Raw genomic sequence first — 53,756 nt, forward strand, 5'->3', positions numbered from 1 at the left:
TAGGTTGGCCAAGCACTGGCACAAGTTGCCCAAGGAGGCTGTGGAGTCTCCCACATCGGAGATATTCAAAAGCCATCTGGACATGGTCCTGGGACAATGGGCTCTAGGTAGCCCTGCTTGAGCAGTGGGGTTGTTGAACCAGATGACCTCTTGAGGTCCCTTCCAGCCTCCACCACTTCACAATTAGTGCTCTAGGCTGCATTCAATTAGCACCTTCCCCCATGGGCTAACAAACTTGGCATACTGCCAGGTACATTATACAGGGACATGTATGTCCCATAGGAGGGAGGTGAAGGTGGGCCCTTAATTACCTATCTGCAAGCTGCTTAAGGAGCTGCCTCACTAAGATTAAACCATTAACATTTCCTGAATTGCTTCCAGCTGTAGTTTTACCACATAAGGTCAAGCGACAGAATTTCAGACCACTTGCAAAACCCACAGATCTACACAGAGATCTGAAAAGCCTATGCAGGTGTTTCCTTAGGGACTGCCTGATGATAGGGAACCAACTTCTCCATTATTCCTTAGTCATTGCAAGGATCCCAACTCCAGTTCTTATCCTCACACTAAATCCTGGCAGTAGCCATAGGATGCTGCAGTGGTTATAACAATGTGCTTCTACAAACCCCTAAAAGCACACACAGGACAGAAACCATAACTTAATATGCTTTGGCAAGAAACAAACACCATTGTGGTTTTTACACAGCATTTACTCCTGGCAATTTATTAATTTGTGCCCTGTGTGTGTTTCAAAATGTTAAACCTAGTTCCAACCAAGTTTGATAAAGTAACATTTGTAGTCAGAGGTGTCTAGCTGTGGCCATTCTTTTTAAAGTTGCATTGTCAAAGAAAAAAAAGGCAATTCAGTGCTTCATATGAAAAGTTTGCCCCTTCTACTCTCACAGCACACAATGTGCGAATCACTGGATTTTGAGACTTTTAATAAAACCTGTAAACCCTAAAAATGTGGCCTAAGAGGTCCTGTAGGAAAAAAACCTACCATCCTGCAAGTTTTTGCTCAGATAAAAAAAACCAAATTCATTTCCAAAGCTCTCCTCATATCCCCTGCCTGAGCAGCTCTGAGAGACCACTTCTAAAATTTAATTTCCAACTATTCTTTGCAACTCAAAATTATGTCAGAAGCAAACAAAATCCTCCCAGAGGAATTCAGGAGCCTGAGAAGCCGATTTTTCTTTGCAGCAAGAACGCGATCTGTTCTGTTACAATGGCCTGACCAGCATTACAGAGAAAACTTAGGTGGCTATGGCTCAACACAGGATTTAATTTCATCGTATGCTGCAGAAGGCAAGCTGCCTTCAAGAAAAACTGTGTCAGTAGTGAAGACAGAGCAATACTGAAGAGCTGTGAACAGGTAAGCAGTAGGGTCATGGGGTAGTCACAAGGAAAGCTGAGATGCGACTCTGTGCCTGAGAACAGCAAGATGGGAGGGAAAAACCCAAGAAACAAGCAAACCACAGAACAGGGGCAAGAAAGATTTCACCAGCAGTTTTCCCCATAACACAAGAACAAAAAGCAGGCTAGGGTTTTCTTCACATCTTGGCATGCATATTTAAATCACACAGACATATATATATGGGAAAGGCTACTTTGCCACAAAGTCCCCAAAAAGAATGGAGGGCCTTAGCGTTTGCATTTTGGTTTTCTTGCTGACAAGATTGTTTTCACTCCGTCCTGTGCTCTCAATTTCTCTAGCCCCAACGTGTCCTGCAGCCTTTGAACAGTGGCCTGGAGCAATCTTGAGCCAATCATCTCCTTATGGCCCTCCAAAGAGGTCACTGCCTTGTAAGCAGAGATTTCCTTGGGGGTGGGAGCCTCAGGGCAATGCCAACTCCTAAACACTCTGTGGGAGACAGAAGTTGTCAAATGCCCCGCTCAGGCAGGGCTGTCAAATCCTTTCTGTATATATACCTCTAAACCCATTCATACCTGTGTCCAAACCATCCTGCAGTTTCACACTTTGGGTTTCCAGGAGGTGCTCAGACATGAAGAAAAGCAGCAAACACACAGAAAAAAAGAAGGTACTGTCTGCACCGCTCAAGTCCCATTTAAGACAGTCATTTCTTTGTCACAGCTGTCACAAAACCCCATGCAGTAAATGACAAGCCAACGCCAAGCACTGCACCTAGTAAAAATTTAATATAATAAAACAAATTGAGAACAGCAACATTATTTTAACCATTCACAATTAAAGTGGAAAAATAAGGCAGCCACTCATGGAATGATTTGTGTACAAATGGTTTGAAAAAAAAAAAAGAGACATTAAAATTACAGTTCCATACATGGAGTCAAGTAAACAGCAATGACCACACAATGGTTTTCCCTGGAAAGCCAAGGCTGCTAAGAGATGTTATAAAAGGACAGTAAGAAGAAAAAAAAAAAGATTTATTTTAATTTTAAAAGAAGTTGGAGGTGAACAGGAATCTGAAATTCATCATAAATTGTCCCACCATACCACAACCGCTCCTCCTCCTTCCACCCCCAACAGAATAAAATAGACTTCCTTCCTCTTCTTCTTCTTCTTCTTCCCAAGCCCCAGCATAGAACGGGAAGGGAACAAAGCAACATTTATTCCACACCATCTCTCATTCTGCAGAGCTGACACCACACGGACACATCTGCTACTGTCAAAAGCTCCTTGAAGGCTCCGAACTAGTTCCTGAATAAATAAAGTCATTTTCCTGGGTCTCCTGGATAACATTAGCCTTTCACACAGTCCAACTGGAAATGGTTCTTTAAAGTTAACAGAGGGTTTCTGTGTTTAACACCCGGCCATCTGACATGCCACAACTATCAACAATTCCTGTATTGGTGTGACAGCTCAGCCATCCTCACTCAAGTTAATGTCAGTGCAGCTTCTGCATCTGTCATCAGGTGCTGAAAAAATATTTCCCTTTATACCAGAATTAGAACAGTAGAGAAAGTACCTGAACACACTGGAATTCAATGGGAACAGCTTCAGTCCAATTCCTATCCCAACTAAGAAGTCATTAACTAAAAAAAAAAAAACCTGATAAAAAGATTATAGATTTCCTAGAAAGATTTACAGAAGAGGGATGTGGCTGGCACTTGGTTTAAAGCATTACCTACTAGACCTGCTGCCACCTACCTCACAGAAAACACAGGCAGAGATGGCTATTACAGAGAGAGTAAGAGGAATTTGTTTGTACCAAGGTCCCCTGAGGAACAGAAAATTATACCAGATAGCCCAGACTACAGGCAGTACTTGCATTTATGGTGCCAGATGGGGATATAGGTAAAAAAGGGGATATGATGAAATGGACTACTTTAATTCATTAAAATACTCTCCCTCAAGAAAATCATCCTCCTTGTGGAACCAACAATTTGGAAAGGTTTAATCATTTAAAATTTCATATTCTCCTTATCACATAACCAAAAGCTTCCTTAGTCCCTGCAGTTTCAGCTACAGAATTGAAAATAATAATTCAACCCAATAACAGACACAGCCAAAAGAAAATGCTGTTGCTGCTTCTAACTGGGGGGAGGAAGGGAAAAATCACAGAAGTCTTCTGTCACTTAACTGATGCCAAAATGAAAAGTATGTATTAGAATTTTTGTGCCAATTTTAAGTTGCCAATGTTTTCACTTAAAATCTCTCACCTGCTGCTATAACTTAGCCTCTATAGTTCATGTATCATTAAACTGAGCGTTACTATTTCTGGTGTCTGCCCCAAAAATTGGAAACATGATCTGAGGGACAGGAGAAAAGACAGACAGGATGTCTCAGCAGTGGCACCTCTTATGATTAATACGCCAAAAGTTATGTCAGCAGTGAAAAGGCTGGCTGTCACACCCTCATCAGTATGCACTCATCCATATAAGAAGGTACTATCCACATGCTCCCAGGCTGGAACAAAAAGCATGAAATGGGACCTTACCTACACACCTCCCTAAACTGTTGCTATTGTAATACACAAAATGAGGCATTAGTGTAACACAGTCAGGATGCCAGCTTGACTAGTGGGGTGGGGTGCCATCATACAGGTGGTAGTTTGAAGAAAAAAAAACTACTGTTTTACGAAATATAAGAACCTGATGCTGCACTAAGCTATCTCCTGCTTCTGCTGCAGATCTTGCAACCTCTCCAGCTTTTGGAAACAGTTCAGTTATGTGGAAAGATAAAGCAAGGTAAAATAGTGAAATTATCAAGGAAGAGGTTACTGACGGGGCAATCGGGAATATTCAGATGCTTCTATATCACATTCAGATGATGTGTATCATTTGCATGTAGCTGTAATCTGTATCACTGAACTTTTTAAATAGGTAACTTACTGGTTGCATATGTATGTTAAAAAAGGTTTAAGAATGTGCAAGAGAGGATCTCATCCATGTGACTAATTTTGCAGTAGCTTTTCAGAACAGAATTAACTTTTGAAAGTCTAATGTCAAAAATGCTTGTTGACACCTGATACACTAATTCTGTCTGAAAACACTGTCTTGTGGGAAGAGACTATTTCTAACAATTTTGCATTGATTTTACACAGTAAAACACACAAATGAACAAGCACTCCTGAGGATCAATACTAGGTTCAATCCTGGGATACACCGGTATTGTTACAAAGCCAACTGACAAGGCAATCACTAGTCCAAGAGCCAGGCCATACCTGTTATTGAACTAGTAGACAAACAGGACAAAGACAAAAACGTAAAGAAGTTAGATGCACAATGGCCTGTGTAGTATAAGTAATAAATGGCATGAAAAACAAACACTCTCATTCAAATGGAAACAAGAAGCACTTCAGTTAAGAAGATATTTCAAGCCCTGAAAATCCATTTCAAACAAAAAAATCAAAATAAAAATATATTTGGCAATGTTATCTTTAAAAAGTGCAGCCAGAGTATAGCTTAAAAAGGGGTACAGGATTAAGAAGTTTTCCCCTGAAGAAAGTATTTTATGTTGAGTCTGTGCATGTCAAGCATTCCTGATTTTTCAATGTACTACAGTTATTAGTGTATAATATGTTTTGCATAAGAGAAATGGTGCCTGACAAGATAAGGCTGTGCCCTGGAAAGGGAGGGAGGGGTCTTTATCACTCTCTGCAGTGAGAGGCATCTGCAGTAGGCAATAAGTCCTCCAATAGATTCACCAGAATTAATGATTATCAGTAAGGGGCAAACTCACAATTCCCACTCCCAAATGAAAAGCAAAATACCTAACAGGACTGCTGGAACCCACCAGTTTGGTCTTTGTTTGCTGGGGTTGTTTTTTGGTTTTTTTTGCTTAGAACTGCTTTAGGAACACTTTGTACTATCTGCAGCATAAATATTTAACTAAACATTTGTTTTGTTAGCCTTAATACCTTTTATTTAATGAAAAAAACCCACATACCCCCAGATTTCCGCATTTCACTTTCAAAAATGACTCCTCAAAGTCCAGAACAGCTCGATTTTAAAGGACACATTGGATATCTCTCTCAATAGTAGCAGTAGTGTAATCGCAGTACCCAATTACCTAATTGTCACTAACATTTTCGGTGCCTACACTTTACTGCCTTGGCAGAAGACCATCTCCCAAGAAATACTGCCTTTTTAAAATCTATGCATAGACAAGCAAAATTATATTCTCCTTGCTTCTATCCTTTGTCTTATATAATGGAATATACTGCAAAATTCATTTGTACTTTCTTAACCAGCTGATTTTCTACTTGAACCCTACACTTTGTCTACTTCATTTCTTTCCTATCAGCGACACCCCTGTGACAATAGCAGTGTTGTCCAGAATTCTAAGTGTAGCCCATTTTTGCAATACAATTAGTGACAAACATTACAAGGACCAGTTGCGTAGTCAGAACAACATAGAACTGATGGGGGACAGTCCCCTTCTTCATTAGTAAGCCTTCAACCTCTCACAAGGCAGCCATCCTTTGTTTTTGCTCTCAGCTGTGAAAGCTAATTGCAGGATACTTTGGTGATTGCAGTTTCTTGATGAGTCACTATGTTCTTCCCCACTCACCTTTCTAAAACTCCAAATTCCATCTTCCCTGAGAATAGGGCCAGAAGTAACAATTAAAATAGCAAATGTCTTCAGAAAAGAAAGCTACATAGAATTTATGTCTGGCTGCCAAAGTACATTTTGCTACACTACAAACTTTCCCACTATTCCTCATTTTGTAATCAATGTTCCCTCTGAACTCCATAAAGTGGATGGGATGGATGATGGGTAAGAGACAATGATAAAGGGAGCAGCCAACATTTACTGCTCACGTCAGATCAAGGAGAACAGTGAAATTAGAGCATCTAGTGATGGTGTCCAATGGACAAAACTAGAGGAATAAGGCATCCTAATACTAGGGCTGCCACCTCCAGACGACTGAGTCCTTTTCCTCCAGTTGATTCAGGTTTGTGGCTATGAGCAATTCCTCCTACTTCTGGGAGGACGTGAACTGTGGCAACGTAAAGAAAAGTCCCAGCAGAAAACAGCATAGCAACTCCGGTGGCATTGACTTCTGAAAGGGCTTCTTTGCTGCTCTGAAATGGGAAAAAAAAAAAGAAACCACAACAAAAACCCAAACAGAAAGAGCAAAAAAAAGTAGATAAGCACAAGTTCTTCAATGTTAAAAAAATTATTTAAGTGTCCAGACACAGTAGCATTTCTATCATCTTGCAATAACAACAGTTTAACGTGTTGCACTTTATGTGTAGTAACTGGCATTCTAAAGTTCATGTGGGGGCAGAAGGACACCTCTTATTCTAATTAGTTCACTTCAGACTTCTAGGAGCCCTTAACAGAAGAAAAAAAAGTCAGCCTGTGCAGAAGCATTTTGTTTGATCTCAGAGCAACATACAAAATGTCAAAATGACAAAACATGCTTTGAAATAAAATAAAATTCAGATTGCAAAGCCACAATTTTTAGGAAAGAGCCTCAAGACTGACTTTTTTTTTTTCCTTTTTCTAAACAAATAGTTCAAATTAGATGTCAGCCTTTAAATATCTAGTCCCCTGCTGGTCAGAGGAAGAATTGCTAGATTTAAGTCCCAAATCATCACTCTCAGTATTTCATTTGTATGTACAAGTAAACACCCAAAACTTTTCCAGAATTTCCATGCCAGCTTCATTAAGAAATGCATCTTCTGGATCAAAATTGATCACCCCTTCACATTTATATTAGGATTAAGATCATGCTCCACATCATTTAATGTAATGAAATGCAAACCCTCTCATAACTGTTCTAAAATGCTTCTTGAACAATTTCCAACTCAAGTGTGATGTTAGTTCTCTGGTATATTCTCAGGTTATTTTTCCAAAGAGCAGAGATACATCTTCTGCTCTGGAATTATACCACCACTTCAACAGCCTTTATGCCTTACCAATTCCATGTTCTTTCTGAAGGGCAAAATGCAAAACCAACACTTAGTAAGCCTACACCAAAAAAACGCTCAAACAGCATTCTAATTTCTATTTACAAACCCAACTGTTTCTGCCATCCCCTGTACTGCAATATCAAACATAACTCCTTTCCAGCAAGCAAAGGGATTAGCCCAGATGATTGACTTAATCTTTCCTCTCATGCCTTGAGATCAAGTTAGATTCTTTAGGACACAACACCACAGTGTGTCAACAGCACGGCTCACAGCAGTTAGAAATACAGGGCTGTCATAGGAAATGCTATGAAAAGCAGAAACGTTTGTACAGAGATGATACTCATGTGCAGTGGCCCATTTCACAGGCCATTTATTGTATAGAACCAAGACATGACTATGCTTTCAGAAGTATGAGAGGCAAAAAGGCTGTTCTAGCTGAGGATTCAACTTCTGACACAGTGTGATCTTCACAGACTTTGAATATATAGGAACAATTTTGGGATGGTGGGGGACACCAGCAAAGATTTTTTTTGCCTGTATATTAAAATAAGAATGCATTCAGCAACACTGAAGATTACTCAGTTATATAGTCGTCAGATAAAATCTTGTATATGAGTAAATAGTCAAGTTCTCAGCGGGGAGCAGTAGAAAGGAGAAAAGACAGAAGTCAGACTTCTAAAAAAACCTACACAATACTCTATGAGGAGTTATATCACTGGTTCTGACAGAAAGCATGGATTATTGTTTCACACATTCACGTTGCTACCTTTTTATCCACTTTTTTTAAAAAGATCTCCATTCTGCTAATTTTTTCAAGGAGTTCGGAATTATGTTCTAGGAAACTTGTACGATATTCCTTCCCCCAAACTTCATTACTAAGCTACATTTTGGGCAGAACAAAATCACATACCTACCTTGCTTAGCCCTAAGTATGTCACCATTGACATAACAGGTGCTGCTAACGCAAAGACCAGCAAGTGTTTTCTAATTCGATTCCGTTCCAGCCCAGCATGCATCAGGAAGGAAACCAGGCCAAAGGCAGCTGGTGCCTGCAAAAAACAATATTCACTGGTAATACTTCTATTCACTTCTAAAATCCCTTGAAATCCAAGATAAAGTTGAAATACAGCTTAACATGTTGAAATGCACTGAATTGGAAGAAATTCAGGGAGAGTGCTAGTATGTTGCAGTTAACCCAAATCAACAGAATTCTGCAGACAGCCCTACCTTAACAGTACCCAATGGAAAACCATGTTCTGGCTATCAGAGTACAGCTATTTGTGTAGCCATTATAAACATTAAAATGATCATTCTGACTTGAGTCATTGCTACAATCCTTAAGTCTCCATTAACTCATGTAACTTTTTTTTTGTCCTGATACTACTGCGCATACTTAGATGGACAGTTTATCTACAGCAGAAAAATCTACAATTATTATGGGGGGAAAAAATCCAAGATAGGTAACTGTCAGCCTCCACAGGAACAAACACTTAAGGGCTCTTTTGATTAGTTCATCATTCAGTTTCATTTCTGTTCCCACTGGGAAGCAAACAAATACTTCCTTCTCCCTCTGCTGGCATCCAGTTTCTTATACACAAGGCATAGCTGCCCTACCACTCACAGAATTTACTACATTTTTGCTCACATTAAACCAATGGCAGTCCACCCTGACATTTTTGAGATAAGACAAACTAAAATATATTGAGTACTTTTTATACACCAAATCTTTTTTTTTTTAAACCTAGGAGGAGGAAACCATGAGCAAAGGAAGAAAAGATGAGAAAGACAAAAGCATCAGTCAGGATCAGGAGACCAGAAAAATAAAAAAGATATCAGAGAAATAAACTCTTCTTTCAATATCAAATATCTTTTGATAATCTTTAATAGGATAAATTTCTCTTCTAAAATTTTACTATTTCAGAAGTCAATTTGAGCATTAAGAGTAATAAAAGCAAGTTTCACTTGGCAATAGCCATAAACTCAGCTTCACAGCAAGATGTGACATTGACATTGCCACCTTTGAAGAGGGTTATGCAAACTACCATTTATTGTATGAACAGTGAAGAAAAGACACCCTAGATCTGGGTTTCCTAACATTTTGAGCATGCAATTATGCAAGCAAGATTTTTGTATGAATGTTTGATTAATATATGCATGTACTACCGTAAGTCAAATAAGTACTGGCACACATGTTTAGAACCTATATAGCTAATAGGTATCTTTGCACAAATATTAGAAAACAGATCTTCCCATCTTTGCCATGGATTTAGCTGGGATGGAGTTAGTTTTCCTTCACTGTAGCTGGTATAGTGCTGTGTTTTGGACTTGGTACGAAAACAATGTTGATAACACACTGATGTTTTAGTTGTTGCTGGGTAGTGCTTACACTAATCAAGGACTTTTCTAGCTTCCCATGCTCTGCCGGGTGCACAAGAGGCCAGCAGTAGAGGGGGCACAGCCAAGAGAGCAGATCCAACTGGCCAAAGGGATATTCCATATCATACGACATCATGCCCAGTATATTAACTGGGGGTAGTTGGCCAGGGGACGCAGCGATTGTGGCTCAGGGACCAGCAGCGTCAGTCGGCAAGTGGTGAGTGGTTGCATCACTTATGGTTGTTTTTTTTTTCCTGGCTTCATTTCTCTCATTATTTTCCTTTTTTATATTATCATTATCATAATCATTATTATAATCATTACCATTATCACTATTTTATTTTCATTATTAAACTTCTCTCAACCCACAAGTTTTCTTGTTTTTGCTCTTCCAATTCTGTCCCCCATCCCACTGGGATTGGGGGAGTGAGCAAGTGACTGAGTAGTGTTTAGTTGTTGACTGGGGCTAAACCATGACAATCTCCAGAAGTCAGTTTGCCAGTTACCGTCAGAAAACATGGAAAATTTTTTCCTGCAGAAATAGCATGTGACCGATGTCGAAGCTACTACAATAACAGAGGTAACCAGAAGTTGTAATTTAGTACTCTGATATCAAGTGGTTTCAAAAAACTAACGCTTTAAACATTAAAACTTTTTGTATCAAATATCCTTCCCATTTTCTTAACATCAAAGAACAAACACACTGTTGTAATCAGCATAAAACTGCTTTTCCTCGTTGAATACACTAGCATATAGCTTTGTGCTTCACACACTAGAACTCCTCTGAATATATCTCTTACGACAGTAGGACTCTTGGAGGGTTTTGTTTGGTTGGTTTTTAAAAAAAAACAAACCAACCAGAAAACACACCATCACACTAGCTTCAGAAAAAGTCAGTGTGAAGCAGCCACATTTCTTCATGAGCTGATCTTCTATCCCTGTTTTTGGGACACTTCCCCCAATCACAGCAACCAAGGTAGGCAGTAGGCAGTCAGAATTCCCTCTTTTGTACCCCATTCAGACTTAGCATCCATCATTTGCTATTCTGTCATACATCATACCAATGCTTTTTGGTCCTTGAAGCCGTACTCTTAACCTGTTCATACATCATACCAATGCTTTTTGGTCCTTGAAGCCGTACTCTTAACCTGTTCATTTCAACAGTGTTACACATTTCCAGATTAAATCACTAAGGAAAACTAAGAACTTTAGTAATTTCCATATGCTTTAACCGTCTTTTAAAGAACGACTAATATTTTTTGCATGATGACTTACCTTGTGCAACATAATCGCAACAAACACTATCAGCTGGACACTAGTTTGAGAAGTAGAAGCTGCTGCACCCAATGCAACACCATCAGCTGAAACAAGAGTGCAAATTCATGGATTATTCCTCTGCATCAGTTTCAACTTTCCCACCCCTCAATGGCTGACAGTACAAAACGTTTATGTGAGAAGTCTGTTATTCAAAATGCCGTTCACAATACCAACTCCACACATGATTCCACTCCCCTTTGTTTCTTAAGCCACCATTTCAGGATTTCAGACAACCCTCAACAGGAGCTGTTTCGTATCTCCCAAGACCATAAAAACTATACTGAGACTCTGTTCAGTATTGAGACACTCTGACAAATTAGAACCAGGTAACAAATTATTTTAGTCTTCTGTAGTAGAAGCGGCTTCCTGTTTAAATTTTTTAAATCTGATTTAAATTCTAAACATTAAAAGAATCTTAATTATTACATTTGAAAGTTTATTTAAAAGATAAATACTATTGTAAATACTATTAATCATTTAACAACTATATTGTCTAAATGAAAAGGATACTATATTAATCCTTAATATATAGTCACTTCATTTAATGAAGAAATATCTTTTTGATCAAGATCTTGTGACTTACCCAGACCATAGCTTTCAGAGAGATTAAAAACCGTCATATTTACCCTGCACATATATGATGAAGAATTACAACATGAACATCGGTTGACTGCAACATGTGTCACTTTTTTGGTCCTTGCAAGTCAGCCCAAATGTGTTTCAGTCAAATCTTTGCACTCCATCCTATAATGTCCTTTTTCTCCCCACAAGATACTATTTTTTTTAAACTTAATATTTTTTTTAAAATAACAACATAATTCAACTGACAAGCAAACCAAAAGGTGTTTCATGATACTTATCAAGTGTGTTAGCACGTACTGAAATTTAGCAGCTAAAGCAGCCAAAGGAATTGAAAAGGAAGAGAATGAGCATCACACAACTTTTCTGATGTTTTCAGAATGTTCCATGCAACATTCTGAGCACTGGAGTATGTTTCCCTAGTAAGTTTTGGGGAAGATCCTTAGTTCACCCTGGGTGTTTTTCACTTTTTTTTGTTTGTGGTTTGGGGTTTTTTTTGGGGGGTTGTTTTGTTTTGTTTTTTATAAAAAGCCACCTACAAAAACAAAACCCAAGTGTTTTTGCCAAGTGCTAACAATGGGTCCTACATTACCTGCAGCATGGACTACTAGTCCCAGCGTTGTGGTGATTTTGGAGTTGCCTGATCTTGCAGCTTCTGGATCTGAAATGGTTGGGAGGAAAGTTCGGATGAAGAGAATACATAAATTACACTGGAAGAAAAATTTTAAAGTATCGCTGCATGTCTCTACCAGCTGCTTCAGCACTTATATTCTAAATTATCAGCTTTTGTATTGCTGCATTAGATTTACTGTAAAATAGTCTGATACCTAACACCTTCAAGTAACGTTTGAAGAACTTAAAGTTCTGCCAACGAACAAGTGACAGAATCATAGACAATTCTTCACAATTTACACAATCATTGATACAGGCAGAAACAATTGTTTTTCTTAACCTCCTGAAACCAAATGTTAAAGTTCTGTGCTACCAAGGGGAAGAAAAACTAGTTTTGCATCCCCAGAATCCAGAGCTGCTCCAAAGAGACAGGATCATTTTTCCCCGCATAGCCCAACATTGGCATCTTCCTTCAGGTGACAGTCTGAGGCAGTCTCTGTCACACTGATTCTCTTGACAATTCTTAGTAAGCAATAAATTCTATCTGTCACAGCAGCAGTTGCAAAGATTTCCCGCCAGCATTATACACCATGGAGAAGGAATGCAGCCAGTGCTGCTCGAGATCCAGAGTTTTGACTGCAATTGTTTGACAACTACTCTGAGGACTTTTACAGGTTAGCTCATTATATAGCACAATAGGGCAACATCCACCACTATGCAATCAGCTGTTATGAAGAATCACTGCAATGAACAGGGCAGATAAGTCCTACACAAGTACAGAAAGATCTTATTCTATTGTTTAACTCCAAACAGTTGAACAGCTGTTAATTATACTAGCAGTCAGTAAGCCGACTGCAAGCATAACTACACAGCTACTTTAATAAGCCTGCACTGCTGCCAAAATGGAAAGTCCAGTCCTGTTCCTTTCCTCCTGCCTGTACCCCTGCCCTCCAGTCTCTCCGTGCCCAGGCACCCACGTAGTTGCCCAGCGGATCAGATCAAGTAAGTGAGGTGGCTAAAAACTAATGTATTCTCTTCAGTCAGATTGATCTTCTGAATCAAGCAGAGTCTATTTGAGCAATTAATTGCACAAGCTGTATTTGGATGACTGTGATGGCATGTCAAATATGACGAGATATTCACAACGAACATTTCTTAAATTTGTTTTGGATTGGCCAGAACTAAGCACGAAGAGAGGGTTCACACTTGATTTCATACCTCCATTCTGGCCTACACTGTCTAGTTTAGACAAAGTAAAATCTAGCTACTTGGAAGACAACAAAACTACCAGATGCTGGCTCAAATGAGAAAAAAAATGTTTTGTTCAGTAGCTTTAAAAAAAAATATCAAAAACACTACTGCATTTCCTGTGACAGAGGTACAGACTAGATAAGACTTTACTTACTATCCTATTTTATAGTGTGTACCTCCAATCACATGACTACAGTCATAGCCAATTTTCTCCTGGCATTTGCTCTGATCAGAGACATAGGAAAGGGTCAAAACCTGTACAGACCAAGGATTCTCCTGGCAGTTGCTCACCTGCATCCTCTTGTCATCCTGCCTGCCACTGTTTCCTTTGAAAAGCTTTGAAAGTTGGCTGGCCATGGCTGTGGCTCCATTGATGCTTCTCCAGGAACATAAAGGTAAGACAGTCCCTGCACTGGCCTCCCACCTGTCCCACCACACTAACTCCATATGGGCAGTTCACAGTGCAGCTGCACAAATGCTAAGGATCCAACCAAAAAAATATCCCCCTTCCTTTGCACATGTTTTACTTTTCCTTCAAGATCAACTCCCTAATTTTTCAGGGCCAAATTCCATCATCAGAGAAGATTATGTGGGAGAAAATGGGTAGCCAAAGGCAATAAAATACCTTTTCAGAAGACAAAACAACTTTGGTGCATTTCAAGCTACAGTCTGAGCATTAAGTCACAGGCAGGAAACAAAGGCAACTGCAGGCATTTTGAGAGTATTGCAACGAAGTTGAGAAATCTTTGAACAGGACATATTTTGAAGTAAGTGAGGCTCCAGACTAGTGTGGGAGTCCAGCTGTGCACTTACAGAAAAGGACCAGAGCTTACACCTAGTCATTCCTGCAGTCTTAAGAAAACTTCTTGTTCTTTCCAAGTCTTGCCTACACATATGACAATTAAGTAGGAAAAACAAAGATAAAACTAACTTGAAGTTTTTTTGAAAGCCAAAGAAAACCCCTATGGGTGATACTGTAAAACAGACTCAAGTGACAAGTCGCCCTCCACCCCGACACCATATATGCTTGGACAGTTTTTTAATGTTAGCAAAGCAAGATCTCAAATTATGCTGAATTCCAGAACAGAATTCCAGCACAAACATTTCACACAGACCTTGCTTTATGTTTGTAAAGCACCTATTGAAACTCTGGACTTGACTGGTCAAATCCCAGTAGCATTCAAAAAAAATTACAACTTGCTAATTGAGGCTAATTAGCAAGTCTAATTGAAGTGAATCTTTACTTACCATCTGTAGGGTGCATGTGAGAGCTGCCTATCTGGTCCACCAACAGCATGAAGACAAAGCCGAGGACAAGGGACACACCAATGTAGGCGTGCAACCGGGAATGGTCATGGCCATGCTCATGTACAACCGGGATTTCCACTACCTTCTCAGACTCAATCACATGCTGCATCTCGCTCACCGGGTGATGCTTCCCTGCAGCAAGCAAGCAAACAGATTGAGACAGGGGACTAAACACGACATGGTCACTTTTCTCCTCCTTTGCTGTAAGCGTTTCTCATGCTTTCTTGGATAAGACACAGAAGTCCTCATTTAAGGTCAGTCTTAGACCATTTACTTAGAGAAGTACACAGTTGTCTGGTTGGCCTCTCCCCATATCTCTTCAGCGTGGAAAAGCAAACAAAGCATTAATACTTGATAAGCCAGGCTACTTTGTTTAAACACTGTATTTTAAGTACAAGTTGATTGATAAAAATTGCTGAATAATTCCTTTTTTAATTGAAGTTGCCAGTTTTGTCATTATTTAAAGACACTGTCAAGCAGTTAATTCACAATCTTCATTTAAGCAAGAAAATACAGGATGAGGAGATAAAATAGGTTCCATCCACTACAAGATCTAATGCAATCTTTAGGATGATGAACTTTGTATCTCAAAGTGTCAGTCTCTAGTTAAACAAGTTAGCATTGATACACTTCATTGATACTGACTAGAACAGTTACGTCAGCACAGTGTCCTAGAAATGTCAGTACCATCCTAGAAACCTAAAGTCCAAGCCCTGGGGTTGAATGTTGTGTGGTTGTTTCCTTTCCCTACACAAGCTTCAATTCCATGCCCAACCCAAGACATTTACTTTGTCTCACTGACAAGGTGAGCTCAGAATGACTAAAATCTAAGGAGAAAGACGACGGCTGGACAGGTTCTTAGTTAAGTTTCCATGGTATAAAATGCTTTATTTGGTGCACAGTTCACAAATTAAAAACATTTTCAAATATGTCTCTACCTATGATGGCTTTTAGAAAGCAGAGATACAATAACTATACCAACTTTTATAGGTTGCCTTTTGCCCAGCACATATGATCTTTATCACAAGCAAATACCACACACACAAAATCCCCACCAATTTCAACAGAAATTACATCATCCTCACTCTGAATTTTCACAGGCTGAAAGAGAAAGGGGAAGGTTTTGCATTTAACATTTCCAGTGGTCTTCAGCCTAGTGGCTCCCAAGACCCACAAGATCCTCCAACCTTGCTCATGACCACAGGAAACTACTGCTTCTGCAATCCCATCTGACAGAGAGGGCAAACAACGTCCAGATGTACATAGCTTTTTCAGTATTGGCCACCAAAGATTAGCAAGTGTTACTTAGTATATTTATGTGAAAGAGATTTAATAAAGCTTTTTTTTTTTAAGCAAAATTCTCAATATAAGCAAAGAATCACATCTAAGCCTTCTTCTGCCAACAGCATACAGAAACACACTGTTAGAAAGGTGCAAGAAAAGATAAGGAATAGGGAATTTTGAATTAAGTTCCCAGATAACATATAGAGCACAGTAGACATTTGACCTCTTTGTTTCAGATCTGTGCTCACCAGAATCTTATCTTCTTTCATTCTTTTTATTTCTCCTTACAGCCCCTGGCAGATACAAGACATCAGGCTAGAAAGCCCTTTGGGTGATGCAAAGGAAGCATTTAATGCTCCTCGGCATACTTGGTAAGGTGCTTTACACACAGTAAGTATTACTCAGATGTTTCCAGTGGGAGAACAGACACAGTAGATCTACTTCCACATTGATACCTCAAGCTAAGTCAGACATCTGAGTTGCATGCTATACTCCAAGGCCCTGAACTGTTCAGTACAAGTTGCCTCCATTCCAGAACAGGGCCAACGCTTACAACCACATTTGGCAGGTTCAATTAATATTTGTAAATCTCTAATGTTCTACTAAGAAAATGTTGTTTCTTCTGTGTTTCTCTGCTAGACCCAATGATGGTATCACAGTCTCTAATTGTAATTATTTTCTTAAAGTGTCCTGTCCTTACCCTACGCTTAAAGAACATAGTTCTCACACAAGCAACCTTCCTGTAATTACATGGGAACTCAAGACAAATTTGTCTTTTGAGTAAGAAATAAAAAACAGAAAACTCCTTTGCAAAGCTCCAGTGCCCTAGAGAACATAGGCATCACAGTCCAATATAACAAAGCGGGTGAAACATTAATTTCTACTCCCTATCAAAGTAACCCTTGGCACTATAATATAATCTATGAACATGAAGAGGACTCTATCATGTTCAAATGCTTGCTCAGGAACTGTATTTTCTCTTAAGATCTGACTTGATCTTAAGTTCTGCACCTGAGGAGGAATAACCCCAGGGACCAGTACATGCTGGGGGCGAACGAAAAGAAAAGCAGCTTTGCAGGAAAGGACCTCAGGGTCCCTGCGGACACAAAGTTTACCATGAGCCAGCAGTGCACCCTGTGGCAAAAAAAAACAGGCTAAGAGTCCTAGGCTGCACCAGGAAGAGTGTTGCCAGCAGGTCAAGGGAGGCAACCCTTGCACTCTGTTCAGCACTGGTGAGGCCACACCTCGAGCGCTGGGTGCATTTGTAGGCTCCCCAGTACAAGAGACACACGGATGTACTGGAGGGGCACAAAGAGGACTACAGGGCTGGAGCATCTCTCCTGTAAGGAAAGGCTGAAAGAGTTGTAAGGCTGTTCAGCCTGGAGGAGAGAAGGCTCAGAGGGATCTTATAAATGCATATAAATACCTGATGGGAGCATGTAAATATGACAGAACCTTATCAACTGTTCCTCTCTACCCCTTTTAATTCTTCCTGAAGTTTGGGATGACCTATTTGATCTTGCCTACCAGCTGAACTCTCTCTTTTCTGAAAAACACTTCTTCCAAAGTGACTTGAAACAAAAACATGCACAAATCCCTTCTTGGTTTCACTTCATATTTCTTGCTATTTCACAGGACAGCAATGCTTTGATGACAACACGATATAGAACAACATTCATTAAGCAAACAGTTTCCATCAAAAATTCTAAAAACATCTTTTTAGTTTATTTTTTACCATGTTTAATGGTAAGAGGACTAACAGGACTAGTGCACAGCACTCAAAAGAAACTAGGATATTAACTAGATTGCTTCATTGGTCTAACAGCAAGCGATGTTTTATCAGTATGAGAACAGACAAGGCTTTTGGCAGAGTCACTACTCAGCATTGGAAAGCTTTTTGACTTTGGAACAGCTGATTTGTTCTACTTGAATCAAGGTAAGGATATTCATGTCTGAATTGATTATAATAATTACATTTCAACATAGAATTTCTTTCCTGTTTCAACCTTGCACTTTTAAAGTTAACTCTAGATAATTTTTTTTAAAGTGACAGTGCAACTTTCATGCACCTAACTTTATAAAAGAACAACATACGTTAGGGCTTTGCCAACACCTGTGGCTTAAGTGACAAAAGTAAAGCTTTTGTAATTTTGGGGAGACCATTTGGTTGGCAACTACTCTTCAGAAGTTTTAGGTGTCTGCCGCAAAAACTTGACTTACTCTAGCAAGTCATCTTCTTGCTGGAGGATTCATACATCTTCTTGGATGAGACAATCGTGCATCCATCCCACTGTACTAAATGTTGGCACCATGCCATTACTACAGACAAAAGACATAAGAATAGGCTTGGCAGCCCTTGAAAGATATCACAAACATATCTTTGCTGAAGATTGATCCCAAAAAATTACTTTAGACCACACAAGATCATTACTATCTATATGAAAAGTTACCTTTGTTTTGTGGCTTGAAATGATCTGAAGCACAGTGAGTAACTCAGGGCTATCTTTCTGACAGTGGTTACACAGTTTCACCAGTTAAAAAAAGACTGAAGTCACCAAAGGAATTTTATTTGCTGGTAATACTCAAATCAAGGCTTCACTACAGGCATACATAGGCTTATGATCAAATAATAATCTGAATCATGATATGCTATTTGCTCGCAGCCTACAAGGTCAAATGTTAGAAGTTATGTATTCTGAGACCTGTGGGAAAATACAATACTAATAGCAAATTACTTTTGTGTCAATGACAAACACTTGTTTTGATAACAAGCAACCAGTCTGAGATAAATTACACTTGCGACTGGACAAACACAGACACCCCACTCTTTTTTTTCCAGTTATACCAGAATATACCAGAATATACCTCAATGTTCCCTTAGGCATCTTTTCAGGTTTAATTACATAAATGGGTGAAGCTGCAAAAAAAAGTGTACTGAAAGCTGTTAGGTTCTCAGAATCTTAAGCTTAACTTTGACTATCCTAATTATTAGAAATATTTTTTGTAGTTAAATCTATGATACATATTAATTTTACCTCTCTGCAATAAAAAAAATCTTTACAGACAGAGTGGCTTTAGTTACGACACTATGTGTTTGGAATGGAGTCTCAGTTCTTTTTTCAGAACGAATTCTTTTTTCATGGGTAAACACTTCTGATATTACTACTGCAGTAATGGGAAGTGCCTTTTTTCCTCCACATACTAAACTAAGTTATATAGCATACAGTTCTAAGCAGCTGGCTATAGATTTCATACATGAACAGCACACCCCATTTAGTGTGGGGAAAAAAGCAAACGTTCACAGCAATTGTATTTACTGCTAGCCATATCATTATGAGTAAAATTTAGTCTACTGGGAATTAAAATTGAATGGAGAGCAAACCCACAACTACAGATCATTAGAGGCATCCTACATTAGAGCACACAAATTGCAGTACAGTTTAGAAGCATAATCAGAGGTTGTTTCACTTCTTGATAAAGGATGATTTTATATATTATCTTCTGTTTACTTTAAACCTAAGCAGACCATCATAAGTGTAGTGGAAACTAAACCAGGATAAATTAAAGCATATTACTAAAAAGAAATTTAAAACAGTATAGAAACAAGAAAAAGGGTGGTACGAGAAGAGCAGAGTATTACAATTATCTCTCAACTAGCCACAACAGTACACCAGTCACTTGCAAAGTTCTCTGCAGCCTCAGCTTTATAGTCTTTTCTCCTGTGACCACTCAGTTGTTGCTGTTTACCTTCAGACAAACTGCTGATTCTGAGCATACTGGAAAAACCTCAGACGTGCAATGGTAATGTAACAGCACAAGACCCCAAGCTATAGCAAGATTTAAAGTGCACTACAAACAGAGCACTGACTATTTAAAATAATGTCATAAACTCAAATTGAGGTTTACTACGACTTTGGGGTATAAGATCTGCTCCACACTCACATCACTACAAGACACATAACTGCTGCTAGCTTTGAGCTATTCATTAGAGGTTATGAGGTTTTAAAGACCAGCGACAGCAGACTATAACTGGATGCCTGAGCTTAGAAACATGCGCAGATATCTACATGTAATGGACACCACCACCCAAGAAAGAAATCCTCCTACTCTGTGAACTAGCCCTATAACACCATCATTTTCACCCAAGTATATTAAGGTAACTGTGCTGGTTTTGGCTTAGAAGGGGTTAATTCTCTTCACTGTAGTGCCTGTGGTGACCAGGGACCTTTCCAGCTTCCTGTGCTCTGCCACATGGGCAAGAGGCTGGGAGGGGCGAGGCCACAGCCAGGACAGCTGACCCCAACTGGCCAATGGGATGTTCATTCCATACCATGCGACACCATGACCAGTATATTAATGGGGGCAGTTGCGGCTCGGGGAGGGGTGGCGAGCGGCTGTGTCACACGCAGTTTGTTTCGGTGGTTCATTCCCCTGCCTCTCATTGTGTTCCTTTCCATTGCATTTTTGTTGCTGTTTTTTATTTTAATTATTAAACTGTTCTTATCTCAACCCATGACCTTTACCCTTCTGATTCTCTCCCCCATCCCACTGGTGGGGGAGTAAGCAAGTGGCTGCGTGGGGCTGAGTTGCTGGCTAAACCACAACAGTAACTTAATTCCAAGACACTCTGCAACTTCAAAGGAGGAAACTCTTATGAGGGCAAGTACATATAGATCTATAAAACACTTCCTGCGATTGCTTTAATGAGAAGTGATCTAAACTACAAAAAGCAACAGCAAGTAGTCCACCGTTTCATTCTCTGCCAAAGGCATCCTTATACCTCCTTTGAAGCTCCAGTGAATGTTAAAGCTTTAACTCCCCAGAATGAGCAACGCTACACATGACCTGGCATAAAAGGCTGTGGTTCCATGAACAGTAGGGTACCTGGATCTGCAAATGACTGGATCACTCAGCAAGAGTCATCTGATCCATAGTGTGATCACTTTTCTCTCTCAAATCACCATAAACATACAATATCACACCTATGGCAGTTTTGTGATTCTATGCCAGCTTTGTGTCACGCTGCTGTGAAGCCCTCTCAATCTTCCGTTAAAAGCCCTAGAAAAAAGCCCCAGTATACTCTAGCACCACGATCTATGTTATCTCAAACAAGATCATCTGCAGACATGGGTTTGGTTCTTACCCTCCAAAATGTCTTCATAAAGTGCATGTACTCCTTCTGGCACAATGACAGCCAAGGCAGTTCCACACAGCAGCCCAGCACCCAGAACAGTCACCAACTTTAATCTCTCCTGCAAACAAGTACAAAACAAGTATCATCTTTAAGAATGAAAATGCTTTCTTTCTTCTCCATCACTCACAGAGAGACTGGGCAGGGGGAAGAGAGCAGGGGGGAGCAAATGATCCACAAAACCTCTTGCTGATTTTTATTCAGAGCCCCAGTAGGATAGTCCTACATTTCTAACAATTAACTTTCTGAAAAGTTAACATATCCAGTGTCCAATGCAATCAGCTGAAATAGAAAATGAAAGTTAAGTGACCCATTCGACTGCTAAAATCAGACAAGAAATGAAACACAGCATACTTGAAAACAGCAAGAATTGCTGTATTTGGCAATAATGATTATTGGGGTCTAATTCACCTTCTCAGGCCTCAAACTGTGAGGCCTGCAGAGACAAAGAAAGATTGAAAGTGCCTGAATTTTAAAGTATGTTCTCAACTCTGTTTTCTTTCCATTCTGCATTTGTTTTCAAATGTATCCTTCCTACTAGCAGTCATACTTAAACGCACAAGTTCCCTAAAATATCTGCTAGGTATGGCACAGCGCAAGATAGATTGGCTGTTCTCTAAAAAAGCCAATCCAAATAAAGGAAGATACACGAAAGAAAACTAAATTACCAAGACAAAAACAGAAAGATAAGAGAACCAATAATGTACACGCATCTACAAATACATCCAACAATTATTAATATAAACAGTTTAGCCATATTTATATAACACAGAAAAGCTTTAGGACTACCACAAGATAAAAGAAAGGTTTTAAAGGAAAAGCAGCTGGAGCTGTACTTTCACCTACAGGTTTAGGAACACAAGGAGTGAAGTTAAGCTGTTATAAGACATTCACATGATAGGTGAACTACATTTCAGTCCCTAAAAGAAACAGCCACTCCCATCCAGAAGCTTGTCCTTAAAACTGCCATACTTTAATGGCCTTCTATTTAGCAGGGTATAATTGAAGAACAGACTTTCTTTAAAAACATAAAACCATGGACAAAAAGGTAATTTAAGAGCAAGATACCTTTTTTTGGTACTTGAAAGACCTGATTATGTGTTCCATGTATTAAAAAAAAGAAAGAGGTACCAGGTGAAGTTTTCAAATTACAGTACCACAACACTTGCAGGATGTCAGGTAGCTATAAAATATGACACAAGTGACTGAAACCCAAAAATAGGTCCAAAAACTAGAACTATAAAACCATAATTTTGAAAGGCTTGCTCAAATTAGAGTTTGAATAAGGAAACGGCACCAGTCAAACGGATAATGGTGCTAACATACATTTTATGGTTTTTTCCCTCTTAGTCTGATTAGGAGATGCACAAATGCAGAACGGTGCTTATGGTTTTTACAATAATTTCTAAGCCTTCCAGTAACATTTTAAAAGGAATTAAGGACTGTAACGTCATTTAGGGCAATATAAAATGATTTTCCACTCTCCAGGTAATTACAGACCACGGCACTCCCCCTTCTCCTCTGCAAAGTCAAGATTTAAAATAGATTTGTTGGATAAGTATTGTAAATTTGCAATTAAGCTTTAACAAAAAATACACAATGTTTTTATAGTAAAGACTAAAGAACACACAACGTTTTTAAGACCTTGCTACTATTAGTAAGGGTTATCGTCATAGTCTAATTTTGGGCAAAAAGCTTAGAGAGGTATCACCCCTCCCAACCTGACTCAATTCCGTTTATCAATATAAGAACAATTTACTATTACTTTTTACTTCCTTGTGACTATAGCACTCACAGCCTGAAGTCAAAGTCATCCACTGAAAACCCAGTTATATAAATATCTAGTAGACTCTAGAACACAGAAACTTGCAGAGGCTGTTTCTCATCTTTTCTGTAACAGCCCTTTTCATGTCGCATGCAGCAACCACGGGAGTTTAGATCCTTGTAACAACTGTGTAGCATACATTTTGTGGCAGAACCATCATCATCTTCCATGCATAAAGAGACATCTAGGTGCTACCGAAATACTAACATTAACTACTGAGGATCTGGAGACAGAGGTCAGTGTTTGACTAACAGGAAAACACTTGTTCTGTATCCTCATTATGTTGCCCGTTGTCCTTCAAGCACCACAGTGACATGAGTTGTTTAATCTCACCAAAATAGGCAACACTTGCACAGAAGAAATGGGAGGCTCTGAAGAGATGCACAACTAGCTCACTGAAAGCAAGCCAGATGTGACCAGAAGGAAACAATTAGAGCATTACTGGGGTAAATTCAAATAGTAGTATGCAAGAGATGAAAACACCTGTGAAGTTTCCACAAACATGCACTGTACACTGGCATATATAACAGTTATTCTTGGTAAATTGTTATACAGTGGCAATCTACATGAAAAGATAATGTTCAATACCCAATGTTCATAAAGTTGTTTTGCAAAAATATAGTATCGTGCAAGGAAAAACAATTATTTTAACACTGCAGCACTATAATCCCTTTTACATATTTATATATATAAACACCAGGGGGAATAAGTGTCAGAAGTAATACTGTTTTATTACAACTGCAAATATAAAACACTGCTTGCTTTTATTTGGGCATCTGTGAATTTTAAAGATCCATGAAAATAATACACACTAACAAGTTACTGTTTCAAGAGAAGTCTCCAACTCCTTTTCACTACAAAACACTTAGACACAGTGAATGTAGCAATCTAATAATTGCAGCCTACCCAGACAGGCAAAAGTCATCTAGTTTGATCCAAGGAATCAAACAATTTCAGTTACAAAACCACTTGTGTGTCTCTTGTTAAAAGCAAGAGCAACACAGTAAATAGTGTTAAAAAAATGCATGGGAAAAATCTAATTCCTCAAACTAGCAAGCTGTTCCAGAACTCAGTATTTGGTTTAAATCTGCATGGTACTGAAACTCTTACTTGGACCTAGCAAAAACTCACACCCACCTTCAGCAGCAAGCAGTCCCAGCCCAGTCAACGCTGCCCACCTCTGTTAGACCAGCAAAAGATTCAAACTGCTGGAACTCGATTTTATTTTTCTGCATTTAGGCTACAACTTCGAAGATTGCCTCAAGAACTGGTATAGCATTGCTTCCAGCCCAAAGTTAGCCCAACAGAGTACTGTAAATTAGGATTAAGCTGAAAGGGTACATCTGCATACAGAAACAAAGTGAAGCCCTGTTCAGTCTGTAACTTCTTACCACCAACGTTTAGTCATACTTGGCTTTGCTGGAGTTTTATATTTTCAAGAATATCCAAATCTAATAAAAAGATTAGAAACCAGCATGAAAGCAGAACACAACCAATAGGTTCCATGGCAAAAAAACACACTGATCTGAGGAAATGTATTAACCCTAATGAATAATTTTATTGTTCACCAGCACCTGGGGTATGTTATGTAAAGCATTCATTTTTGTTTTCTACCCATTATAAGTGGCCAGTGGGAGAAGACATTTTTTCCTCACTAAGGCCAGCTGCAAAACTTTTTGCAAACCACAGAATGCACAGTCCAAACAGACATTTCAGTTTCAAATTGCCCGGTTTCAATTACACAGACCTAAGCAATCATTTCAAACAAAACCATTCTAACTTCTAATTAAACACTTCCAGGATTAGTTTGTATTTGCAAATAATTTGCAGAGAGATTCAGCTCCTCTTTTAAACCAGCATAGGATATTTTAAGGATCCACATGCTATTTAAGACAAGTGTAAAACTGAATCAAGAATTTCTGAGAGTTTAAGATACCACAATAAGCTTGATTGCACATGCATGTACCATCAGTAAAATACTACACACAAAAGGCTAATAAATATGCAATTACTGCTTACACAGAGTGCTATGGTTCTGGATCCACAACAGATCTGTATTCCTGCAGCTGTTGGGAGCCCCAAAAGATTAAGGAGTCCCCTGATTCAACTATATAAATAAGCCACATAAACAGAGATCAAGAAGTCTACCTCCAAACCACATATATAGCTGAATATATCTCATGAATATAATGTCATAAACAACAGGTAACTATCAAGCACATACATGAGGAAATGCAGAATTAAATACCAAAAGAGACAACAGTAGCATGCTAGCAGTGTTCTCAGCAGATGTGCAAGAACATCCTTTGTAAACTTCAGGGCAAAAGTAAGTTTTGAAGAGCAAGACAGTGGAAGCAACAGCCTTGAAGTCATACACCGGAAGGTCCATCAAAGCACTGGCAAAACAGAACAATGCTAATGTTCACATAGAGACTTCAGAATATATTCTCATATTTCAATCCATTAGCTGAGTTGCACTGTTCCTTCCATGCTGTTCAGAGTCTACCACTCCCAGAACCTCTAGTAATAATGGGACCAAAGGACAGTTGCAACCAGCTCTGTGACTTGGTGGAAGAACAAGTCACATCCCTCTTCCAGAACTTCACCTTCCAAAAGCAGCACTGCTCCCAGGAGAAAGAGGAAAGCTCTTGTAAGAGAGCTCTTACTACCGCAGAAAAGCTAAACTCTGCGTACACCACACCTGTATGCAGCAATCAATCACTTAGAAAGACAAAAACCCTTCGGGCATCAGAGGATATTAGAAGACTTTCAAAAACTCTAACAATCATAATCCCCTCAACAATAACCTCTTTGAAACAAATACATTCACTTCTGAACTCCCGTACTGCTTGGAAGCTCATTCAAGCCATAAAAGCCTCCCTTCCCTTTAACAACTTACCTACCCAAGGTATTTTTCCAAACCAATGCCTTGAGTTCCATGACATAGAAGCACAACTTGAAATGGTGTTGTAATCAAAGAGTTAAACTTTAACATTTTAGCAGCACCACTTGTGAACAAAATTGTGAACCAAACCAAAGTTTTCTGAGAACGTCTCCGCACTGTTTTTAGAAGCCCTGATTTAAGACATAATAGAAGTTGAGACACGTATTAAAAGTTAACCCGACTTCAGAAGTTCCCGACGCAAGCTCTAAGAATTATGTCCAGCTGCTACCAGCCCCTCCCCACTATGTGCTGGCACTTTGCTTCATCTGTACCTGAGACACTTGGATCAAATTTGGCATGCCTAAATAGCTTTTATATACATTGTAAAATAAGCATAATTTTACAATTTTGGATGAACGTTAGCATTGCATCCGCAACTTCCTTAAAATTCTTGTAAAGTTACAAGATCACCTCTACCAGCACTGCTGTAATTGGAAGGGGAGAGCACTAACTCCTCCTGGTATCTCTCCCCGTCTAGGTTCCACTACTCTGTTTCGCTATTCTAAGCAACTAGCGAGCAGTTTAGCAAAGCTGTCTTACCTCGGAAAAATTGACCGCCAAGGGGATAATTCCTGCCACATAGCAGGCGACCAGCATGGCCAGAGACAGCAGGCAGATGGAGCGGAAGTCATCCATTTCGCTGCTTTCTGTCTGGTCCCTTAAAGTGAAACTCAACAGCAACTTTTCCACCTCGCCCCGCACTCCTTAACCCGTGCAGACACCGAGCTCCCAGGAAAGGCGTTCAGCCATGTCTGTCTCGCCCGGTGGCTCCAGCTGGCTCGGCCCCCAGCGGCGACTCCTCCGGGGCCAGCATTCAACAACCGCTATCCCGCTAGTGCCGCCCGGCACCGCTGCAAAGGGAGGTAGGACAGCGGGTAGGGAGACGGAGGGCGGGAACGGCCCTCACCTGAGGCGGCGGGACCTTCCCCCGCACCCCACCACCCCCAGGGGGAGTCGGGGGGGAACAGCCGGCGCCAAGGCGGCTCCGGGCGGAGGGGCGGCCTGAGGCGGACCGCGCCGGCGGCGACAAGGCGGGGGCTGGGGGCGGAAAGGAGGCTGCGGGACCGGCGCGCGCTACCCACGTCCCCCCGCCACCGCCTCGGAGGCCAAGTGGCACCACGGTGACCCAGCGCTTCCCCTTCCGGGGCGCACCGCGCCCCTTTCCCACCGCGCGCTGCCAGCTTCAAGAAGGGGGGGCTGAGGGCGGGACGGGAAGGAGCAGGTCCCTCGTCAAAAATGGCCACCCGCCCCGCCCCCTCCCTCCTTCCCGCCCTCCCGGCGCCGTCGTTCCCCCGACGAGTGGGCTGCTCCGCCCGGGAGCCCAACGCTGAACCACGCACCGCGGGGGGGGGGGGGCTAATGGAGCTCTTTTTTTCACCAAAGGTGCTTGGTGGCAACTCCCCAAAGCCAGCACCCCGCACCGAGAAACTGCAAGGTATTTATACAGCTAAACATGCCAGTCACAGTCGATACTCCCGCCCCCGTAGCTAATAATTGGGTAGTTTCTTTCTGATGTCACATTAAAGGTACAGCTTCCTTTAAATTTACCACGCATGCTCAGAGTGAGGGCCTTATTTGAGTAGGGGGGGTTCCTAGCCTAGTGGCATGATTTTTAGTATTATAATGAGGAGAGTTCACCTAAAGGATCTTAATTTCAGTTCTTATCATCCCGATTCGTTGTCCTCCCCGACTATACACTTTTATCACCCAGCTCTCGGCGCCTTCTGAGGGGGGATGTTCCCCTTCATCAGTCTCTCAGCTCTTCTATAGGGATACAGTCGTAAAACAGACGCTTCCCTATGTCTCAGCTCCCGTCTCTGGCCGCTACACCCTGTTTCGCCAGGCTCACGCGGTCCGTCGTTATTCCTTAGAAAAAAACCTCGTTTCCTTTGTCGACATACCAAGATGCGAGCGCCGGCCACTCCCAGCATCCTCAGCGCCGCACCCTGTGGCGCCGCCATCTCTATGGCGGGCCGTTAGGGCAGCGCTTCCGGCGGGCGCGCGGGGTTGTGGGGGATCGTCGCGCGCCTCTTCTCCGCGGCGGTGCTGAGGAGTGGGAGCCCTGATGGTGAGCGGGCGGGCGGCGGAGGGGGCCGCCGTCTCCCAGGGGGTCGGGGAGAGCGCTCTGGGATGCCTTCTCTTCCCCCTAGGCTGGGGGGCGGCCGGCGGTAGCGCGGGCGGGAGGGAAGGAAGGCAGGCAGGCAGGCGCGGTGGGTGGCGGGGAAGGCCGCGGCGCGCTCCGGGCTCGGGCGGGCGGGCGGCAAAACGCCTTGGCGGCCCTTCCTCAGCGCCCGCGGATCCGTGAGGTGCGCCTGCCTCAAATGGCTGCTTGACGCTAATGGAAACTTATTCAGCCCATGCCGCTTCCCCTGCTCCTCCCCAGTGCTTGGGGGAGGGAGATACGGCGGCTTGCGCCGTGGGGCTGCTTGCATGGCACGCGGAGGCACAAAGCCCCACCAGTCGCTACAGTTTGTTGCATCCATCTAATAAATTTGAACATGCTGAGGCAAGTTGCTGCCCTGCGGTGGAAGGAGAACTGCTTCTGGGTTTGCAGCAAAGTTCTGCATCTGTCTGGTGCTTGCTCGAAAGCAGTTAGCTTCTGCTAGGACGAGCAGCTACGAGCCCTGTCCTGTTGTCCAAAGCAAAAGAAGACACTTGAACCGCTTTTTTGCCTATCAGGAATAACTGAAAGGCATTTGGGTGTGTGGTATACTACCTCTATTCGCATCACTGCACATCTTATTACAATACTTCCTTTTCTTCCTTTTTAATTATTTCTTTTACTTTATTGTCGAATAGATCACGTTTGGTAGAAGCCTCTTTGGGCAGACACTGCCTCAGTCCTGCCGATTTAGCTGTCAGCACTGCCTTAACCATTTTTACAGAGTCGTGCCTTCAATAATTGGAGCACTTTCGATAGCATTCTCTAGAAATGCAAAATTGGTGCAGTATAACCACGTGGTATGTTTTTCAGTGTCCTGCTTAACAGCAGCCTGTACAACTGTGCTTTAAAAGAAAATGCAAGAAAACCTGGTGTGTGCGTGAGAATAATAAGAGTCCACATTTGGGCTTTTCCAGATAACCTGGTCCTAATGCATGAAGGTTTATGGATCTTCTCTTGGTTTGGTTTTTCTTTTTCCTAACAATAAGATTTATACCTATAGGAAAACATCATAGTTATTAATCACACTGAGTTTTGCCCTGTCACCTAGGCACATATTCAATAGGGCAGGTTATAGTTTGAGGAAACTTCTCTCAGGCTCCTGAACTTGTCAATTTTTTACACTTCTGTGGTAGGAGAGGAGGAGCAATTTTATCAAATCAAGCAATTTTTTTCCCTTAAGGTAAAATAGTGGGAAGTTCCCATGGAAAAGTTTGAGATGTAATCAATTGGTTCTACAATACAGATGGTCCCAAGGGTATTAATTTAAAAACATTCCAGGCCAGGATCTGATATGGGTATTGTAAAGTGTCTGAAGTGATAAACAGTTTAAAGTCAGAAGCCCAAATAACATCTGCCTTAAAGTTCTAAAAGAACAGGCTTACATATCTGGCTCACGGATATTTTTTTCTGTAATCTGAATTCACTCAATTAAGATACAGTTCTGTAGCTTCTGCTCAGTTCCATTTTATCTATGGTCTCTTAGGTTTTGTCAAAGAAACCCAACTTTTTTTACATACTGATTTTAGCCTGGATGTAGTCAGACACTATAAACGGAGATTGCAAAGCACTCTGATGCTAAAATAACAAAGCTCTTTTTAGAACACACTGACTGAAGTGGCTGGTGTACCTTGTCCATTGTTTATAAGGAATCCTTAGTCAAACGATCCCTGAAAATCAGAGTTGCAAGTCCTGGAACCAAGCCTTGTCATCAGTGAGCAGCAAGCATAAATGATAGTGCTGGAAAAGGTACTTTATAATAAAGTTTGGCAGAATCTGTTTGGACTCCCTGGTAACACATGCCTGTTCAGGCGCAGTGCTCTCAGGAACAGCCAGATACCAGCCCCCCTTGGGGTATCCCTTTCAAATCTAGTACCCTCAGGCATACATGAAAGTGGATTTAAATGGCCTAGTCTCCTTCATATGATTTTTGTTACAGTGTGTAGCTCTGAATGCCCTTCTTTTTCCATTTCTGGTTGGGAAAAGCCTTGCTGCTTCTGTTTCTCTATGTAACTTTTTTCCTGGGCTTCTCTGAATCTCCTTCTACCACATTATTTGAGACAGAATTTAAAGAACTGAAAACTCTACTCCAAGCATGGGAGTGCTATCAGTCATGGTATAAAAATTTGTACTCTTTTCTTACATGTTCCTTGTAAAGCCTAATATTTGTCATTTTTCTGAACACTGATACACTGAACTGGTATCTTCACTGATCTGTCCTAAGTGTGGGTCAGTATTTTTCTATAAGCAGCTGATTAATTTAAGCCCAGTAATATGCTTTGGCATCTGTTTCCAGTGTGCCTCACTCTCCTGTTGCCTCCATTAATATTATATGTTGTGTGCTCACCTTTATTTCCTTTTTTCATTACCTCACCTTTTTACATTAGCTTTGAAAATGTTGGATCAAATTAGCAGCGCTGGAAACGGTGTTTTGTAGTGTACTGTGCTTGCAAACTTTCTGCACTCTGTAACCTGTTAATTAGATCACAGATTGTATACACTTCAAAAACCTTCCTTGTTTGCTCAAATTACTTGCTTTAGCCAAGTGAAAAATATTACAGTAATAACACAAGCCACAGGCTGTACAATCATCTAAATCTTTCCTGCAGAAGAACAAGCTTAAAGACTTTGACATTTGGAACAGTTGTCTGTGCCATAATTACTGGTTTGGTAGACTCACTGAAATATGAAAAATCAGTGCATCTATTTTGCAGGAAATAATTTTTAATACTAAGTTTGGATTTCTTATATAATTCGTGCTCCCTTGAAGTTGAATGAATAACTCAGAATAGCTATTTGTGTTAAAATCTTTAAGGTGAGACTGACAGTGAAGTTTAGACAGACTCCCTTCTTGCTCTTTAACTGGAGTGCTTAAAAATCACACTAACAGCTTGCATTTGGAATAAAATAAGTTAATGCACTAATGGTGTAGCTTTTGTACATTGACTTTATTGCTTTGCTTTTGCATTTAGATAGAAACTACTATTTCTGTGGTATTTTTTCAACACAATGGCTGCTTTGCTGGTGCTTTTACACATTTTAAAGTTACGCAAGGATTGATAGGACTGATTGGAAACAAAAATTATTAACACAGCTTCTATGAAACAGTAAATACTATTTGGAAAATGTCTCAGTTGATTGCTAGTTCAGTGGTTTACTGTTATGCTTTTTAGTGCTTCATTCAGATAAATAATTCAAACAACAAAAAAAAAGTCATTCAAATTTTGCAAGTATCCTGTTTTCTTGGTGTTTTGTATTGTTTTTCAGTCTCACACAATTCTACTTGTCCAGCCTACCAAGAGGCCAGAAGGCCGAACATATGCTGATTACGAGTCAGTGAATGAGTGCATGGAAGGTGGGTGCAGACACGGTAGTAAAAAACTGTTGTTAAAATCCCATTTTTGACATATTCCCAAACTTAGTAAGAAAATTAATTGCTGTTCATGTTTTCCCAAAATAATTCACAAAAAACTGCAAAACTCTCATACTTAGTTTAGTAATGTTTTAACAAACTAAAAAATAGTTATTCTTTGTTTCTAAAAAACTTCCTTTTTATATTTATTTTAATTTAACTAGATTGAACCACATTCAATTTGGGAATGTAGTCAATATTCTTGGTGTGGCCATGTAGCAGACTTGCCTGAATGCATTTAATTTCAGGATCAGAGCCTAAATCACTAGTTTTTGTGCTAGCCATGCAAAGGAAAGATTGCTACTGAAAATAATACATAAAATTATGTGTGCAGTTGATACATAATTTGCAGCCTTGTGGTGTGTGTACCAGAGAAAAATTCCTGCATGACTTTGAGGGACATATAGTGAGCTTGGAAAGAAGATTGAAATACTGTGGCTGTATGGTTTAAATGTGGAAGTTCTCTTACATTAAAAAATTATAATTCCAGGAAGTTTTGTAAGGCAAACAAAAGCATAATGAAGACCTTGTAAAGCCTCCATGTTCACGTTAATATTCTATTCTTCTCAACTGTATCTGAATTATTTATGTGCTAGCTTAAATAAAACTAATTTAAATTCATATACAGGCTTGTGTTGTAGCTCTTACCTCAGTAGCCCTGTTTAACTCTTTCATCAAGAGCGATCTCTCTTCTGAGATTTGAGTAGTTTTATTTGACATTAGTTCTTCTCTTTCTCAGGAACTCGTACCTCAGGAATATATGTTGCCATTGCTGTCTTAAAGTTATTAGAAGGAATTTCATGTTTCCATTGGAGCTTACTGCATGGAAAGTTCCATCTGTGACAGAACTGAAACTTTTTTGTCTAGATGCTTCTGTCTACACATTCTACCTGATTTTATAGTATTAGTCTTAAGTTTCAGTGCAAATAGGTAGAACAAAAGCATTTCAACTCCACAAAACCTGAGTAAGAAGTTTATGTCTCTGCTTTCATGGTAGTCATCTCTAAACTCTCCTGATATCTGTGGTTCAATAGCTAAAGAAGTTTCAGCAAATACAGTTTTTGGTTTTTTAATATTGCATTGTTAACCTTTTTTTCTCTGTAGGAGTCTGTAAAATGTATGAAGAGCACCTGAAGAGAATGAATCCCAACAGTCCATCCATTACATACGATATCAGCCAGTTGTTTGACTTCATTGATGACTTGGCAGACCTCAGCTGTCTTGTGTAAGTTCAGTTGTACAAGTCTGTTTTTCAGTGACTTAGAGAAGTCAGAAGTCTTCCATGTAAATTTTTACATGTTTCATGGTAAATCTGGCAAGATTCTGGGGTTTTTTGCAATAACTGTGTTAGTAGGGCAGCAGTGTGGCAGCTGGCACACCATGTTGCCTAATCCAATTAACTGCATTGAAGAAAGCTTAGAAACTGACGGTTCCACTTGGATTTTAGTCACATGGAAGCACCCAGCATTTCAAATACAGAGGTCCAACAGTTTAATATTACAGCTATGTACTTTATTAATGCTAGAATCTGTTTAAATTGGGGCTGTATCCATCTTGGTGCAGTTGGTCCGATTCTTAAGGAGGAATAATGATTACAGAATTTTATTCAGCTGAGGGCTTCACTAGTGGTATGGTAGAAGCATTTCGAAGCGTGTTGCAGCCAATTGTTTGTTTTGATCAAGGTACAACAAGATGGAATTTTCTGTAAATCCTAATGACATGATCAAGGAACAGATCAATCCTCCAGAGAGCCCTAGCCAATTGTTTGAGTGTTCTTGTGAATACATTATCTCCAGTTCTCATCTGTGTGTTAAAGTTGTGGGCAGGCAAAGGTGGTCTTGTGTACTTTCCATTCTGACTGTACGGTGAAATCAAATGCTAAATGTCACTATTCAGAGCGCAATTTAACATTGTAACTAAATCACTTAGTCTAGATCTTGAGGACTTTCCATACCATAAATTTCAAGGTAATGGTTTAATACGACAGTGGTATCAACTTTGCAGAAATTCTGTAGGACTAAGAATACAAATCTCATATTCAAATAACAAAAGACACAATACTTGGCACAAAATTCCAGAAACTCTTTTTATGACAGTGAGTATCTGGTGTGGGCATTCCTGCAGCTGCACTGCTCTGCCTGAAATCCCAGTGCAAGTAACTGTGCAGCTGCACAGTGAACAACCTTTGCCAGTTAATTCCCATTTAAAATAAAAACCTGTTTTAAAAAACATCGGATTTCTTTCCTTTGCATTCTGATGTACATGCAGAATCTATGTTACTGGTAGTGATTTATCACAAATGCCATTTACCAAAGTTTTCAGCAGAATAAGTAAAACAGCATTACAGTTTCTGCAGAGTTACCTTGTTCCTAGACATTTTGCCACGTTTGGTCTTCAGGTGTAGTGCTGGGCTGATGCAGTTTGAAATACACACTTTGGTTTAGTTCATCTAACAGACTGAAACTTGCTCCTTGCTTTAGGAATTAGCAACTGTTTTCTAATACAGTCTTGTGCCTTTCTTAATTAGGCTTGTAAACTCAGCATCGTGCCAAATTCTACTTCAGCTTATAGTGTTCCACCAGATGGCACACATAGCATACCAGACACGTCTTGTGTTCATGGAGGTTCCTAAAGTACTTGCTATCTGGTCTCACAGTGTAGCATTACGAATGGATTGGTGCTGAAATGAACACTTCTTACGCTACACTGGAACTGCTACTGACTGCTACTATATCAGTATATACTGAAACTCTTTCCATGGCCTTGAACCAGTCATGCTGGGTTTTAAATAACAAGGCTTTCTTAGAAACAGTATGCTTAGGGTTTTTGCCTTAGATAAGAACTGTAAATTATTCTGAATTGAGTTAATTTGGATTTTTACTTAGCTTCTTACCAGTGACCATCTCACCCTTATCTGGTTAGAAATATGTGTGCTGAAATTTAAAGACCGACCAGGACTTCTGTAGTTCTTGAAGCATTCACTGAAAGTACCATCTTTATCAAAAACACATTCAACTTCAACAACTAAGGGGGAAAAGGAAGATGTGAATTTACACAGATAACTTCACACAGTTTGCTTTCATTTTCCAGTCTAATTCTGCTTCAATTCAACAGTATCTTGAGTAACTGAGTTCTCTGGCCCTGGCAAGGTATCTCGCTAATGGATTACTTTTATCAACTATCTCTGAGTAGCAAAGAAAATGAGTCTGTGGGTTCTTGCTTTTAGTTTGCTTGTTATGAAGCATCCTCTTTTGGTATATGCCAACTTGCTGTCACTGCCAACTGGAAAGAATCCTTTGTCACCCATCTATGAGTCTACCTTTGCTCCTGGAAAACTGTGCTTTTATTCCTTTTCTAAAAATTCCAAACAGAAGTGGAACACTTGAAAACTCACATGAACGCTTGCTTTAAGTAGTGTTGAAGAAGTTTTTGGCTCATCAAGACAAATTATATTGTTTCCTGCTGGAACTATTCTTCATTCTGAGCTCCAGAATATTAAGGTGCTCCATTTGTTGTCTGCCATAAGGAATTATATTATGAATTAAAACATGAACACACTGTGATCCAGTCACTCAGCAGTCCTTGGAGCATGTGGTTTTATTTCAGGTTCTTCCTGATCTGCTGGGTAGTTGGTTTTTAGGGAACAGAATAAATCCCTGATAAGTGGCAATTCCGATCTACTTCTGATATTACTTGTGTTCTGTATGCAACTTTCTGCCTCATACACTTGAAGACGCTTAATTGTGTAGGCAGTTCTTCTAGTAGATGTACTACAGGACAAGACTGATGTGACATTAATTCCTTTTTTTCTCTCTAGTTACCGTGCTGATACTCAGACATACCAGCCGTACAATAAAGACTGGATAAAGGAGAAGATCTACGTCCTCCTCCGCAGGCAGGCCCAGCAAGCAAGCAAATAATGGGGGCACTATCATTACATGGGTTTGGGGGAGGGCTTGGACAACAGGTGTGTACAGAGTGTAGTAGTGAACGTTTTGTATTATAGTCATCCTGTTGCCATCTTGTTAAGCTCTTTAGCCAGGACTGAATGTATTGTTAGAGATGCAAGGATTTTGTTGGGTTTGACTTTTTTTCTGTGTAAATGGAGAAGAAAGTGCAACATATTCGGCAGTTTTAATTTGGTTTTACCGCTGATTAGCTAATGGCCCTACCTTGTTTGAACCCCTGGGGCTGTTCACATTGTACTTGACCATGTTCACTGTATGTGCCCTTCAGTGGCGTTTCCAACATTTAGTTATGTCCTTGAGACAGTCTTAATGCGGAATAAAGAACCTACCCTTTAGTTAAACTTGAGTGCTGAATTTTGTATTTTCTGCCAAACAACAAATTAAATCTCTCTTGCCTGGTTGCCAAAGAGCAGGGCTCAAGAGGCTGAACCAACAGGTGTTTGCTGTATTGCAGAATGGCTCCAGTTCTGACCAGCCGAGTTTACTTCTCTGGCCTAGTCTTGACTACTGTCTTTCCTGGGGATCTCTGGGAAACACAGCAACCCTCTTGCACTCTACACTTGATCTTTCTATAAGACATTTATATTCAGGTAAGTGTGTCTGCTCTGGCATAGGTGATGGGTGAGAGCAGGTTGAACATATCACATAACAGACCCCATGAATTAGTCTACTTCCAGCCTTCCCCTGGGGAAGGAATAGGCAAAGCAAATTGTTTTGATGGGAATCTGCCCCAAACAGCATTTTATTTATACAAAGCATAAGGACTTAACTGCTTGCACACACTGTCAAATTATATTTGCCCTGGATATCTTGAACACTGATGTCTCTGTAATTTTGCTGTACTGAAAAAGTTGGGACTGGAAGACACATTAGACCAAAAAGTACAGCAGGTAGAAAAGCAAGGCTGGCATGGTACTTTGTGCCTTTGCGTTAGTCTAGAGTTTCTCTACTATAGGTACAGATTTGGGTCTTAGACTGTGGAGGTATACTGAACCAGGAGCAGTTCCAGGATTAACAGAGGAAGGTAGTTCTCTCCAGTGCACTTCACTTCCTGACAGACACCAATAGTTTTTGATGGACCTCTCAGCAAATGGATTGGCTTGAAAGAATCTGAGGTCAATTTGGCTGTCTATAGTAAGGCTTTAATGAAAATGGCTTCACTAAGTGGTAAGTAATAGTTGCTGAAGACTTGGAATCAAATTACTGAAGAGACAGAAATTCCTAGAAAGATATCAGGAGGGTGTGTTAAACTTTTTTCCCTAACAGGAATACAAACTGGAGACTAGGTCTACTAGCTCTGCAGTTGTAGTGACCCAGAATCAATTCAATCTGCTAATGTAAAACCATGCTTCCTTTGTAATAAATAGTAATTTTCAAAACAGTAGGTCAGAAGTATATTAATCCACTTAAGGTTACTTAAATATGTATGGAAGTTTTATATTCAAATGCAGCTTGACACTAAGTAAAACCTACAAAATTCACTGTTGCCCCATATAGTAACATTCAGGTTTAATATAAGCAGTGTTATTTAAACAGCTTGTATAGCTTCTCCTCCTGGATAGCAAGCAGTAAAATAACACGTTCTTTCCTGACACATTAGGTTTTACTTCTGATAAATATTTACAATTTTTCAAAAAAATTCTGTTATTCTCATGGATCATTCAAGGTGCTAAGTAGGATGTGATTTTTTTTAGTCTTTAAGTGAAGCCAAATAAACATCCCTTCTCGCTTCCTGTCACATTAAAATTAGTGATTTAATATTTTCCTCGTTCTGTGAGCTTGCTTTCAATTTAAAGAAAACCAGCAATGTGGGCTCTTTCCTTATTGTGAAAAGTGCAAGGAGCACGCTGAATCTGTAGTACCCCGTAACTTGGAACACACCACAGCTTTTCCTTCAAAGACAACCTAAAGTTCAGTCTGATTAAAAGAAGAAAAATATTGCTCTTTCTTGGTTTTGGCTCTAGTATAACATCTGTGCAAACTAAGGCCATGGAAGAAGTACAAAACGTGAATTTCTCATGTTAGAGCAGAAAATTGGAAGAAGGTGCTTTAAAGCAGGTGGTAATAAACTTTTCTCCTTTATGAAAGAGACTTTGTGAAGGTATGTTTTTTGGAAAGTAGAAGGTAAACAAGCTTTACCTTCAAGATTAATTCACAGGAATTTGTAAAAAAAAAACAAACAAACAAACTTCTACGGTCATCTCAGTAATTGAAGTTTTCACAGAATTGGAAAATGCAAGTAAATGTTCCTTTTATACCTCTGGAGCCAGACTTGATTTTGCTGGTACAAAGGTATTGTCTATAGACCACTTTAAGAGAAGAGACTTGGGCATCATCGCTTTTCCCCCGTTGTCACCCAGCTACAAGTTGACACACCACACCCCACACCCCCCCCGAAATAAGCTACTAATTAAAACTAGTGCATAGTTCTAGAGCTGCTGTTCTCCATATTCCTTTAGAGTTGCCTTTTACGTGATCAGCTATTCATGAAACAACAGATGTGTTGCTTACCTGAGCAGCTGACTGAATACTCTGGAAGGAGAAAACATGCTGCAGCATCTACCTGATGTGCAACTGGTTAGAAAGAAGAATCTGGAAAGCTGTCAGCAATAATCACTGCCTTCAGAAATACAGTGAAGAGGGTTATGAGCATTTGGAAACATAAAATGTGGTAGTAGCCTGGCATTCTAGTAACATGGTCTGCTCTAGCAGGCCAGGTGAAAAACTACTCTCCAGTTTTCTTCTTGGCTCCTTTCCGGTAAAGGACAACAGCAGCGCATTTTGGACTTTGTCCAGTTGCAGCTGTCCTGGAGGCGTAGGACTGCACTTCTACTAAGATGTGCCAAGCATTTGCCTGAGTTTGGCTACTTTAAAAGTGAGGTTTGTCAGCAGCATTTTGTAAGGAAAGCCATAAGTAAATTGCATGATTATAGAAAGTATATCAGAAAATAACCTGTCAGCCCATGCACTCTTTCCCTGTGGGAGGCTGGTGCTTCCTACATAAAGGATAGGTACGAGCAGCAGTGTTGGTCATACCTGCTACAGCGTGGGAGGAGATGATAAGTTGTATCTGCTGTTTCTGCTTGAGGGTCATACAGTATTGTAAAGCAGGGCTAAAGAATAGAATCCAGAGACCCAGTATTTCCAAGGGTGGAAATACTTAATACATTTTCTTTTTTAAAAGCAAGTCATTTAAGCAAGCCTGGCCTGAGTTCAATGAGATGTATGAGACCTCATCCATCGCCTGCAGTACAGAGCAACTGAGATGCTTGCCTGGCTTCAGCATGGCTTATGGAGCCGTGGAACATGCTGCATCTTTTCTAATCATGGAATAGGCAAGTCCTCATGCAGACACTGGGCTGCCTACTACTGATTTCAGGTGGAGGCATGACCAGAATGGTACAACTCATTTCTTGGCCTGGCTAGTTACTCAGTAAATGGTAACACAAAGTTCAGTGAGGTGACTGAGCTGGTCACTGCTGTTGAGAAGCATAATGCTGCTCTACGCTACATACAAAAGAGACATTGGGTGTTGTGGGGAAGAGGATGGCAGCCAATAGACACCAACAAGCAGAGTAGCCTGTCACTTAAAAAAAAAAAAAAGAAAACCAAAGTCTCATCTGAGGCTTTGAGAACCAGGTCAAGTGTGGTAGATGCTGTTGCAGAAAACAGTAGATGAATTGTCATCTATATTTTTTTAATATATATACACACAAAGGACCATTTTACCTCCCATTGCATGCTCAGTAATGCACTGGGGCAGGATGCCTGACACTATTCTGTTGCTTACTTTAATTATTCCTTTGGTACAGGCCTAAATCTTGCAGCCAGTTCAAGGACCTTGGTCTAATGTAACCCCCCTAGGATTAGAATTTGAGTTGTATTTGACACCACAATAACAACAGGACCATTCTCACAGGAATCTCACTCTGCAGCGTCCTTCAGCAAGCAAGAAGGTAAAAAGCGAAATTGAGTTTGTATTCCTGCTTGGAGGGTGAAATAAACTAGGTAGTTAAAATACTTGTCTACAGTTTCTACCATCATCATGTTCTTTTAAAATAGTCTGAAATCACTACATCCATCACAACATATCATAAGCACAGCAGGAAAGGAGCATCCCCATCATTACATGAGTCTGTTCTCGTGTTTAATGCCACTGTCATGTACAGTGGGGAAAAGGTAAGTAGGAGCCAAGATCACCTTGTTATCTTTGTCAGTAACTAATATATGTGCTTCAGAAAAAACCTGTTTACAGCAAGAGGAGACTTTACCACACGCAGTATTTTTTAGGTTGGAAGAACCACCAGATTTTTCACTTGCATTAGAAAGAAGAAAGTTCCTCATTGTGATCTCATTACCATGTGCCAAGCAATGAGCTACTTCATGATGCACTGAAAGTACGGATGCTCCCTAAGATGACTTACTCTCAAGAGGCAGAAGGTGAATGCTCCAGCTGCTTTGCTTTAGAGTACGTAAATAGTTACGTACATTTGCAATTCCCACTGAGTAACAGCCTGACTGCAGTGGGACTCAGCTATGTTGGAAATCCAAATAATCCATCAAGAAAGCTAATAAACAGTGAAAAATCAAAGGTACCTGATACTGGTACTGCTAGACCTTGGAGAGCATTAAATTCTGTCTTACTATTATCATAGGCTGGGGTGGGGGAAGTATCTCCAGGGCCAGGGAGCATAATTTAGCAATTCTCCAGCAGGAGATGGTATATGGCTGAGGCTAGCGACTGAGTCCTTGATTCTCAGCCTCACTGAGCATCAGCACTGCTTGCCTTAGGTACCCAGTGTCCCTTGAAGTCTGGGGTGCTGACTTCATTATTTATCTTAAAGAGAGAAATAACTTGTACTCTTGCAGTTTACATATAACTAGTACACCTGTTGAAATAGAAAGTTATTTTAAAGCTCTGCCACATTAGTCAGTTCTCTTAGATTTTCTACACTGTGTCTTGTCTGCTGTGATGTTACTTGGTGTTGGCTGAATATAATGCACCATTCACTGAAATAGCAGGGAAATGAATCTGCCACCAAATTGAGATGTTTGCCTGTGTGTAGTACAAGGCAGCTTTCTCTTCTGACCCATTAATAAATGCTTCATATTCACTATGTCTGAAAAGGATTGAAGTTAAAGCAAGCCCCATCTGGATTTGTTACAGGGAAGCATCATATTCCAGCAATTAGTTTTCTCGTTACTGTAGCCTGAACTATGCCTGTATGAACAGTTTCTCTGGATGAGGTTTGGGCACAGCTCCAGTTTATAGGTTTTATTCCTACTATTTGTGCTGAGTTTGCACATGACACATAAGTAAAACTTGCATGCTGCATATCCCAGCTGAGTGCCATCCCTGGTAGAGCATTAGCAAGGAGTTTATTACCAATTTTGTACATGCCCTAGTTGATCTGCTGCTGCAATCTCCACAGTGTCTCCATAGTCCTTCCAACTAAGGTTATTACTGTGTTCTGTCACCTCAGCAAACATCAGTGACATAAGCGCAGCTTCTGGAACGCTGTGTAGCAGCTGCATGCCTTGTGTTTGTGCCATCTAAGTCAACACAACCTGGAAAAGAGTAAAAATTGGGCTATGTACTGTGGGAAGCTGTGTTTCTGGACTCTGCCACTGGCTGAATATGACACTTGTATGGCCTAGATCTCTAATGTACCAGTGCTTCTATCTAGTGTATTTGATTCCTGTTCAGACAGCTTCTGCATCACTCCATTGACTGTGCAGGAAATGGGCTCCTAAGTTTGAACTATTACCTGCTTAATTACCTAGGGGATTGGGTTTCACACACTCCCAAAACAAAGATGTTGCCCTGAGAGGTTGGGGAATATCCATCCTCAGAGATGTTCAAGGCCTGACTGGACACAGCACTGAGGAACCTGATCTGAGCAGGATTTGTGACTAGGTGACTTCTGGAGCTTTCTTCCAAACTAATTTATCCATCATTCTATTGGACTCACTACCAGAACATCCCATGTCCTGAAAAGTGGAAAACCTCAGCTTTGAATCCCTACTCTGACTAATTTCATGTGGGCAGAGTCCCCCAGGCCACCTAGGACAATGCTGCAAATGGCAGGCTGTCACATACTCATGAGTAGGTTTGCATGACACAATAGTAGGATTCACTAGACTACAGAAAGTGCAACTAATCCCCAGTGACAAAGGCAGGGTGCAGAACAGTTAGATTTGATCTTGTTCTGATATTCTCTTTGAATGAATGAAGGTTCACATGGGACACTGAGAATACTGCCTTGTGTGGTGGGTTGACCCTGGCCAGGTGCCTACCAAAGCTGCTCTATCACTCCTCAACTGGGGAGGGGAGAGAAAATCTAACAAAAAGCTTGCAGGTCAAGATAAGAAGAGGGGAGAGATCACTCAGCAATTACTGTCACAGGCAAACCAGAGTTGACTTGGGGAAATTAGCTTAATTTATTAACAATCAAATCAGAGTAGGGTAATGAGAAATAAACCGAAGTCTTAAAACCTCTTCCTCCCACCCCTCCCTTCTTCCCAGACTCAACTTTACTCCCCAATTCTCTACCTCTTTCCCACCAGCAGTGCAGGGGGGGATAGCGAATGGGGGTTGGGGTCAGTTCATCACACAATGTCTCTGCTGCTCCTTCCTCCTCAGGAGGAAGACTCCTCATGTAACCAGGGTGATGGAGTTAACCAACCATGGCTGTGGCTATACTATCCAACTGAACATTAAGCCTGGGGACAATCAGTGTATTCTTTAATCTGTATTTTAGTCATTAGTTAATCATTAATGCGAATGAAACAATAGATAATATGTTTCTGTCAGAGCCCCTCTTTTAAGGCTCAAAGCCTAATTTTTAGATCCCAAACCATCACTTTCAGGGTCCAAACCTCTGTTTTAAGGATTAAAGCCTCATTTTTTAGGTAGCAGTGATTCAGGGAATAAATGGTTGGGTGTTACTAATGCAATCTAGTGTAGCTCAAGAAACGCTGGGGCCCGGAGCCAAAACTTAACCAGGATAATGAGGTAACCTTAACAGGAACAGCCTGCACGATGACTAAAACTTGTTGCTTTGGGGGAGCCAGAAAGGCCTCAAGATAAGAAGCGCCTAAACAAAGTTACAATGACATTTGACCTTAAGGAAAGCAGATGTACAGAACCATAGAGATAAGGAACTGCAGAGCAAACACTGAAACAGACCATCCCTCAAGGATAGTACATACGTAATCTCAGAACTGAGTTTGCTCAAAAGCAAGGGTTAACTAGCAGGCACAGTGATGAAGAGTATATCCTTCATCCAGAGACCCCTGACAACCACCCGGAGACACCAACAGGCATAGACAAATGACATCTGCATAGGATGATTATGTATATCTTTTATGGGAAAACTAATTAATATGTATATGGAGCATGTACTTAACTGGCACAATGAGATCTGATGGTATGCAGGTTAGGAAGAGCAATCCCCCGTGCATCCTGCTCCATAAATAAAGAATGCCTGCCTTTTAACACTACATTGGTGTTACGAGGTTTATTCCTGATTTCAGTGACACACTCTTCCCCTGCTCCAGCACGGGTCCCCCGCAGGGTCACAAAGCCTGCCAGCAAACCTGCTCCAGCACGGCCTTCTCTCTCCACAGCTCCTGCCAGGAGCCTGCTCCAGTGCGGGCTTCCCACGGGGTCACAGCCTCCTTCAGGCATCCACCTGCTCTGGGGTGGGGTCCTCCATGGGCTGCAGGGGGATGTCTGCTCCACCACAGACCATCATGGGCTGCAGGGGAATCTCTGCTCTGGCACCCAGAGCACCTCCTCCCCTCCTTCACTGACCTCGGTGTCTGCAGGGCTGTTTCTCTCACATGTTCTCACTCCTCTCTCTGGCTGACGTTACACAGGGATTTCCCCCCCCCCCTTCTTAAATCTGTTATCCCAGACACGGTACCACCATCACTGATGGGCTCAGCCTTGGCCAGCAGCAGGTCGGTGTTGGAGCCAGTTGGCATTGGCTCTATCAGACATACGGGAAGCTTCCAGCAGCTTCTCACAGACGCCACGTCTGCAGCCCCAGCTACCAAAACCTTGCCGCACAAATACAATACGCCTTTTCATAGAGGTTTAGTTTTAAGGTAATCAGACCTGACACCCAGATGCAGTACCCCAACCCCCACACGCTCGCACACCCCACAAGCCTTTCCAGCCCTCAACAAATTAAAAAAAAAATCTGTATGAGAGAGAAAAGACCTCAGAAATCTGTGATGTTCTGATAGGGAAAGCTCAAGGACATTGCAAAATACCAGGGGAAGATAAGAAACAGGCCATGTGTGACAATGGAGAGAAAAGCAATCACACCTGTGCCCCAGCCCCCAACCTAACACCCCCACTAATGTCACTGGGAGGCAAAGGCATCCTAATGCAGTATCCAGTATTGTACTTGCAGGGGGAAGAGGAAAGTCAACACTAATAGAACCAGAAATAAACCTTGTTCCACATTTCATTTTTAGCTACGCCTACTCTCAGGTTCTGAGCAGGAAGGGAAGGGGGGAGGGAAGAAACCTTTCCTCTCTCAGTACATGAACTTGATATCTGAGGGAATTCTTAGCTTGTACATCTATTCCACTGTAACACTAGAACATAGCAGAAGCACCAAGACGTAACCAGAGCGTAACAAGCAGAGTCAGTATTCAAGTCTTCTCTTTGAATGAGTGCTTTTCTCAAGTCCAGAATTGTTTCTTCTGTAACCCCATCATCTCCAGAAGTTTAGCCAGCACCAAACCAATGCAGCTTTCCTTGCCTGGCTTGTAATGCTGCTCCAGAACACAATTCTCAGTTCATTAGTATCCTTCTAGATTCCGAGCCAAGTGAATTTAATTTGAATTTCTATCCCCTTTGTACTAGTAGCATCTTTTTATCTTCTTTCTCCAAGTACTTGTCCCCTCATCTTCCAGGAAAACCAGTTACTCCCTATCACAAATTTGCTAAATTAATAATTTGTGATTGGTTATTTCTTCTCATACAAGAAATTGCTTTGTCTCTTCCTCATGCTAGCAGTTTTCTGCATGTTTTCCTGTCCAGGTTAGTCTTTGATCAAACATAGTTATCATTCTGGACACCTGCAACTCTAAATGAAGTTTACCAATCTTTCGTACTGTGGTAATGATATATGCTTACTCTTAACCAAGAATGAATCATTTAATGCCTCTAAAATTGCATGTGTTATTTATGTGTTTACAACACACTTAGTTGTTCAGTAATCACTCAGCGCACCCTCTATCATCTCCAACTAAAAGCATTCATTATTCATACAAAATGAAACAACTTCACCTAGAAAGCTTAAGGGAGAGACATATCAACAAAGCAGTTGCTCTTAATGAGGACACTCACCTGGGATATTGCAGAGGACTCAAAGTCTGTCTGAAATAAGCAAAGCAGGAGCTACATTAACCATGAACCTGTGTTGCTCCTTTTCTTGGCAGACAAGCACCCAAATGAAGTCAACCATAGCTCCAGGAAATACTTCCCTTCTGAAAATCCCAAGGAAAAATAGGTGCCTCCATCCATCTTATAATTAATGGCCTTATCATCTTGTTAGCATATTGCATAACCTAAGCAGCTGCCTTCTGTCTGTCTCGCTCCTCAGTCCCAATCCTCCCAAACTATGGGAAGCGTATCCATGTCATTTGGAAATCCAGATTCCTCCTGTGGGGGAACAGTAGCCAGCAGAGTTTTTATCAACAACCCACTGCCCTGCAAGACACCTCAAATAAAACTTTTTAAGCTCCATAAACCTGAGTTCTCAGTTTAACCTGTTTCTGTAGAAAATTTGTTACTACCTCCAGGCATGCTGTCATTAAAAGTTAGATGCTACTTAAATATAGTTGCAGGGAGAATGGAGGTTCAGCCTCAAAAGTGTTTGACATGTAATTCAGATTGAAAAAAACTACCTGTGTGACTTACCCAGGCTCCCTTCTAGCTCCTGGCATAATATAACAGTAAAATGCAGGTCCCAGCCCAATACCAGCTGAGCTAGCTTCACGCTCAGCACCTCAGACCAATTCCCCCTTTCCCTCCCTCACACATGCATTCACCTAACTGATATCTTTTGCCCTACTTGCCATCAAATGCTGACACCCACCCTAACAAGAGCAATAAGTGGTGCTAACTAGTTAATGCAGAAGATTTTCTAAGAATTGAAACACACCCCTCTTCCTACTTACTTAAACAAGCCCCATAAAGAGAAATCTGTCAATGGTTGTTAAATGCAAGGATGTGAGCCCTGGCTCAGGATGCTAATCCATTTTGGGAGAGTAGCACCATGTAATTGCCCTGTTCTTATGTTTTTTTTTCCCTAAACACCTGGTCTGGGTCACTGACAGAAACAGGTTAATGGGCTGGGTGGCGCTTTTATCTGATCAGATACACATAAGCACTCTATGTTGGGGTTACTTTCTTGGGGCCTTCCCCACACACACACTTGACTAATGTTTTCCACAGATGTTTTGCAGTGGAGTTCAAAGTCTCAGTCTACGCAGACCTAAGGTAGATAAGGAGGTGCAACAGGCCTCATCTTCTCCATTGTGTATTCATTGTTTCCACTAGTTTGGTGTTTTGGGCATGCTCTCATGAGAATGAGCGAACTAGAGATGATGTAACTCCAGCTGATATAGTTGCTGTTTAGGAGCTGTTTACTTACGGGATTCACGAAGACCCAGAAAATACTTGCCACAGAATGCAAGTGGTAACTACAAACTAGTTGAAATATCTATTTCATGGCATTGAGTGGTTTTCAAAGTGACACTTAACATGGCAGATAACGTTTTTGGTAAACTTAAATGCAATTAATAATACTGATTTAGCCACATCTATGTTTCTTTGAAGTCTAATGCTTCAGCACTCTTGCAATTACTTCTCCAGATGAGTTCTAGGGGCCTTGGCAATTGCTTGCTGCTGCTATTTTGATCCTATGCCCTAGGAGTATAAACTCAGTTACAGAAACTCCATCTGAGTCCATCTAATGAACTACATGAATTGGAGCCCTGCAATAAAGCCCAGTTAGAAATGAAAGCACAGAGAATATTGATCCCCTTAAAACCTTTTACAGCTTTCAGGATCTGCTTGGTCACTCATTGCTACAGCAGGCACTGAGCCTTTCCTGCCAGTTCCCTTTCATTAGCTTCCTGGAATTATGGCCAGGTTAAGGTGTGATTGACCAGATCAGCTGGTGGAGGCCCTGGGGTATGGGAGAGCCCCCAAATAACCCTTCTCACACATGCTTACAGTCCTCTGGGTCAGGTTGTATTACTATCTTATTCAGAGGAAATGTCTATAGCAGCGCTTGCTTTTCCTCTGAGCAACACCAAAAAACCCCCTTGAGAGTCTGTAATTTGTTTTACTAATGGAAATGGTGTTTGAAGGCTCTGAGTTCACAGATGTGCATTACCATGCACAGCATACCCATGAAAGGGTCCCATGAACTCCACTAACTCAAGACCTTCAGCCTTTTCTGCAGTATATTACAGGAGAAAGAACACCTGTGGTAACGAAGCACACATTATTCAAATGAGACATTTGAATAAGAACTTTGAGATGTGTGCATTAAGAGGGATGTATGGCATCTTAGCCAAAATAAAGCACTCAAGGTCAGACGATTTCAGACTCTTTTCCAGGCTGTACCCCAGATGATGTATTATGTCCAGAAGCCCAGATCCAAAGCATGTAGGTGGGATTTGAATCATTAGATCTCACACTGGAATCCAAAAAGCCTCTATTCAGCTGTTGTCCAAAGCTGGATTCACTCCAGACATGTACATCTCAGTCTTCACAATTCAGGATCTGCTCCAACACCTACCCAGAAGCACTTTAGTCTTAGCTGTGTTCAGACCATCTCTGTGGCTACAGGAACTCATGAACAAGGTGTTCCTCCATTTCCCTTGATTTGGTAAGCTTTCCTAGAGCACAGTCATTGCAAATAAACACAAAAACACCACCCCAGTCACTGCTTTCTCTATTTCATCAAGCTGTATAGGCATGTCTGGGGCTGGCAGGAGGGATTAGAGGGCAAAACACTGAATGTCTTTTGGTGACGCTCTGTTGAAATCCTTGGTGTGGAATAGTTGAGGATAAGGGAAAGTAATTACAGTCTTCTAGCAGCACATAGGGCAATTGCATGGCAGGAAGGTCCTGCATTCCTGGCACTGCTCCAAAGGCTGGTTATGAACTTGAAATTAAATGGCTACAGAATAAAAATGCTCAGTAACTCGTGGAGCAATCTCAGGCTCCAGGCCTTGCTCCAGAGACGGAAATCTCCTAAACCACTGGGCTAGCATCATACATCCTTTGTCCAAATTAAGCTTTATTATAGAATCATAAAATCATAGAATCATTAAGATTGGAAAAGACGTCTAAGATCATCAAGTCCCACCGTCACCACAACACCACCATGCCTCCTAAACCTGTTCTGAAGTGCCACAGCTACACAGCTTTTAAATACCTCCAGGGATGGCGACTCCACCACCTCCCTGGGCAGCCTGTGCCAATGCCTGACCACTCTTTCGGTAAAGAAATTTTTCCTAATATCCAGTCTAAATCTCCCCTGACGCAGCTTGAGGCCATTTCCTCTCATTCTTATTATGCAAGGAATAAAGTAGAGCACCTTCAGCAGGCAGAGCTAAGAACGGCTCCACCTTGGGCAACCCCAATTTCCCAGAGGGTCTGTTCATTAATATATTGCATTGGTAAAAGGGTGGCAGTCATTCCTGATAGTCATATGAGGTGCAGCAAGCAGACCCCTTCAATGGGTTTCCCTTAGCAGGAGGCTCCTCTTGCTGACAGAAAGCCTCTGTAACAGCCCTGTGGCAGCCCTGTGGGATTCATAGTTCAGTTTGTCCTAAAGATTTTCCTGGGCAAAGGGGCTACTACGTCTGTGATGGCAGCTGCTGGTCCTGACAAGGGCTCTTGGATGTTGCAAGCAGCCACCAATGACCCAGCTGTGTCGTCTTCTGACCTGGGAAAGAAAAGCTGCAAAGACAGGTCAAAGCCAACTTTTCTACCCTGCCCCTCACAAACTCAGTGCTAAACTCACGTCCAATGTGGGGACCCTGCTTAGGCTGGTGCCAGGTTGGTGTAATTCACTAACATTATTTATTTTTAGTAAGATCAAAATGAAGCTGGGAGGGGTGGAAAAGGGAAGAGTTGCACAGAAATCCAGACCCCTTCTCTCTCAGGGCAAAGGATTTGTGCTCAAGAGGCTTCCCCGAGCTCTTCAGCATAGGCTCACCACTTGCAAACACTGGACAAACTCCTGCCAAAAAAGTTTAGAGTAAACAGAGGTGACGTGTGACACATTAAATATTGTTAATGAGCATCAGGTGTTTGCAAGGGAAAATAGCTTCTCATCTTAGATATGGTAATCATTTTAAAGATCTGTTTAGCATTCAGATTGCTTAGAGAGAACCACAGAATCCCAGGTTGGAAGGGACCTCAGGGATCATCTAGTCCAACCTTACTAGCAACAGCACAGCCTAGACAAGATGGCCCAGCACCCTGTCCAGGCGGCTCTTGAAGGTGTCCAACGTGGCCGAGTCAACCCCTTCCCTGGGGAGATTGTTCCAGTGGTGACTGTCCTCACTGTGAAAAATTGCCCTCTCGTGTCCAATCAGCTTGGAGCAGCTGGTGGCCTTGAAAAATGCTCCAGTATTGACTGGGTCTTTCTGAACATTGCTTTCATCTACTCAGACAGAAAGCAGAGGTGACACTTCAGCTTGGGATGATTAGGACTTTGACATTATTTGGTTGTCCTTGTCAACAGCATCATAATACATAGCAGCTAGTTAAAAAAACCCACAACAAAACACACAACAAATCTCACACTATAGCATTTAGGAGAGTTAAAAATACAAAAGATTAAACGTGCAGCACTGAAGCCTTGAGAGGCGCCATGAAAGAACCAGCCTGAACATTCGCAGTCCATAATTTAACCTCAGGCATAAGACCCTTTGGTATGATTTTAGCCTTAGCTACATCTGACACATTTTTAATGCTTATTTTAATCAACAGATATTTACAGCTGCAGCATCATCAGCTCTCATAGGCTGAGTGATTTAGACTAAACAAAACTCTTGGAGGTGAAGGCTTCCATTAAAATCATAGATATGGCAGGAGGTAAGAGCAATTAACTGAGCGAGGGACCGATCTCTCCTGTGGCAGCTGAGTATCTCAGCCCACAGTCAGGCTGCACTGTGCTAGCCTGTGACAGTAAGCCTGGTCTAGGGAATGGTTTAAAACTATTCAGGGCTGATCAAAAGGGACAAAGCACTCTGCAAGCCTAACACATCAGACTGAGCCAATCCAGCAATTTGGAATCAAGTCACTGCTACAATTTGCTACTTTTCCTCAAAAAATCTGAGAAATTACCTAGAAAACAATGACTTCTTCCTCAGAGAGGTCCCTCCATGCCCAAGTTGCTGAAACACCATTTACGTGCTTCCTGCCCTGCAGTGAGTTTAGCAGCAGAAGCAGTCCAGATATTATAAAGCCCACATAGTCAAGCCTTCATCTACATGGCAGCTGTCATTAAGCTGATTTTAATGGGGAGAAATAGTGTATTCAGCAGTAATGCAGCTGAACAACCTGAGGAAGGTAGGGTGTTTCAAAGGGGAAGAGAGGTGATGCTGGCCACCAAGGGAGGACCGGTACAGAGGGTTTCCTGAGCAGTGCCAGTACAGAAGGCAGACCCACTACAAGCATTACCTCTATTTCTCTCCTTCCTTGTAGTCATTTCAAGATTTAAATATTACATTACTGGTTTGCCTGCATTTGTCGGTGAAGACAAACCCAGCAGGATAACCACTGAGCTCCCTCTTAGCCCTCAGTCTCACCTGACTTGGGCCAGCTCTCTACTGCTGCTTCTGCCACGAAGCCAGTGGCTGCTGACTAGCCATATTCTCACAACAGCTGGGGCATTTCTTAAAGCCAACAGTATTAAAATGCACAATCAGAAATTTAATCCAAGTGGGAACAATGATTTAGACTGAGTCTGTTTCCCAAATCCAAGAAGTCTTTCTCTTTCCCAAATCTGACTCTAATGAATAACACCACACAAAACCCTGCAAAAAGAGGAGGAAAACCGGAGCAGTGAGGAGAAAGCCCACCATCAATTTCTGCTTAAAAAAAAAAAAAAAAAAAAGCTTCTCTGTTCCAACTCCTCACCCATAAAATCTGTTTTAAGACCAGAAAGGTCTTACACCATCAGATGCAAGTGAAGATGATGGCAAAACACACAGAGACTAAATAAAGCAAGAATTCCACCCTTGTTTTCCTGCCTGGCTGGGAAGGCAAGGTAGGACGTGTCGGTGCTCCCACCAGCTGCAGGGTCATCACTGCTATAGTCAGCAGAGCAAGGGGATCAGCACAGGGAAACTGCCCCAGCACTGGCATGGTGGCTCAGGCAGCTTTGCAGCTTTGCAGCCCACCCTGAGCTCCAGCAGCTCTGGCCGCTCTGTGGCTACCCACAGAGCCTGGTGCCTCAGGGCTTGCTTTTCTTACACTGCACTGCAAACGCAGCAAGCTCAGAGACTGACTGAGCAAAGAAAAAACTCAACAAAGAATTAAACAACTTGCAGGAGAAGATAATTAGGAAACACCACCAACAAAAATGGTTCCTCTTTGCCATTGAGAAAGTGCTTTTCTAAGGTGGCTGAATTGGATCTCACTTGATGTGACACACAGATGGGACCATTCCCAGTTCGGAGAAGGGAACGAAGTACTGGGAGGTGATGTGACTGGTTTGCAGTCACTGATGATCACAGCTGACAGAAGAACACATCCTTTTTGCTCTGTCCCTTGGTAAGATGAGGAAAACTGCAGAATTAACTGTCCCCATTATGTGTTCTCAACTGAATTTCCAGCTGTAGCACTGGCGGCTCTTGTGTTTATTTTAAAAGGGAAGGAATCACTGGGATAAGGGAAGGAAAAGATCTTCTAGTTCAGGCCTAGCCTTGGACTGTCTGATCCTCACTGAGATCCTGAGAAACAAGACTCAGGAGATATGATTCAAAAAGACTCAAGGAGAGAAGCAAGTGGGGGTGCAACTGGATCCAACAGCTGGGCTGGGACATCAGCCTCAGCTCACCCTGGTGTCCCACTCATGCCAGTGCAGCCCTACTGCTGGCTGTGTAATGTCCCTCTGGTGGGAGCCAGGCATGAAAGTCACAGCCTGAGCATTGTTCTTCCAAGTCCCGCCAGCTACCTGGCACAAGCCAAGCTGTCCCCTGAAACATAAGGGGGACAGCTTGCAGAAGAGCTGCAAGCAGCAGGGATTAGAAACAAGCAACAGGTCCTCATTGTCCTCAGAGCCTGACCCACAGTCTTCTTGTCCTAGAAACACCCCAAGCCATCACAGGAAGACTCCTACTCCTTTCACACCCCCTTCTTTACGCTGTTGCTCTGCTGCTGATCGGGCTCAAAGGCACTCATCAGCCATCTTCCAAATTTTTTTACTCTGGAAACCATGGCCACATTTGAATGCCTTCATAGCTATTTCAGCACTTCCCCTTCCACTGCTTTTCTGCTTGCCAGAGCACTGGTAACAACACTGCTTCTTTTTAGCAAGGGCAAAATTGAACCATTGCCTTCAAAATATACCAGCATTAACAAGATTTCTGGTTTGCCCTGATTGTATGTTGGGAGGACTGGGGAACAAGGTGTTCTGGTGGGTAAAGAAATTCACAGAAACTGGTAAAATACAAAAATATGTCACCTCTTCAAATTAGCTGTCTTCTTTACTTTGTATGTAGCTTCCCCACATCTTTGAAACCCTTGTGGTCACTTCCAAAATACAGCTATACTGCAGGGGCAGTTCTGATCACCCAGATGCTGAAGGGAAGCCAACAGCAGACAGCAGCATATCCACAGGTTAAAACTAAATAACAACCAGGAGACCCCATGGCAACCCCACAGGGCAGTGACATGACATGCCAGGGTGTGAGGTGAAGAGGGATCTCGAGAGCTGGTGTAAAGCCTGTGAGAGCTCACAACCACCCCAGGAGTCGGCAGTCACCACGCTTACAGGGAGCTCAGGCTGCTGCAGAGGAAGCGATACCGAGATCCACGCATCAGTTGAGACCGAGACGGGAAGAAGGCAAAGCAGGCCTGGGTTCTGACCACAAAATTCAGGGAGAAGAGCTCTTGGGAAAAGGAAGTTGAGACAGATCAGGAGGTGCAGAGGGACCCATGGGTGGCTTTTTGGGTCAGTGACTGCATTTTGTTCAGTCCATGTTCATTAATTTGAGCATTCCCCGAGGCACTGGCCAGCTCATCACCCAGGCACCGCTACCGTTGCTACTGCCAAGCTCAGCTCCACTGCAGGCAGTGGTAAGCAGTGTTGCTGTACTAGTTTCCATGGAAATCAAAACCAGAGAAGCTGGTTTCCGCCAAAATCACATTAAAACACAATTTTGTCCCAAGTGGTTTATTTTGTTATCTTTTCTTTTATTCTCCTTTTTGCACCATGCAGTAAAATTAAAGCTGGATTTATTTTAATGACTCAGATTTGTAAAGCACAAGTTTCATTGATATGCCAAGCAGAAGTCACTATATCCATTCAGATGGGATGTCCCTGACTTAAAAACAGGCAGGTCACCGTCATTTCCAGCTCAGAAATACTACCTTGTTCTGGCCTGGTTTTAACCACTGGTCAGTCACAGGTGAGATTTAAGCAGCATTTCTCAAACAGGTGCAGACCAGTCAGCAAAGCAAAAGGTTGTTCAGTTCCCTCCTGTACCCAGCCTCCCATTGCCTGGCAGCACCTCTGCAACACGCTGCAGCCCAGAAACACTTTTTATGCAGCTCTGGACTCTATGACAGGTGTTTGCAAAACACCTTAGAGAAACGAAGCCCTAGAAATGTGGATGACAGCCCTGCTTCCTTGCACCCAAGCTGGGAGAGTGGTGGAGGTGCAGTGCCTCCTGTCCACATATGGGCACAGAGTTCTCCACTGGAGAAGCAGAGCCAGAAGCCCAGCATGCTGCAAACACCCTGTTTATTTTCACAGGGCAGTGCACTGCTGGTTTTTTGCTACCATAGCAGCAAAACAAACACACTGAAAGCAAGTTATGTTTAGGGTAGATCTAAACATCTAATTTCAACATTTGCAGTTCTCTGGGGCTTCTTTGCTTCTGTTTAAAATGCCCACAAGTCACAATGAAG

General features: G+C 41.5%; 2 protein-coding genes across 4 annotated transcripts; one reads left to right on the forward strand and one right to left on the reverse strand.

Moving 5' to 3' along the window:
• Positions 1-2,138: 2,138 nt before the first annotated feature.
• Positions 2,139-28,023, reverse strand: SLC39A9 (solute carrier family 39 member 9). Of its 2 annotated transcripts, none has more exons than XM_064460026.1 (7): positions 27,930-28,023; positions 21,212-21,320; positions 14,725-14,916; positions 12,206-12,274; positions 10,993-11,078; positions 8,256-8,390; positions 2,139-6,507 (listed from the first exon to the last, which is right to left on the reverse strand). In XM_064460026.1, the coding sequence occupies exons 1-7, from the start codon at positions 27,987-27,989 to the stop codon at positions 6,277-6,279; spliced, it is 882 nt and encodes a 293-aa protein (XP_064316096.1). In that variant the 5' UTR covers positions 27,990-28,023; the 3' UTR covers positions 2,139-6,276. The 2 variants fall into 2 exon arrangements, with proteins under 2 accessions (XP_064316096.1, XP_064316095.1); XM_064460025.1 differs by lacking the exon at positions 27,930-28,023 and adding an exon at positions 26,569-27,205.
• ERH (ERH mRNA splicing and mitosis factor) lies at positions 27,968-35,910 on the forward strand. Of its 2 annotated transcripts, none has more exons than XM_064460028.1 (4): positions 27,968-28,096; positions 31,457-31,544; positions 32,706-32,826; positions 35,419-35,910. In XM_064460028.1, exons 1-4 carry the CDS (start codon positions 28,094-28,096, stop codon positions 35,519-35,521), a joined length of 315 nt encoding a protein of 104 aa, XP_064316098.1. In that variant the 5' UTR covers positions 27,968-28,093; the 3' UTR covers positions 35,522-35,910. The 2 variants fall into 2 exon arrangements, with proteins under 2 accessions (XP_064316098.1, XP_064316097.1); XM_064460027.1 differs by lacking the exon at positions 27,968-28,096 and adding an exon at positions 29,032-29,061.
• Positions 35,911-53,756: the final 17,846 nt, after the last annotated feature.

This window comes from Phalacrocorax carbo, chromosome 9 (assembly GCF_963921805.1).
Source record: "Phalacrocorax carbo chromosome 9, bPhaCar2.1, whole genome shotgun sequence".
Lineage (NCBI taxonomy): Eukaryota > Metazoa > Chordata > Aves > Suliformes > Phalacrocoracidae > Phalacrocorax > Phalacrocorax carbo.

Coding starts and splice junctions, on each gene's coding strand:
- SLC39A9 (XM_064460025.1), bottom strand. CDS start 26,664: ATGGATGACTTCCGCTCCATCTGCCTGCTGTCTCTGGCCATGCTGGTC. Junction 14,917..21,211: donor TTATGAAGACATTTTGGAGG/GTAAGAACCAAA, acceptor TGCTTGCTGCAG/GGAAGCATCACCCGGTGAGC. Junction 6,508..8,255: donor CATACTTAGGGCTAAGCAAG/GTAGGTATGTGA, acceptor TTCCCATTTCAG/AGCAGCAAAGAAGCCCTTTC.
- ERH (XM_064460027.1), top strand. Junction 31,545..32,705: donor AGTGAATGAGTGCATGGAAG/GTGGGTGCAGAC, acceptor TTTTCTCTGTAG/GAGTCTGTAAAATGTATGAA. Junction 32,827..35,418: donor GCAGACCTCAGCTGTCTTGT/GTAAGTTCAGTT, acceptor TTTTCTCTCTAG/TTACCGTGCTGATACTCAGA.